Source organism: Eulemur rufifrons, chromosome 16, assembly GCF_041146395.1.
Source record: "Eulemur rufifrons isolate Redbay chromosome 16, OSU_ERuf_1, whole genome shotgun sequence".
Classification (NCBI taxonomy): Eukaryota; Metazoa; Chordata; class Mammalia; order Primates; family Lemuridae; genus Eulemur; species Eulemur rufifrons.
In genome coordinates, this window is record NC_090998.1 from 87,018,388 (window position 1) to 87,087,847 (window position 69,460).

General features: G+C 56.6%; 2 protein-coding genes across 3 annotated transcripts; both read right to left on the bottom strand.

Annotated features, from left to right (window-relative positions):
• Positions 1-13,275: 13,275 nt before the first annotated feature.
• On the bottom strand, positions 13,276-26,691 carry MFNG (MFNG O-fucosylpeptide 3-beta-N-acetylglucosaminyltransferase). 2 transcript variants are annotated; one of them, XM_069490525.1, is made up of 8 exons: positions 26,263-26,691; positions 21,391-21,439; positions 20,916-21,018; positions 20,344-20,497; positions 18,555-18,640; positions 17,344-17,509; positions 15,704-15,789; positions 13,276-13,676 (listed from the first exon to the last, which is right to left on the bottom strand). In XM_069490525.1, exons 1-8 carry the CDS (start codon positions 26,515-26,517, stop codon positions 13,610-13,612), a joined length of 966 nt encoding a protein of 321 aa, XP_069346626.1. In that variant the 5' UTR covers positions 26,518-26,691; the 3' UTR covers positions 13,276-13,609. The 2 variants fall into 2 exon arrangements, with proteins under 2 accessions (XP_069346626.1, XP_069346627.1); XM_069490526.1 differs by lacking the exon at positions 21,391-21,439 and having other exon boundaries at positions 26,256-26,691.
• Positions 26,692-29,207: 2,516 nt separating this feature from the next.
• On the bottom strand, positions 29,208-54,777 carry CARD10 (caspase recruitment domain family member 10). Its single transcript, XM_069489597.1, has 20 exons — positions 54,319-54,777; positions 53,339-53,476; positions 51,587-51,912; positions 47,103-47,300; positions 46,096-46,251; positions 45,405-45,530; positions 43,729-43,920; positions 42,467-42,601; positions 42,014-42,129; positions 41,065-41,093; positions 40,531-40,654; positions 35,594-35,750; positions 35,079-35,190; positions 34,382-34,625; positions 34,165-34,234; positions 33,010-33,112; positions 31,305-31,463; positions 31,086-31,201; positions 30,468-30,580; positions 29,208-30,194 (listed from the first exon to the last, which is right to left on the bottom strand). Exons 1-20 carry the CDS (start codon positions 54,551-54,553, stop codon positions 29,960-29,962), a joined length of 3,084 nt encoding a protein of 1,027 aa, XP_069345698.1. The 5' UTR covers positions 54,554-54,777; the 3' UTR covers positions 29,208-29,959.
• Positions 54,778-69,460: the final 14,683 nt, after the last annotated feature.

Sequence of the window (69,460 nt, forward strand, 5' to 3'; positions counted from 1 at the left end):
CACTGGTAATCGCTTTACCCCAGCTGTAGGGGCTTAAGCCTCTATCTAGGCGGCCCCACCCCCGCCCCCAGCTGCACCAGCCACCTCTGTCCCCAGGCAGAACCCCCAGAGGCTCAGCAAGGGATCCCTGCAGGGCTGGAAGCTGAAAGCTAGCAGGTACCAATGGTGACACACAACACACACACACACACACACACACACACGCACACACACATCCACATGCTCATGGGCTCATAGGCACAGACAACACGCTAGACACAGGCACACACTGATGTGTCCTCCCAAAGGCATGACAAACCCAGAGAGACATACGCAGAATTGTCTTGTCCCTGAGAAAGCCACAGAGACCCGGGAGACGCACACTGCGGCGCTCACACGCAGACTCCAGGCCCCTGATCCCTCTGCCTGGGTCCCCCATTCCTGCCCCCAGCTGGGCGTCTGCCCCAGAAGCTCCGGCTCCCCTCCTCCACAGGAACCCCAAGTCTTCTCCCCAGGGAGCCAAGCCCGGTGAGCGTTCCCTCTCCTTCCCCTCTCCCTTCCCAGGTCCTCAGGCGCCCGGGAAGGTTTTCACCCTTCCATACTCCCTCCATCCCGCGCCGTCATGGCCGGAACAGTGCAAACACAGGCACAAGGGCAGTCTGCCATTTTCAGCGCCCTCCCCAGCACCCCCACAGGGGCCGCAAACCTCCCCCACCCTTCGCTCACTCCCGCCTCGTCCCCGCTCCTGGAGAAGCTGGCGGCCCTTCTCATTTCCCAGCGAGTGCGTGAAAACACAGATTAGAGCAATTAGGGAAAAGTCATCGGAGGGCAAGGCAGAGCCACCACCGCACCTAATCACCAGCCCCAGCAAGGCCGGGCAGAGGCCACACTCGCTGATCTGATTACGATTCACACAAACGCCAGAGCAGGGTGGGGGCAGCAGCAGGGGCAGCCAACTTCATTCTAGAGTCCCTCGTTTTGTTTGCTCTCTGCCGTCTGCAGCGCGCTCTCCACCCCTGCTCCCCAGAGAGGCAGGTGGGGCGGAAATGGTTTCAGTCCCACTTTACAGAAGGGGAAAATGGGGCCAGGGGACAGTTGCAGAAGGCCCAGCCCACCCAGACCTGTCTTCCCTGCTGGAGTTGGGGATCAGGTGGCCCAGTCCCCAGGAGAGGCCCCTGTGGGCCTGTGACCCTGCTCTCTGCCCTTCTCCTCTCACGGGACAGAGCCGGCAGAGTTGGGTTAGAGGGCAGGGGCAGCGGCAGGGGCAGGGTCCGGTCACGGGCACACTGTCTGGTGCTTCCAGCTGGCATGGCATTTGCAAGTGGGGTAGCCTTGCCCTTCACCAAGTGGTAAGATTGTTTAATTGGCGGCTGCTGTCCCCAGCTCATGTTTGTAGAGTCCGGTAAAGAGGCGTGCTGTGTGCCTTCCTTCCCCTGGCTAGAGGGCATTTCCTGAGAGTCTGAGTGCAAGTGGCCCACTTTCGTGCCCCTTTATCCCATAAGGCCCCTCCCAAGCCTGGCCTGGTCCCCCCAGCAGCACCCCAGGTGTCCTAACCTTCCAGCCAGGCCCACCTGGCCCTGGCCCTGGCCTGGGTGAGAAGCCAGCGGTGAGGCGTGAGTGCCCCCTGCTGGTGATGTCCCACACTGCCCACGGGGACTCCAGCCCCGAGGCCAGGTAGCAGCACCCCCACACACACCTCCAGGACGGCCTGGCTGGGTGAGGGGAAGGGTGGGTACCTGTGGAAGGAGCGCAGAGCCCTGAGGAGGAGCTTCAGGGGGGCCTGAGGAAGTCGGGGCGAGCTCCATTCCTGTTTCGGCAGCAGGGAGTGTGGCTGTGGGTGGCAGGTGGACACCAGGCATGATCAAGGAAGAGGGCAGGGACGGGTGCCTTGTGCTCGGGCCACCAGAGGGGCTCAGGAAGTGTGGGATGGATGACGAGAGGAATGCGTGAAGGAAGCAGTGAAGGAATTCATTATACCCTAAAAGGTCGTGCGAATAACGCTAGTAATAGCAAGGTGATTTTTAGATGATAGTGATGAACTTGTTTATTTTAAGAGTTATGGGGCCAGGCACAGTGGCTCACACCTGTAATCCTAGCATTCTGGGAGGCCAAGGTGGGAGAATCGCTTGAGCTCAGGAGTTCGAGACCAGCCTGAGCAAGAGCAAGATCCCATCTCTACTAAAAATAGAAAAAATTACCAGGGCACAGTGGTGCACCTGTAGTCCCAGCTACCCAGGAGGCTGAGGCAGGAGGATGGCTTGAGCCCAGGAGTTTGAGGCTGCAGTGAGCTGTGATGATGCCACTGCACTCTACTTGGGGCAACAGAGCGAGACTCTATCTCAAAAAAAAAAGAGTTATGTATTTATTTTGTGTATCAGAGATAATGTATCTGTATCCCGTCACGTCTATAAGGTCTAAAACAAATGTCTTAGGTCCAAAAAGGTCAATGCAAAGGACAACATTAGGTAAATAGTGTGTGTGTTGTCAGCACCTGGCATAGGTATTCATTAAATGCTAGTAGCGAATGAGTGAATAAACACACCAGTGAAGAGGTGACAAGGCAGATTATGATGATCTCCACAGAGCACTGTGTCCCACACCTGGCTGCACACGGCAGTCACCTGGCGAGTGTTAAAAACTACCTGTGGGTGACTCATGTCCCTGAATCTCAGGGGGCTGAGGAGGAAGCCGCCACGTCCTGGACGGCCCTCGGAGGAGGGGGAGACCACCCGCACCCAATTTGGGCACCAAATAAGGAGCAGCTCGGCCTCACTCCTCTTGAGATAGTGCAACTGCTGTCGTTGGAAGAGGCAAGCCGTGCTTGGACGACCTGGGATTCCTCTGCTGGCTGAGAGGTCGGACTAGGTGAGCTCTAAGTTTCATGCAAGGAGAAGGGAGTGAGCTGACGTTTATGTAAACCAGCTCCTAGACTGACAGAGAGCGGAAAGCTAACATGTATTTACTAAGGCTTCACTATCTACTGCTTACGTATGTCTCATTTGCTCACCCACACATCATGTTTTATTTGGCATCTGTCTTTGTTATTAGTTAATATAAATATTACATTAGTTGCTGTGCAGAGCATATAGAATTTGCTGTCCTGACTTTTAGTTACCAGTCAGTTGTTCATTTATGAGACTTTTCTCCCCTTTAAAAAAAATCCCCCTTCTTGAAAACTATAACTGGTTAATTATGAACATATATTAATATGATGTCATTAATGTGGTTATAATCTGTTTATCTCTTAACTGGGTCCTGATTTGCTCAAAACAATTTTCAGTTATTTTCTTGATTAAAGTTGGAGGAGTGTGTGGTTTGGTGCGGGCTTTGGAAAGGGCTGCTGTTGGCATCCTAACCCCACATGTAGTATACCACATGCAGGTTGAGTTAATATTTGATGGGTGAGCTGTTCCCTTATCTTGTTAGATACTCTTGATAAGAGAAAAGAATTTCCAGTCGTGAATTTCCACGGCTGTACCTCTGGGAAGGAATTGAGAAAAATAAATTTTGTACTATTTGGAAAGATGGACAGACACATTGCAATTGAGTCTGATTTTTGATATCAATTTAATGGTATTCAAATAGCAGCCTTTTTTTTAGCTTTGAGGGGATTTTTGAAACATAAAGCTGTTTTATTTGTCATAATACAGGGTCAAAATTAGTTCTGTTGATGGCAAGTTATTCGATATTAATTCTGTTTTATGAACAATTGCAAATAAGTTGCAAATCCCATGACAGACGGCAATGTTAGGCCAATGTTTTAATCGGTATTAAGAAATGTTGGATGAGCATCCCCAAGGAAGACAAAATCTCTGGCATAATGCTGAAAACATATGTGTTAGTGTTAAAGCTGTGCCTTGCTTTCTTACGTGGCCCTTGGGAATAAACCTTGGTACATCCACTCTCAGGGGCAACTGGACGGTATCTACCTAAATGATAAACACACCCTCTCTTTAATTCACCACTCTGACTGCTAGGAATGTATCTTCCAATAGACTCACATGTGCACGTAATAACATGTGTCCAGGACAATGCCATGTAGCATCGTCTGAACAGCACATCGTTGGAAATAGCCTGAGTAGCCATCGACAGAAGACTGGGTAATAGATAACTATGTAAGTCTTATTTGGAATACTACATGGCTGCAAAAAAGAATGACGACTCAACAACAATGAAACAACCTGATTAAAAACTGGACAAAGGATTTGAATAGCCATTTCTCCAAAGAAGAAATACAAATGCCCAATAGTACGTGAAAGGCTGCTCAACATCACTAATAATGAGGGAAATGCAAATCAAAACCACAATGAGGCCGGGCGCGGTGGCTCACGCCTGTAATCCTAGCACTCTGGGAGGCCGAGGCGGGTGGATTGCTCAAGGTCAGGAGTTCGAGACCAGCCTGAGCGAGACCCCGTCTCTACTAAAAATAGAAAGACATTATATGGACAACTAAAAATCTATATAGAAAAAATTAGCCGGGCATAGTGGCGCATGCCTGTAGTCCCAGCTACTCGGGAGGCTGAGGCAGTAGGATCGCTTAAGCCGAGGAGTCTGAGGTTGCTGTGAGCTAAGCTGACGCCACGGCACTCACTCTAGCCTGGGCAACAAAGTGAGACTCTGTCTCAACAAAAAAAAAAAAAAAAAACAAAACCACAATGAGATACCACCTCGCACCCCTTACAATGGCTATTACATAAAAAAAGAAAACAAAACAGAAAATAAGTGTCAGCAACGATGTGGAGAAATTAGAACCCTGGTGCAGCTGCTGTGGAAAACAGTATAGCAGCTCCTCAAAATAATTCAACGTAGAATCACAATGTGACCCGGCAACTCTGCTTCTGGATGGATAACCCCGAAAAGGAAAGCAGGAACTCACACAGATGCTCGTGCTCCCGTGTTCACAGCAGCAGATTCGTAATAGCCAAAAGGTGGAGGCCCATCAACAGAGGACGGACAGACAAAATGCGACATATACGTACGACAGAATAGTACGTTATCTTACCGATGAATGAGGTTCTCATATGTGCTACAACACAGACAGCCCTTGAAAACATTGTGCCTAAACATCATGGGAAAGCAGTGGTGTTGGCTGCACAACTTTGGGAATGAAATTAATGCCACTGACTTGTACACTTATAAATGGTTAAAATGCACGCTTGAAGTTCTGACTGGGGGGGATGGGGTGGGGGAGGGGAGGGGTGCACACCTACATGATGAGTGCGATGTGCACTGTCTAGGGAGTAGACACAGTTGAAGCTCAGACTCGGGGGGATGGGGGGCATGGGCAATATATATAGCCTGAACTTTTGTACCCCCATAATGAGCTGAAAAACAAACAAAAAAATAAAATAAAATAAAAAACCAAGAAACAAATTAACCCTTATAACATTCATAGGCTGTATTAGATAATTTAATAATAAGTATATTTATGTTCTCTTCTATTTGTTTCTTTTGTCTCAAGTACATTAGTCTTGTCTTCTCAGCTAGATTGTCAAGGCCATGGTTTATATTTTGATGGTCTTCACAGCAGTAGCTATTACAGCTACCAAAAATATATTCTTTATCACCATGGGCACTTAATGCCATTTGATTAATCTAGAGCTAAATAAAGATGCTTGTAAAAAAAAATGATTAAATGTCTGCCTCATTGTGACACTGAAAGAAAGAAATGGTTAAAATGGCAAATGTTATGTCATACATTATTTTAACACAATTTTTTAAATTAATGCTTTAATTTTTAAAACAGAGGAAGTCTAAATCCTCTCCCTTTGAACCCAGGCCGGCTTCGGTTGCTGGCTTCCAGTGACGTGATACCACCTGACTTCCTAGACCGGCTCACAAGAGGCGATCCAGCTTCCACCCGGTTCTCTTAGCTGGGACCCGGAGCAACACACAAGGTGCCAGCCACCCTGCAACCTGGCCCTGGGGCCCTCACAGGGATAGGGCACGATGCCTGCCTGAGAGGACCTGCTGCTCCAGCCCCAGCTATCAAAGTCTTCCCACCCACGCATCAGGCAGGGAGACCCTCTAGACGGCCTCATCCTGGCCTGCGGCCCCCCAGCCAACACCGAGTGCAGCCGAGGTGAGCTGTCCAGCGAGCCTGCCAAACTGCAGCTGCTTGAGCAACGTCAGTGTTGGTGCTGCTTTAAGCCACTAAGTTTTGGGGTAGTTTGTTATGCAGCAATAGATAAATGGAACAGTAAACACATTACTTATGTATTAGAATTTATTTCAATTTAATTTAAAAATAATCAGATTTAAATAAAACGGATTTAGACTACATAAATGTCTCTTGCAAACCGATTGGTAAATTGGGTGGTTTTCACACTCATGGTCTGTATCCTGCCTCTGCAAAGGCATTAGGGGCGAACATGCATTCGCCTGAACACGGAACGAAGCTGGGGGAGTCCGGGGCTGGAGAGACGGGGGCTGGCGTTCCGTCTGGAGGCTCTGGGTGGGAGAGCAAGGTGGCTGGGGCTACGCAGCATGAAGGGGCGGTTTCCAACCCAGGGAATTAAAGACAAACCTGGTCAGGAGGTCCTTGAAATATTATCCCCAATGGGAGGACTTGAGAAATCTCACATGAGACGGGATCTCAAGAGGCCTGAGAAGGACGTTATGTGGCCAAAGCGAGGGAACTTCGGACCAGGACCACTGAGGGGCCGGCAGTTCATTAGTTAAGCTTAGAAGAACTTAAAGTAAATCCCGAGTGTGCCCTCCCCAGAGACCCTCCACTGTCCCCTTCCTGTCTATCTCCTTCATCACTCCATCGCTCCCTGGCACTCCTGCTTGTCTACCTGTTTGCTTTGTGTTGGTCAGGTAGGCTGGGTGCTGCAGCAACAGACACCTAACAAGCCAGGCGCTCGCGCCAGGCACGGTGGCTCACGCCTGTAAGCCTGGCACTCTGGGAGGCCGAGGCAGGAGGCTCACTTGAGCTCTTGAGTTCGAGACCAGCCTGAGCAAGAATGAGACGCCATCTCTACTAAAAATAGAAAAAAAATTAGCTGGACAACTAAAAATAGAAAAAATTAGCCAGGCATGGTGGCACATGCCTGTAGTCCCAGCTACTCGGGAGGCTGAGGCAGGAGGATCACTTGAGCGCAGGAGTTTGAGGTTGCTGTGAGCTAGGCTGACGTCACGGCACTCTAGCCCAGGCAACAGAGCAAGACTCTGTCTCAAAATAAAAAAAAAAAAAAAATCCGAGGGGCTCAACTGAACACAAGTGTGTCACTGGTGCTTGTAACAGTTCAGCACCGCTGTTTGGTGGACAAACTTCCGGGTGCTCATGTTAGGACAGGGGCCTCTCCCATCTCCAGGCGCCACCTTCCTCTCACCCAGAGTCCTCTCCATCCTGCCAGGGATGAGGACGGGCGAGTTCATCTCATGGGGGCGGGTTTTATGGGCCAGGCGTGCAAGTGGGGCACATCCATCAGGCAGAATTGTCACATGGCCGCCCTCCCTGCAAGGGAGGCTGGAAACGTAGTCTGGCTGGGGGCCCAGGAGGAGGAGAGGAAGAGCCATGCCTGCCTCACTCCCAGGCAGCATCCGACCAATATCAGATCCCAGGGTGCCAGCTCTTGTCCACCTTATTCTCCAGACCCGGCACCAGGCCCGGCATGTAGTGGACCCTCAGGAAATGAGTCTGTGAGTGAACGGACAGTGCTCTGGCTGGGTCCTGGGCACCAGGCTGGGTGGGCACTTTCCTCCCACGTGCCCCGGGGCATGGAGGGTGACAGAAGGAGGGATGTCGTCACTCCCATTTCTCAGATTAGGAAACCGAGGCTCTGAGAGCTGAGCAGCTGCACAAGGCCACGGCTTGTCAGTGCCAGTTCTCAAAGTCAAGAAGCCTCTGCCCCCGAATGCCTGTTCTCTCCACTCCCCCGGCCACCTCTCTGCCACGCACACTGGCTGGCTCGGGGTCTGGTTATCTTCAAGGCTGCTCTGCTTTCGAGCAATCAGTGAACCATGTTTGACAAGCTGTGGGTTGTTTGGGGCAGCAGCAATATCTCTCTCATCCCACATGCCCCTTGGCTACCAGCACAGCCCTTGAACACAGTAGGTGCTCAAACCATGTTTGGGGATTAATTTGTTCACACAGGCTCAGCCTTCATGCTTTGCTGCTTGCACAGTATGGGGGTCGCTTACAACGTATAGAAGAAATCAAGGGGATATTTATTACACAGCCCCTCCCTGCACAGAGTCAGAGCTGTCTCTGCAGCAGGACTGGTGCCCTCCCCGAAACTTGCTCCCCAAGCACGGACGAGGGCTAAGTCACATGGGGGTCAAGACCACAGATGTTACCTGGCCCCCCACAGGGCTGGACTATGGACCCTTACCACGTACACGCATGGACTGACCTTGTCCTCAGCTAGTCCCGGGACAGAATAGATGGAGGTGGCTCTGTGGCTCTGTCCGTGGTGCTGAACTCACCTCCGCCCACTCCCCATCTCCTCCAACCCGGCAGCAATTTAGAACCTCCTGGGGAGCCAGATAAAAATACAGATTCCCTGGCCCCTTCTTTGTCTATGTGTGTTCTGAGGGTCTAATACAGAGGCCTGGAATCTGTCATTACCACATACCCAATCACCTGTGCTTGGTACTGGCCTGAGTTTGAACACTGACCTCAATAACCAGTTGTTCTTCGTGGAGTGCCTGCCACGTGGCCCGCACCGCGCTGGATACTGCGAGGCACAGAGCCACACCAAGCAGGGTCTCTGCTCTGGGGGCAATTTGTGAAGTCATTCAGGAGATGTAGAGAGAGAAGGAGGGAGAGAATACATACCCCTTCTGTGGTGTGTGAACACAGGACCAAGTGCACACCTTTGCCTTTATCCTGCAAGGTAAGTATGCATGTGAAAATCGTCGTAATCATAACCACAACTAACATTTGTGTCTCTCCTTGGGGTCTCCATTGCCCTATCTGCAAGGCAGGACGCGATGCCTTCTGCTCCTTCAGATCTCCTCGTGGCCTAAGACCCGGGTCCAACACGTCAGGTGTTCCTGACTCCTGCTGCCCACACACCCCGGAATGTAGTCCTCCCTCCCTGTGTCCTACAGTTGCATTTCCTTATTGTTTACGTGATATGTCTGTTTCCAGAAATGTCCCAGCTGGGATTTGAGCTCCCTATTGAGGGAGGGGCTTGCACCTGGTTGCCCTGTTTAGCATCCAACACAGGGACGCCCCGCCCCAGGAGGTGAGCAGGAAATTCTTACTGGAGGACAAGCGGGGACAGTGGGGAGGAGGGAGGAGGAATGTGCCCGGGGAAAGTGCTACTGGGTTACAAAGCAGCTGGGACCAAGTGCTCAGAACCAAAAGAAATCAGGGTGGGCCTCAGGGAAACCAGGCAACAGGCCAAATGCAAACCAGGCAGGGCAGCATCCAGTCAAGGTCTGCCTCTCCTTTCTCCGGGTGTTTGGGGACAACAGGAAGTGGAGCCAGGACAGCTGTGCCTGATGAAAACAGATGTTCTCTGGGCCTAAATGTGGGGCACGGAGGACGGGGCAGGACACAGAAGGGGAGGGCCACAGCCAGCGAACTGGAATAGCACGGACCCTCTTTTGTTTATTAATCTTACTTTTTATTATGGGAAGTTTCGAATGCCCACCGTAGTAGAGGGAAGAGCAGGAGGGACCCCCGTGCGCCATCACCCAGCCTCGACAGCCACCCCCACCTGGCTCTTCTCACGTCACTCCTCCCCGCAACCTCCTTTTCAACAAACATTCCAGACATCAGATCATTTTGCCCATAAATATTTCAGAGTGTATCACTCACATATTAGAACATTTCTAAAAATGAGCTCAATATTATTGTCACACCTAATAAAATGAACAACTCTTTAATATCATCTAACAGGCAGTCCATGTTGAAATTTCCTCATTTTCCTCCAAAATGTCTTGCTAGGGTCCGTGTGTTTGAATCAGGATCTGAACAAGGCCCACGCACTGCAGTGTGGTGCTGTCTCTGTCAGTCCTTTCTGCCTTCCCTTTTTATGCCATTTTACTTTTTGGAGAAACCAGGTCCTTGGTGCCATGGAGTGTTTGTTCCTCATTGTCGACCACCTCACATGGCAGATTGAGCCCTCGTGGTGTCATTTAACACGTCGCACTGTCTTCCTGTTTCCAGTAAACTGGTCTTTAGGTCCGAGGGTTGATCTGATTTCTGCCAGTGATTTTTGGCAAACAGACTTCCTGGGCGATGCTGTGCCCTTCCTACTGCGTCATTTCCAGAGCACCTAAGGTCAGGGTTTCCGTTTTTGAGTGATACTAAGAGTGATCCATGGGTTCTGGTGCCACCAGCCTGATCCCTCCATTATAAAGCCCTATCCCCTGCCCCCGAGTGGTTTTAGCACCTTTCATAGACTCTTAAAACACTGCCAGAGCTGGAAGAGCTCTGAGAAGTCCCTTCACTCATTTTTCTATTCATTCCTCAAAATCTTTACTGAGCATCTACTATGCCAGGTCACGAGCTGCAGTGAACAGAAGCAACAGCATCCTGGGATCGTGGAGCAATAGCCAGGTGCGGGTAGCAACAAGACATACCTGAGGGACGTGTCTGCGAGGGTGAGGGGCGCGCAGAGACTTCTTGCAAGGAGCGGTGATTGACGGCCACCAGGTGACTGCTGTGTGGTGTGGGGTGAGGGAGCTCCATAAGAGGGGACACTGGAGCTTGACAAGAACAAGCCAGCTGTGCGGGGATGGGGATGCATTCCAGGGAGAGGGAAGAGCTGGTGCCGGTGGAGAACCTGGCACCTGGCAAGGGAAGGAAGGAGGCCACTGTGCCCAAGCCAGAGCGGGGGGGGGGGGGGGGGGGGGCGGGGGGAGGGCTGCTGTGATACCAGACCTGGGTGGGGGGTGGAGGGGGTGGCCAGCCCAGCACCCCTGCTGCCCCCTCTTCAGCCGAGAACTTGAGCTCAGAGAGGGCAGGGAGATGGTATTTATCGAACAACTACCCCACCTCAGGAGCTTTCTGTGTACATTTCAAAGCCTCACACCATGCTACATAGGAGTCATTGTGCCCATTTTACAGATGAGGCCAGTAAATAGTGAAGTCACCTGCTTAAGGGCACAGTGGGCAGAAGGGTGGAGCCCAGGCCTGGTGACACTTCAAGGTTGTCCCACAGTGAGATGACCACTGCAGAGCCAGGCAGCCTCAAACCTGGCTCTGGCACCTAGAAGGCCTGTGACATGGACGAGGGGCTTTCTTCCCCTCTGTGCCTCAGTTTCCTAATCTGTAATATGGGAATAATAATAGTACCTACTTGAACTAGGTGAGGATGAAATAAGCTAATTATGTAAAGCACTTAGAACAGTGCCCGACTCCCAGCGTCTACTTGATGTACACTTATGTTTGTATCAATATTTCTCTTGACATACATACCTACAGCAGGGCAAAGCTGGGATGATAGGTCACCAGCCTCCCAGCGTGGAGTCCCTCCTGCTCGTTGCCTGCACGAGGCCTGGCTCACAGAAGATGCAGGTGCATCGGTTCAGTGTTGCCGGGAGGAGAGGAGGCTCACCTGGACCCCTGTCCACTCCTTGCTGGGGGTGGGGGCCGGTTGGAGGAGCCACTCCTGTAGAACATCTCCAGGCTCCTTCTAAGGCCCGCCCCAGGGCAGGGCTCCCACTTTGCAGTCACTCTTTGTCCCCTTTATCATGGGGGCCCCACCCTCAGTTGTCCAGCCCAAGGGTCAGTGGCCAAGCACAGCCCTCAACTTCTCCACAAGCACCCTAAGCTGGGCGGCCAGGGCTCACCAGCCCCAGGCTAAAAGTGAGGAGGCCAAGGGGCAGCTACATGCTCAGGGGCACAGCAAGGCCAAAACAAGGTGGTCCAGCCTTGGCCCCGTCCCACTCCCAGCCCCTGCCTCTGGGGCCCAGATGCGTCGCCTCAGCACAGGGCACAGGGGGCTCCAAAACCTCCCGAACAGACACACAAACAGTTAAACCCAGACTCCCTCCTTCCTCCATCCCAATTCTGATCCTTGCTGACTCTGCTCCCCCTCCCTACCCCCAGCTATTCTGGGACAATGGAGGCAGCAGATGGCCCGAGTCCTGTTCCCTCCACCCGACCCTCAGGATCTGGGAACAACCCGAAAATCTGCTGCTGCTTCTAAAAGCAGGGCTACCAGCAGCCTTCCGGGGCGGGTGGGGCAGACAGCGGCTGCGATGGCCCCATTCCATCCCCACCGGGCTGCGGGGCAGGGGCCACCCTCACTCGGCTCGCAGCCCACAACCCTGGCACTAGGTCAGCCCAGAGAGAAAAAAGGCTTGGAAGAGCCCGAGCAGCTGGGCTTGTGCACCTGACTCACTGTGTGACCACGGGCACACGCAGTCCCTCTCTGGACCTCTCCTCCGAAAACAGGGGCTGGGCTTCAGGTGCTCAGCAGACAGCCCAGACACAGATGTGGCCAGAACAAGGTTTCTGGTCCATCAAGGGCGGAGGACGTGCTCCAAAGGACCCCTGACCATGGCTGCCCGGGTCAAGGACCCTCTGGCCCTCGGGATCTCTCCTCCTCCTTGCCCAGCCCAGAGCCCCACCTCGACCCCATCTCCCAGCATCACTGCACACAACACAGAGTGGAGAGAAGAGACCCCCCATCCCTGACCCCCACCTATGTGCCACCATGCCCGAAATTTCACCACGTTCACTTTCATTCATTCCTCCAACCTCCTTAGGATCCAAAATTCCGAGGGCACTTGCATTTATTCAGTGCCCGCCTTGGCTGTCAACTTGCCCTAGGCACCTTGAGCTGACACCTGAGGCTGAATCCCTCAGCTCTGAGTCTCCATTCTGCCTTCCCTGACTCTCTGGCCATCCCCACCCCAGGCCCTGAGGGCACAGAAAAGGAGAAACCATTCCCAGCACCAGCACCTCACGGCACACACACACTTACGTGTATACATCACACACACATATGTGCAACACAGCCACAAATACATGCACGTACCATACATACATCCTCATGCACAGGCATGTGTAGAAGGGTACATGCTCACACACACACACACACACACACCCCCACGCACACCCTCACACACCACGACACACTAGTAACAGTCACCGTTCACTGAGCCCTTCCTTTCTCTGTGCCAGGCTCCATGCTGTGCCCTTTACAGACATTACATCATGCCCCCAAAAGAGACCACCATCACCACTGTGAGAGAGATGAAAAGCCTCACCCCAGCCAGGAACACTTCGGCTGTAACAGAAAACTGGACCAAGAGAGACTTAAACAAATAAAAGTTTAATTTTCTTACAGAACCAGATGCTGGAGGGGATAGCTATGGATGATTGTCTTGGCTTTTCTTCACAGCAGCAAGGTGGCTGCCCCAGATCCAGCCATCACACCCACATTCACAGCAGGAAGATGGGGTATAGAGCTGCAAAACCTTCCCCAGAAAGTGCTCTATGGGCTTTGCTTAGTTCCCTCTGGCCATCCCCTGGTCCACCTGGTTCCAGGGGCCTGGGATGTCTTCAGTGCCAGCTACCACCCAGATCCTGGGCTCGCCCACCACCCAGAGGCCCCGAGGGGACTGCCTACCACAGGGCACTTTCCAGGGGCCCTCAGTGCTGCCTGAGGAGGTGGGGGACAGTCAGAAGCCTCAGCCCAACATTGGCCCAGCAGTTCAGGGTTCATCGGGCCGCCAGCTGTGGACACCAGGGTGTGTCTGGGTAGAGAAGACAATGGAGGGAGCGAAACCTGCAGAGAGACCAGAAGCAGACAGGACAGTCACCCCCACTCCCCGCTGCCCCCACAGGCTCCTGGGGGCGCATGTCACAGAGATGGTTTGGAGCAGGGTTTCTGCACCTCAGCACTACTAACATTTAGGGCCAGATAATCCATCATGAAGCTGCCCTTGCCTTGTAGGACACTTAGCTTCCCTAAGCTCTACCCACCAGATGCCAGAAGCAGCCCCTGAAGCGCAATAATCGGAAATGTCTCCAGACATTGCCAAATGTCTCCTAGGGGACAAATTGCCCCCACGTGAGAACCACTGGTCTAGAGAAAGTTCAAAACCAGAGAAGCCATGAAGAGACCTCGGCGGAGGCCGGACCAGCCGACCACACGCATCTGCGTCTCTCATTGTCTCCAGCCCCCTAGGCAGCAGCCTATGAATTCTAGAATCCTCAGCTTCAGAGGAAATTTAACATCAATTCTTAAACCTCTTTGCAATTTCGCTACAGCTTACACACTTCCACTGATGGGGAGCTCATCCCATTAGAAGACAGCTTCTTTCATCCTGGAATTTTTAATTTTTTTTTCCTACATTGAGCCAAACTCTGTCTCTTTGTGATGTCCAACTCGTTTGACAGAGCCTTGGCCTCTCAGGTCTCTCTGCCCCAGGACAGGCAGCTCTGCAGAGCCTCAGGGCCAGGAGCCCTGGTTCCCCCAAGGGTCAAACAACTCAGATAAACCCCAAGTCCAGACAGAACCTACAAAGGCTCCAGGGACATCCCCTGCCACCTTCTCACCTGAATCTGACACCACTCTCTCCTCTCCTCCACATTCTGGCTACACCGGTTTCCCTTCCTTCCTGAGTAGATCAAGACCTCTCCTGCCACCAGCCTTTGCACATGCTGTTCCCTGTGCCTGGAACACTCTGCCATCTGTTCTTCTAGTTAACTCCTGCTAGCCCTTCAGGTCCTACGTGTTGTCGTAAGGTCACCTCCTCAGGGAGGTGTCTAGCCCCACGCCCCAGGCAACATCAGGGCTCTCCTTACGCTCTCCCATAACAGCCTACGTGTCCCCACTCCCCTTCTTCCCCTACACACCCAGTGCCCCAGACCCCTCATTCCCCAGGACTCGCTCTGGACAAGTCTCTGTCGCTCAGGTGGGCCCACAGCTCACCCTATCCCCTCCCCTACTTGTTGTCTCCCTGAGTCCCTGCTCACCACCCCCCAAGGTAGGATCAGGGCTCCTCCCCCAGTTCCCAGCGCTCCGCATGTCACTAACCAGGAGCAGCAATGGGAGTAGAGGATGGTGGGGGAGGACTGACTTCCCAGAGATGGAACAGATTGCCACAGGGGGGAGGAGCTCCCCGTGGTTGGGGGCATGCAAGCAGAAGCCAGCCCACCAGTTGGCAGAGAAGCTGGGAGGGGATCAAGCATCAGTTCTGAGGTTGGACAACTGGGCCAGGAGTCCACGTGCCTGGCCCGCTCCTCCCCACACCCACCCCACCAGCCACAGCCAGAAGCACAAGCCACAGCTGGCCAGCGGGGGTGTGTGGACAGGAAGCTGCGTGTCACCAGCCGTGCTCTACACCAATCAGGGGCCAAGTTGAGTGGCGCCAGTCTCCCTGTGGCCTGTTCCAGGCAGAACTAGGTGCCATTCCAACCCCCCACCCACCTAGAAGAACCATTTAAGAGTGTCAAAGAAACCAAGAGCCTAAAAAAACAGAATTCCCCACCAGTGCCAGGACAGCATCTCCTTCGCCCAATGAAGGCATTTCAGTCCCTCAGGGGCGCCTGGAGAATCCCGGGGGGTCTGAGAGAACCCTGCAGACCCACCATGTCCAGATGGAGTCCCAGAGAGGACAAGACACTTGTCCATCGTCACACAGCAAGCCAGTGGCAGAGCAGGGACTGAAATCCACCACCTCCACTCCCAGCTCTGTGCTATCAGCCTCCAGGGCCTGTCCCCCTCCTCTGCCACCCAACCCCCCACCTCTGGACACCTGGACTCGGCCCCCACTCCTCCCATGCCACAGCTTCCGCCCCCAGACCCACCTGGAGGGGTCCTCCTCGGGGGAGAAGGGGCCCTGGAGCTTAATGACGTTGAGTTTCCCCTCAAAGACACCGTAGCTGAGGGTGACCTGGGCAGGGAGAAACAGAGAGGAGGGTTGGGGGTGTCCCGCTGGGGGTCCCCGCAAGGGAGCAGCATCCTGGCAGGAGAGAGGAGGCACGCACCTCTGCACCTGAGATTCCGCGGCTGCCAGCGGAGCCGCCCCGCGCCCCAGAGGTACTCTCATGCCCGTGGTCCCATTCGCTCCCTCCGCAGCTCAGCTTAGCTGGGAGGCTGGGACGACACCCTCGCCCTACAGATTGGGAAACAGAGGCCCGAAAGAGAAAGGCACCTTTCCAATAACATGTGTGTCTAGACGAGGACTGAGGTTTTCTGAGGCTCACCGCAGGGCCCTGGCAAATCCTGAGCCGCTCGTCCCCCGTGCAATGAGGACGTGGGGACATGGTTTCAGCTGAGAGGTGGTAGAACACGGCAGGCTTAGGGGCCACCCAGCTAGGGTTCCACTCCCCCTGCCCGCGCTAGCTCTGTGCCGCGGTCCCCTGTCTGTAGAATGGGATGATGTCAGTACTGCCCTCATGTGAGGAACCAGAGAGTTAAAGAAGGTAGGAGACAGGTCATGTGACCGAGCCCGGCCACCAGCCAGGGAGTGCCAGCCCTGGGATCTGGGGAGGGAGGAGACCCTCCCAGTGGTGAGGTGGAAACCTGGGGCTGTCGTCTCGCCAGCACGGAGGTGAGGCTGCCCGAGGATGAAGCCAGCATGAGGCAGAGCAGGTGAGGGAGGAGAGAGGCCGGGATATCGTCGGAACACCCAGAGCCCGCCAGACCTGGCAAGCCCGGCCTTCGGTTTCTCAGTTGTGAGAGCCAACTGATGCTTTTTTTTTTTTTTCACGTCACCAGTCCCGGTTGAGTTTCGGTCACTTGCACCCAAAAGGGTCTGACTCAGCCTGCTGGGCAGAAGACCCAGGGGCCCTGCTAGCCAGAACCATCTACAGATTTGGAGGGCGGCACCTGCGAGGCAGAGCCAGTTTGACCTTTGAGCATAACCAGCGCCTGCCGGGTGGTGGGACGGGTCCCGCTCAGCCCCGGGCCTAACATCGTGTCCCCCTTGCAGGCCTGTTCCTTCCCAGCAACCTGGGGGCTGGAAGGCAAAGCGTGGAGCAGAGGACAGACACGTTGCGGTGAAGGAGGGGTCCCGATGGGCAACGTCAGAAAGGGCAGCCTGGCTCCTTAGCGGGGACGCGGGGAGCGTGGAAGGCTGGCGAATGGCGCGAAGGGCGGAGGCGGGGGTGGGGAGGCAGGGGCGTGGGAACCTGAAGACAAGCTCATCTCCTCTGTGCAGGTCCTTCCGGCCAGCGTTTGGGGACCAGATCAAAGAATTTCAGGCACGCCAATGCTAACCCTTGAGGGTTAGAAGTGGAGAAGGCTGACTCACTGTGTGCCCTTAGAGGGTCCTTTGCCACCTGCGCCTCAGTTTCCCCAGCAATAGGGGATAGCCAAGCCCATAATCTGGAGTTCCAGGTTGCTTTCAAATACCAGGAGGGAGGTGCCGGCCTCCCTGCATGTTCTTTGGGGGGCCTTCCCCTGCCCCCCTCCCCCACTGCCACCTGCCCTGAGGCCAGCTCACCTGCTCTGGGAGCTGGGCGGCCCTCAGCAGCTGCAGAGTCTCCAGGTGGGAGTGGAAGAGGGGGCTGGGCTGCAGGTGGCCGCCCAGCTTGCACTCGACGATGTAGCCCACGGTGCAGTCATCGGGGAGCCGGATGAGAGCAGATGTGTCCACAAAATGGGAGCCACTGAGGGACAGAGCTGGACTGTAGCCACCGGCCCAGGCCCTCCACACCTAGAGGCCCAGCCGAAGGCCTTTGGCCAGGGCCAGCTGGAAGAGCAGAGTGCTGCCTCCTGTGTGCTGTACGGCCTCGAGCAAGCCGGGAAACCTCGGGGAGCCTCAGTCTCCTGGTCCGTGAAATGGGACGACAGTGGCCCTGCCTGCATGGGCTGCTGTGAGGATTGGTGGGTCTTTCCTTCGCTCCCTCTCTTGCCACTCATTCATCCCCTCATTTATTCACTGCTGAGCTTGAGAGTCCACCCGGTGCCAGACGCCAGGCTAGGGCTGAGCGAACAGAGACGAGAAAAGATCCCTCCCGGCCCTCGACAGCAGCCCCCACGCTGGGGACAGACAGGTGAGCAGGTCACTCAGAGTAAGACTGGTGCTAAGTCAAGGGGGACACACGCAGCCTGGGGGCATAGGGACACCGAGGGGGGCTTCCCAGAGGAGGTGGCAGTTTTGAATGGAGCCTCACAGGATGAGCTGGAGTCAGGCAGAGCTGAGGGAGGGGACGAGCAGGTTCCAGGCAGGGCATCACCCTGACTGCACCTCATTACTGCCCCTTCCCAGGACGCCTGGCCCTTCCCTCCTGCCCCCAACCAGAGGCCCTTCTCTCTTCTCAGAGAGCCGCTGTGCGTGGCCTTCACTGCCCTGTGGCGCTGACCCGTCAGAAGAGGACTGCAAACAGGGCCTAATGTTTCCCTGTTTCTCCTGCCAGGTGCCAGCCCCGACATTTGCTCACGGAACCCTCACGCCACCACTGGCCCTCGTAGCGCCAGGTCCATTTACAGAGGGGAGGCCTGAGGCTCTCAAAGACTGCACTTGCTGTGCGTGGCGGCCCTGGGGGCAGGGGGGCAGGCGGTTCGCTGTCACCAGCTGGCCCTGCAGCACAGACGAACGAGGGGCAGTTTCTCCTGCGCTCACTCTCAAGCCCGTCCTGCTGCAAAGGCCCCTCACGTAAACCGGCAGCCGCCCCCTCCCCGCCCTCCTGCCCACCCCTGGTCTCTGCTTACCTGGCCCACGGGGCCATCTTCAAAGCCAGTTTGCGGTTGATGCAGAAGCCGGCGCCCCCGGTGGCAAACCAGAACTGTACCAGCCTCTGCGGGGGAGGAAGGCCAAAGTGCACAGTGAGTGGGGGCTGGGGGGTGGGGGGGGGTGAGGGGGGCCAGCCAGGCCACACTTCACCCCAACCAACATGGCTCAAGGGCTATTTTGCATCTCACTAGGGTCTTGCTACAGCCTGGCATCATTATGCCCATTTTACAGGTAAGGAAGCCGAGGCCCAAAGTCACATAGCTAACTATGAGTGGTAAGGTCGCTAATCAGACCCAAATCCAGCTGGATTCTAGTCAAAGGGATGTGTGTTATTTACCACCCAGCACACCTTACCATTTCCCCTGAGAAATGTCCCTATGTCACTCCACGAGGTTTGGAAGGGGCTGCCAAGCACAACACCTGCTGCCCCGGGCCACGAGGCCTAGGTTGACGGGGCCTGGGTGCGCCCAGTCGGGCGCTGAACACGCACAGGAAAGACGGGGCTCGGAAGCGAAGGTGGCTGAGTCCCACACCGACCACCAGCACTTTCTAGTGCCTACGCGTGCCAAGTCCCATTCCCAGGGCTCGGACAGACGACCTCACCTAATTCTTTCTCCTACGCCCACAACCACCCTGTGCGTAGGGGTTGTTATCACACATTTCGCAGATGAGGAAACTGAGGCACACAGAGGTTAGGCGACTTCAGTCAAGGTCACAAAGCAGGGGGTGGCAGGGCTGGTGTGCAAACCCAGGCGGTCGGGCTCCGGAGTGAATCTCTCCACCCCACAGGCGAACCACCTGAGCGGAGGTGAGTGGCGGGGCTGAAGTGGTGTGGGAGCGGATGCCCGCTCACCTGGACCCGCTCGCGCACACAGCCCCGGGGCCCGGAGGATTTAATTAGGGCTCAGAGGCTGGTAAGTGCTGATAATTAAGGCTTTGTGTTTCCTACTCTTGGTTTCCCAGTGCAGCAGATGGTAAGCTGGGGGGAGTGAGAGCCCCGCAGAGCGCCCGCTCCTGCACCAGGCGCTGCCTCTACACGGGGGCCCTGCTCTGCCTTCCTCCCGGGGCCGGGGCAGCCCCAGGCCTGAGCCACTGCAACACCTGCAGTCTGGTGGGTCCTGGGGACGGGGAGAGAACCATGCAATGTAGGGGACATACTTACACTAAAAAATTCTTCATTGTTTATCTGAATGTCACACTAAATTCGGTATCCCGGTTATTTGTTTATTTCTTTTCTAAATCTAGCAACCCTAATCACTGTCAGTCCAGGTCTGGGACTGAAGCTGGTACCGGGGCCCTGCTGAGCCCGGTGTCAATCCTCCAGTCCCCGGTTAGTGGAGTCCAGAGGGAGGGTGCCCAAGGGAGGGAGAGGAGTGTCGCGGGGCTCGCGCAGCAGCAGTTTATCACCTGGCCCCGCAGTGATCTGGCACTTAAACCACCTGTACAACTACATGGTGACACCAGGTGGCTAGGAGCCCTGCCGTGGAGACGAAGCCTCGGCTCACCTGCGTGCTCACTGTGTGACCAGGAAAAGCCACTGCTCCTGGCAACTGAGGCCTTACCATGTGCCCATCTCTGTGCCTTACTTGCATTATCTCAATCTCCCCATTTCGCAGAGTAGGAAACTGAGGCCCAGAGGGGAAGCCACCAGCCCAAAGCCACAGAGAAGGGGCCAAATGTGAAACCCAGAACCCGCCTCCCCTCTCCACCACACCCCTGCCCCCCAGCGGGGCGGCCAATGGGCGAAGGAGGAGGGGAGGGACAGACCGTGCGGTTGTGGGGCTGGGGCTCCGCCGCGTGGATGGGCCGGTTCAGGCTGGGCCGGCCCACGTAGACGTCGCGGGCCGGTGGGAAGGCTTTCAGCAGCCGCAGCAGCGCCCTCGGGTTCACATAGTTGTCGTCGTCCACGTGGCAGAACCACCTGGGGGAAGGAAGGGAGACGGTAAACTTTGCGGGGCGCGGTCCAAGCTAGCCCAGGGCTGCCTGCTAACCAGCCGGGCTCCCCTGCACCCCCACATCAGCCGACAGTTACGGGTGGGGGTGGCTGACACTCACGGCATCTGTTTTGTGCCGAGCAGCACGTTGTGTAAGCGAGTGAGGAAGGTGTGCTCACTTAACAGATGAGGACCAGACTCTGAGAGGTTCAGACACTTGCCCAAAGTCACACAGCCAGTGAATGGCAGGATTTGAACCCAGCTGGTCTACTGAGCCCACTGCACGCTGCCTGCTCGGTGGGTGGTGGCTAGAGTCAGACCCCACTAGGCCCAGACCACTTCACTAATTCAGGAGGTGGCCTGAGGCGAAGGCCGCACCTAGTCCTAACGACCCAGAACACTCACCTAAGCCCACTGGCCAAGAAAGTATCGAACTCCGCAGCCATCTTGCAGGACAGAGCTGGGTGGCTATGCTCCGCGGCACAGTTGGTGACCACAAGGTGGGACCCTGGAGAAGTGAGGAGTCAGGGGACCTTGCCCTGTTCCACCTCTGAGAATGCAGAGCCAGGCTGGGCCTCAGAGGGCCAGGAGTAGCCCCTCACCCCCATTTTACACAAGAGAAACTGAGGCCTAAGGAAGGCAGACCTGCCCAGGGCCACAGAGCTAGGGGACAGCAGGCTGGCAGGGACCCGGGTGTCCCAGGTCTTATCTAGCACAGCCCCTGCCCACACCCACACCAGTTTCCAGGGAAGGAGCCTGCTCCCCGCCTGGGCAAAGGGGAATCCCCATGTTTCCCGTGACCCTCAGGCCAGGGCACAGCCACCCCACTTTCCCTGGCAACAGCCGACGAGCCCCCACCCAACCCAGGCCAGGCAGTTACCCAGTCTCTCCTGCAGGCCTTTGTCAGGGCTGTCGGTGAAGACAAACGTCTAGGAAGAAAGAGGGGACAGGGCGCGGGTTGGCCAAGGGTAGCCCCAGGTGGCCCTCCTGTCTAGGTGGACACACACAGCAGACTTCTGTCCCCTCCCAGTGACAGACACACACCCCTCTCACGGTCACACGTCCCTTTAGGACAACATACCACACATACACACACAGATACACACACACACACACACCCCAGCTTTTGCAGACACACAACTTCAGGGTGTGCACCAGCCCACAGTCTCACACACGCTCATCCCCTCACAGAGCAGCACCCACAGGGACCCGGCCACAGCCACACACCCTGGGCACAATCTGTCCCTCTCCCATCACACACGCACACCAGTCACAGCTGGCCTCTCCACAGCCACACAGACACAACCCTAAACCCTCTGTCGGGAGACAACTCTGTGTGAAAAGACCCACAGCCCACACCCCGGGACACGGCGCCACGCAGGGGGACAGTCATGCTTCCACGCCACACAAACCCCCGTGCACGTGTAGAGGGCCTCGAGCGTCTCAGAAATGTTGCCTCGTGGCCTCAGCCAGCTCTCCCAGCTTGGACACGCGCCCCACCAAGAGCCTTGGCACGCCCAGTCCCCGACGACCCTCTCTCAACCCCATGAGCAGGTGTGGCGATCTGTCCCCTTGACAGATGACACAATGGAGGCTAAGTGACGGGCCAAGGTTGGCAAGTGCCAAGCTGGGATCCAAGGCCACAGGCAGGCGAAAGCTGTTCAACCCCTAAGTCAGCCGAACCCAACTCCGGATAAGAGGCAGGGCCAAGGCCTTCAGAGGCAGCACAGGAACAAAGCAGAGACTGGGGACTGGTCTCATAGCCACTCCACGTCCAGCCCGGCCTGTGCACAGCTTCTCGGCTGCCCTAGCGGGTCCTGTCATCCACTGAGCACCTCAAAGGCCTTCGAGGGCCCCCTCAGCCTTGGCCTGCCCCGCCCGGGACCTGAGACAATTCTGAACCCTTCCAAGTGTCCCACCTGTTTAAAGGCCCCAGACTCCCCCATCCCCAGCAGGTGCCACACCCACAGCCTAGCCCTGTCCTCCCTCCGAGGTCAGGGCCTCCAGCTGCAAAGTCCCTCTCTGCTCACCCACAAACCTCTCTCTCCTTTCCAGGAATTAGCCCTTCAGATCAGAACACCCCCTGCCTTGAGCCTGACTTTACCCATCTGTAAAACGAGGGATAGGAGAGGCTGGGAGAGCAACACGAAATTGTGTACCAAAGAACGAGGAGAGTTGACAGTGAAGCCAGTCTCAGCTTCTTGTACCTCCGAGGAAACTGAGGCACGGGAGGCCAGGAGGTGGAAGTCAGGGTTGGCACAGGAAGGGGAGGAGGGCGCCAGGCCTGTCTCCCAGGGCCCACGGCCACAGCCCTGCTTCTGAGCCCCCATCACCCTTCAGCGGATTGTTGCAAGATTCAGCCTTGTTCCTCAGATATGTTTCCTGTCAAGACCAGAATCAGATAACACCCACACCCACTACCACCCTCTAGTACCCTCCATGGCTCCCTACTGCCCTTGGGATAGAGGCCAGCCTCCTCTAAATATGGCCAGTGAGGGGCCACCCAGCCCCTGCTGCCTGAGGCAGCCTTATGTCATTACTTCCTGCCACTGGGGTTCTCTTAGCCCAAATTTCTTTCAGTTCCCCAAATAAGCTGCGCGCACGCACACACACACACCCCTCTGAGCCTCTGCCCATGCTGTGCCCTCTTTCCACCCTCTGACTCCCAGCTCAGGCATCAACTCCTCCAGGAAGCCCTCCCTGACACCCTTCCAGCTACTATCGGGGCCCCTCCTCAGTCCCCAGTCCTCCTTTGCTAACATCCCCGAGTTACAGAAATTTATCACTTGGTCTCTCCCACCAGACGATGGCATCCTGGAGGCTGCGGGCCTGGTCCAATGTGTCTCCCGTCCCACCCGGCACCTGGCTATCCTCAGGGAGGCCTGGGCGGTGTCCCCCTGGTGAGAGCCCCCCTCCCTGGGGTCTGTGTCCCACTGTGCCTGGATTTCCACAGGAAGCACGCTGGCCGCCCAAGCCCGGGCCCCGGTCCTCTTCCGCCCGCAGCCCGGGCCCTCAGCAGCGCCGTCAGGCAGCCGAGACCCACAGTCCACCTCCCCGAGCCCCAAGCTCTCAGATCCCCTGGGGCTTGACTGAGGCCCTGTGCCTCCCCCAGACCTGTCCCACCTTCCCACTTGCTGGGACCCACCACCTCGGAGTCACCGTCGCACCCCCCCCCCCCCCGGCCTCCCGCTCCGTTCTGCCCCCACCCAAGTCCGTCCTCAGCGCAGCCCCGAGGGACCCTGGAAAAGCAGCCGGGCCTTTCCTGCCCTGCTCCCTGGCAAACTTCTGCCACCCAAGAGCCGTCAGAGAGTGGAGCTCTCCCGAGTTTGGAGCGAGGGCCAAGACAGAGGGGACGTCCGTCTGCTGATGACACTAGTGAGCCGAGCAAAGGGGGTGAGCGGAGGGAGGGAAAGGGAAGGGGGGTCCCGGTCCAGAGGGGGCTGGCGCAGAGCAATGGGCAGTTTCCTCTGTGCTGTGGGCTGCATCGGATTTGTTTAAGGAAGGGACCCTGACAATGGTTAAAACTTCACAGGCTGCGGGAAACAAACGGACACGCAGCCTGCTGGGGCAGGGGAGGGGGTGGCTGGGGACCATCTGCTGCAGAGCGGGGGAGATGTGGGGCCGCTGCCACCTCCCTCCCGCCCACAGGGGGACTAGGGAAGAGAAAGGCTTCCTGAGAGCACAAAACCCGCCTCCCCAGCCCACCCTCCGCCCAGGACAAAGGCCACACACGCGCCCCAGCCCCGCCACCAGGCCCACCTGCCACCCGACTGCCCTTAACCAGCGCCGGAGTTAGCCCGCTCAGGCCCTGTTCAGACACCCCTGTCCTGTGCAGATGGGGAAACTGAGGCCCAAAAGAGGGAGGGCCTTGGCCGAGGTCACAAAGAGAAACGATCCAAAGGGTGAGAGACAACAGGATGGCGCGAGTGGGCCTCCCTGCCCCCACCTCCTCCTCCCTCTGAGCATCCTTCCTCCCTGCAACCTAAAGGACACGATGGCCAGACTCTGCCCTGCTCTGGGGTCCAGCTGAGCGAACTCGTCTCCTACCTCCGCTTAACCTTGCTCAGTTTCCCAACACAAAATGGGAATATCAACGTCTCCCCTCGGGCTGTCGTGAGGGTTGGAGGGAGAGGGGCAGAGCAGCTGGCGGTCGCCCCCACCCCACCCTGCTGCCTGATGAGCTTCTGGGATGGAGCCTGGGACGTAGAAGGGGCCTGGGACTGCCAGGCACAGCCACCCAGACCGAAGGCCCAGGGACACTCTCCCAGGCCTCGGCAGAGGAGAATGTCACCCAGCCCGAGGCGGGGGCCAGGTCCCACCGGGCTCTGCCCCCTCAGGCTTTATGGGCGATGCTGCCAGCACTTCCTCCTCGCTGGCCTCAGTTTCCTCATCCGGGGCAAAGGCACCACCACGGTGGTCCAGACAAGACAGGAAAGGGCCTCGAACCATGTGAGGCCACACGCCCGGGTACACACAGACACATAAACAGGAAGGTCTGCGGGGAGGGCCAGCCTCTGCGGCTTCCGCAGGAGGAACCAGGCCCCCCCCCAGAAGAGAAGCTGCGTAGAGCCCCAGGGAAGAGCTGGGGTGCTGAGTGCCCGGATGGGAAGGCATTAGCCCCTCGTGCAAAGGTGTTGGTGCCAGGAACTCGGGGCAGGGGTGCCCGCTCCCCAGGGGGCCCTGGCCTCTTCCAGGCATCACCTCCCCCCTCCTTGGCCTCGGAAGAGCCCTCCACCCCTTCAAAGGCTCAGTCACTTCCTCCCACTGAGCCAACCGCCAGAGTAGGGACGGGGCGTGTGTGTGTGTGTGTGTGTGTGCGCGCGCGCGCGCGCGCGCGTGTGTGTGTGAATCCACCCTCCACTTCCCCCAGCGATGGTCCCCACACCCCAAATCACTGATTTGCTTGAGGTGAGAGGGCTGCAGGGGGTTCAGCTTGTCAGAGATGCCTCCCAAAGGCAGAAGCTGCGCGCCATGTGTGCACCCACACGCCTGTCATAGCACGTCTAACACTCACACGTCGGCCCGTGCATGTGAGCGCGCCACGCAAACACAACCCCATTCGCCAGGCCCGCCTCCCCCGACCTCTGGCCCACCACGTCTCAGCTACCACCCTCACGGCACATGCTGTCCTCCCTGCCTTCAGAAGCAGCCCCACAGGAAGCCAGCACGGGAGGGGAGACGCCGGCGCCCTGGGCACACCCTGGGCAGCAGAGGCGTGGGGGCAGGGGCTGCCAGGAAGCCTGAAAGGATGCCTCCCCAGAAGTGGCCCCACCTAGACGCCCCCGCCCCCACCCTCCACCCTCACAGGCCGGGCAGGACAGCACCTGGGGCCTGGAGCAGGTCAGCGTCAGGATCTCTTGGAGGCCCCCACCCCAACTGCCCAACACCCACCACCGCAGATGCCAGGCTGGGCCAGGGAGGGCAGGAGTGAAGCCCACGCTGGAGTGGCCAGGGAATGGAGGGACGCCCAGGAGGGACCCAGGAGCCTGGGGCAGAGGCCCAGCCTGGCTCCTAAAAGAGGTGCAAAAGTGGGCCTGAGGTGCTCCGGAGTCGGGGCCAGTGAAGGGCACAGGCCAGGCCTCAGGCAGCCCTGGAGGCCCAGGAGGAAGGAGAAGGAAGGTGAGCTGGGACGAGGCAGGCGGCGGGCAGCTTCTCCCTTGAGGCACCCAGGGGCCCCAGCCCAGCAGAAAGGCCTCTGTGAGCCCCTCGAGCCAGGGGCCACTCCCAGGGCCCAAAGTCACCCACTCGTCACCTGTTCCCTGGTCCTGGAGACCCACGTGTCAAGCAGCAGCTCCAGGCGCGAGCGGTGGAAGGCCCGGGTCGTCTTGACGGCAATGAAAACATCCTGCAGCTGCAGCTCCTGGGACCCAGAGCTCGGCTGGCTCAGCTCTGGGGTCGCCGGCACCCTCTGGGGAGACAGGCTTGCGTGGTACCGTAGGGACACGAGCCCCATGCACAGCAGGGTGAGCAGGGCTCCAGCCAGGCCCCGCAGGAGCCGGCACTGCATTGGCCCTGGGACCCCAGACAGCTCAGCCCCCAAATCCCAACCGGACAGGGAGGAAAGGCTGGTCAGGCGGGAGCCCCGGCAGAGGCAAAAGTCTGGCAGGCATCGGGGGCTGGCCAGGAGGGCAAAGATGGGAGCTGGGGCTCTGGCCCCAGAGGCTGAGCCATGGCAGCCCGCCGCCAGCCCTCCACCTGCTCGCAGCGCTGCCCGCGCCGATCCGGCTGCCTGGCCCCGCCCCTGCTCAGCCCGAGGGGCGGGGCCTGGCAAGGGGAGCCCCAGAGGTGGCTGGAAAGGAGGCCCCAGCTGGAGGGGCAGCCGGGCCTTGCCAGCTGCTGCGGCGGGGGCGGAGGCAACAGCAAACCTCCATGCCTGACGGACGAGACCTGTCAGCTGGGCTCATCCAACACGCAGTATCGAACAGCGTCCGGCCCAGGCCATCCAGCCTCCCAGCTTCTGCTGTTTCTCCTCCCGGACACTCCCATGCCCTGCCGTCCTCATCCGCGTTCTCTCTGCCAGTCTGAATTCTATTGGCACGGTAAGGCTGAGCTCAAGGGTTCCCTCCTCCAGGAAGGCTTCCCTGATGTCCCCTCCCAACCTCTGAGGCTCCCACAGAAGTTTGCTCAGTGGTCTTCCCAGTTTGCCATTTGGTCTTCCCAATGGCACTGAGACTGTCATTCCCAGTTTATAGCTGTGGACATAAGGCACAGAGGCACAGAAAGATCCAAGATGATCCAGCCACTCAGCTACAGAGCCAGGTGGAATCTAGTCTCTCCGGCCCAGCCCGTGGCCCACCTCACTCGGCAGTCTCCACAGCTGCCTCTCTCCCAGCCAGGCCAGGGCACAGACGGCCTTCTCCAGCCACCACCTCCATCTTGTTTTGCACAAGGTCACTTACATCTCCCTTCTCTGCTCCGACCTTGCACTGGCTCCCGCCTCCTTCAGAACAACAGGCAGAAAGCACACAGCGGCCCCCAGGCCTGCATGCGCTGCCCCCACACGCCCCACCCCTCTCCTATCGCCCCCTTGCTCCCTCCACTCCGGACCCACTGGGCTCCCGGCAGGTCCAGGCACACGGCCACCTCAGGACCTTTGTACCTACAATTCTTGCCTGGCACTCTCCCTAGAGATCTGCACAGCTCACTCCTCCACTTCCTTCTGGTCTTTACACAAACGTCAGCTTCTCCATGAGGCCCTCCCTGACCACTTACCCCTCCCCTCCTTCCCAGGCCCCCTTCTCTGCTGCTCTTTCCATCTCCCAACATCCTGTATATTTTACTTATTTATTGTCTGTCTTCCTCATGAGAATATCACAGCAGGACGACTTCTTTTTAAATCACGGAGTCCGCACTCTCCAGTGCCTAGAACAGCACCTAGCACATAACAGGCCATAATGGCCAGTCGGCACCACCACGGCCCACCCCCACCATCCACAACGCGGGTCACCCAGCTGGCCAAGACTTTGGCTTCCAACCAAACCACACTGTCCCTGAACCCTGCACCCTGCACTCCATCTGGGGAAAGATGCCTCTCCCGGCTCCTGGGACAGCCTGGGCCCACCCTCCACCCTGGCAGCTCCCCCTCAACCACCTTTATCCCACGTGGCCCAGCTTCAAGGGCCCTCCCCCACCTCCTCCCCCTTGTCTCCTCTTCCCAACAGAGATGGAGCTCTGGCCCCCTCCACGCCCCACATCCCCTCTCAGCGTCCCCATGCCCTCTCCACCCACACCCCAGACCCCCAGCCCAGGCCCCTTTCTCTTAAGCTTGCCAAACACGGAGACCCAGACCCACCCGAGGCCACAGAACCCCTCCTCTCCTGTCTACTCCACGGCCCTGTCCCCGCTGCCCCTAGTCTGGCCTGGACACTCTGCCTGTCTCAGCCACTCTGAGGCAACCCCGCACCCGAGCTCCCACAGCCCTGCTCCAGCACCCCGGAGCCTCCCTCAGCCTACAGGACACAGCCCAAGCTCAACATGGCATTCTGCACCCCCAGCCCTGCACTTGGACTTGGACTTCCCAAGCTCATTTCCCACTGCTCCCCGGGTGGCCAAACGCAACCCGTCTCCTACCTTTGAGCTTTTGCTATTGAGGTTCCCTCCACCTAGTAGACATGTACCCTTCCCCCCAAACCCCCAGGAGCCTGCCCAAGTTCCTCACTGTGACCAAGGACAGTCACCTGCACACAGGCACATAGGTCCCATGAATGCTTCCTGAAAAAATGAATCCCAGCCCTCAAGCTCAAGTGGCACCTCCTCCAGTAAGGCTGCCTGGATTGCTCCCATTAGAGCCACCGTCCTCTCTCTGGTGGAACTGTCTCAGGGACCTGATGGCACACCAAGAGTTTGCTCTTGATCTCCTAGACTCAGCAGCCAAGTCCCTTCAGCCTGAGACCACGCCCTGCTGGCTCTGGTGCCCCACTCCAGGGGACACTCCTTTGATGATCAACTGCGGGCAGGGCTGAGCGCTGGGGTGGCCCATCGCTGGGGCCTGCCTTCGGTCATGCGGGGCAGGTAAGGTGACGCCAGCACAGATGGCGGGCGGCTCTGGGAAGAGACAGGCAGGAAATCTGAGCCTCCCGACGGGTGGGTGAGTGGGGACCTGAGAGGTGGTATCAGCCCGAGCTGGGGGTGGGGGCGGAGGGGAGGGTGGAGAGGGGCTCCAGGCCAGGGACACGAGCAGGCAGAAGGCCACCAGCATCTATGACAAAACGGCATTTAATGTTCCATAGTGTGAATATCTGAGTGCAAAAGGCCCATTAATAATCCATGAGCCACATGTTCTGGTGACAGCAGCCGGCTCCTCCCCACCCACGAGATGGAGCCCCGGTCCTGGGTGTGCTTGCCGAGGGCACACACGTGTTAGTGCCCGTGGTGGGGTGTGACATTTGCACAGGAGAGAACCGCTGACGCGGGTGAGAGGAGAAACGAGGTGCCCGTGGACCAGGGACGCCAGTGTTCACATGCAGCCAACACACGAGAAACGTGAGCTGGACGGTGGGAGTCACAGTGACGGGCTCTGTGCTCCTGGGAGCAGAACAGGCTCAGGACCTCAGGAGACCCCGTGCGCCCAGGTAGAGGGACAGACCTGGGCCTGCCCGTGAGAACTTGGGTGTGCAAACCTTTGCACAGGTGTGAGAACACAGATTCCAGGGTGAGTTGTTTGAGGAGAGGACACGGACACACGCATGAGCCCCACGAGTGGGAACATGGAGACACGGGGACGGGCAGGACGGCCCAGAGCAGCAAGTTCAGGAGGGAGAGGCCCTGCCCCTGGGCTCCCGCAGGCTCGGCAGGGCCAGTGACAGCCTCCAGTGCAGGAGCCCAGAGCCAAAGGTCCCACGTCCAGGAGTCCAAGGGTCTGGAAGGCTCAGGGTGGGAGGGCCCAGCTCCACAGACACCGGTCCCGCTGGCTTCCGCAGTGCGGGGGAAGTGCAGGTGTCAGACGGGTGTCAGGCCTCGCTGCTGCCCCCGCAGCCTCTGGCCCCGCTGTGCTCCACCCAGGCGAGCCGGGCCTGCTCCTGCAGGATGCGGCAGCGCACCACCTTGGCCAGCTCCTCCGAGTGGCCCCACTCGTGGGCGGGGACCTGCACCCAGGAGCAGGGCAGCCCCCAGAGCGAATGCTCCGAGCCGCGGCACTGACGTAGCAGCTCCGAGTCCCGCCAGCCTGGCCGGCCCAGGAGACCCCTGCCAGGAGAGGGGCGGGCACAGGTCAGAGTGGGCAATCAACACGGACAGAGGGACAGAGGGAGAGGCACAAGGATGGAAGAGTCTGAGACAGAAGATGGACAGAGACAAAAAGAGAGAGGGCAAACGGAGGGAGAGAGAGGGAGAGACAGAGAGAAAGAGGAGAGGGGAAGGGGAAGGGGGAGGGGGAAGGGGAGGGGGAGAGAGGAAGAAAAAGAAGAAGGGTGGGGGGGAGGGAGCTCACAGGTCCGCGTGCCCTGCCCCACCCCTCACCTGACTTCCCGGACGTTCTTCTCGGTCACCTCCACGTGGATGACGATGGGGTAGATCTCGTTCTGGACCAGCTCTCGCACGCCCCGCGCGCCCAGCTCCAACAGGCAGTGCTTCTTCTCGGAGGATTGAGGCTACATTGCACCCCCGGCCCGGAGACACCCACCCCCACGCTTACCACAGCCTCCCGCAGGTGCACGACCTGCTTCCCCACCCAGACGGACCCTGGCAGTAAGGAACGAACCCGGAAGGGGAGACAGTGGGCTCACTGAGGGACCTGGAGAAATGTCCCCCTCTGGACCTCGGCTTCCCCATCTGGAGAATGGAGCTAATCCCAGCCCACCCACCACCCTACGGCCCCCTGCCAGCTCCCAGGACAGAGGCGAGTTCGAGGACGAGGATGTGCAGGTGAGCCGTATCAGCTGAACACCTCAAGAGTGACCCACATAAGATCAACTGCCCCAACCCACCCAGGTCACAGGGGAGGAAAGTGAGGACCCCAGGAGGGAAAGGACTTGGCCCGGGTCACCCTGCAAGCAGGCAGCAGAACACGACCCACACTGACACTGGTTCTCAGGCCCAGAATGGCAGCACCCCTTCCAGGCCAGCCCCAGCACCTACCTTCCCAACAGACTCCTGGATGGCACGGATCCTGCTGCCCAGCCCAGGGGTGGCAGGCCGGGCCTTGGGGGCTCCAGGCGCTGAGGACGCGCACAGTTCCTCCCCAGAGAGGCTTTCTGCAGAGGGAGACGGGGAGGGAGAGGCCGGGATGAAGGGCCAGTGGGCCTGGCTGCCCCAGAGTGTCACCCAGCCCTTCCCTCCGGGGACACACAGGCTCACCCGCTGGGCACACTTGGAAGTCCAGCCGGGAGCTGGGCAGGTCTAGCAGGTTGCGGATGAGCCGGGGCGCCAGGCACTCGGGCAACAGCACCACAGGCCGCAGGGCGGACACCAGCAGTGGCCGCACCAGGCTGTACGGTTTGAGGCTGCACTCGGGCTCTGCGGCAGCGGAGGGGTGTGGAAGAGATGAGGATGCAGGCATGGGGCAGCCAGACCCCTTGATACTCAAAAGCAACATCACCTCCCCACCACCCATCCCTTTCCCTCCCTGAGTCAAGGATGGACACACACACACACACACACCACACACACACCACACACACACAGACACACACACCCCTCACTGGGACCACAGCAGAAGGCTCTTCCCGTCCCCTGCCTCACCTCTGCCCCCTGCAGGTCATTCTCCACTCAGCTGGAAAGGCTTTAAAACTAAAGCCAGACCATGTAACTCCTCTGCTTTCAACATACCTGTGACATCCCAGATCCTCAGGAAAAAGGCCACATCCTCCATGTGGCAGACGCAGCCCTGCCCGGGAGCCTGGGGAGGTCGGCAGCCACAGACTCCACCCCTGGCCAAGCTCTCCCCCAGCTGCCTGCAACCGCGGGGCCTCTGCATGTCCTGGGGCCCCCCGAGGCCCCAGCCTGTGCCACTGAGCCCAGTCAGAGCCCAGGTCACACCTTCCCTGGCCCCAGACAGGCAGGGCCCCCGTACGTGCTCCAGGGCACCCAGTCCTTGTCCACTATGCACCTCACACTGTCTAATTTAGTGTACCAGGTGTGACTATCTGATCACCTGCCTCCCCTGCTAGACGGTGAACCCACAGGGCAGGGACCGTCCTGTCCCCAGTGCCTGACAGAGCTAGTGCCCCGTACTCACTCGCTGTCCTCATCCTCACACGCACCACACACTCCCACTGCCCAGCTCACACTTCTCGTGTGTGTGGCCACATGAGAACACTGGCGTCCCTGGTCCACGGGCACCTCCTTTCTCCTCTCACCTGTGTCAGTGGTTCTCTCCTGTGTAAATGTCACCCCCCCCATGAACACGGCCACTAACACGTGTGTGTTCTGCAAGCACACCCAGGACCGTGGCTCACGGGGGCTCCATCTCTCGGGTGGGGGAAGAGCCAACTGCTGTCACCAGAACGTGTGGCTCGTGGGTTATTAACAGGCCTTTTGCACTCAGAAGCTCACACTATGGAACAAAGGCACGTTGGGTGCCTCCGGGCCTTCGCACAGGCTATGCCTTCTGCCCGGAACAAGCTCCTCTTCACCCTTGAAGGCCCCAGCTGAAACAACCTCTCTTCCCTGACCACCCTCTCCCCCGGCCCCCTACATGGGCTCCCCCGGCCCCTTCTCCCTGATCTAGCCTACGGCCTCACCCTCTGCCTCCAGGAGCCCCCTCTGGGTCCCCGTGGCACCCGCCACCACACGTGTGAGAAGCACAGCTACACATGCTCTGCCAGACAAGCACAGGCCCGTGCTCGTGCGTGGCTCAAACTCACACGGACCCACAGTCACCGTCGCGTACACACGCACCTCCCCGCAGGGTCCCCCTCAATCATGACAGCCCATCCTCCCACCAGGGGAGCCCTGCCCCACTGGCACCATCATGGCAGGCCCTCCAGGCCAAGGGACACGCAGAGGCACACGCTCCGGGCACCATGCGCAGCACAGGACACGCCCGCACACCCGCGCTCACCTGAGCAGGGCTCCAGCAGCGGCTGCTCTGGGGCGTCCCCCGCAGCACCCCCCACCGGCTTGGGCCTCACCAGCCGCAGTTGGTCCAGGGCTCTCTTCTTCAGCTGGGGAGGGGGTCAGGGGAGAAGGACACCTGAGAGCTCGGCTCCACCCCGACCCAGGGAGACAGGAGAGTAAACAGGACCCAAAGCAGAGTTGGCCCCACTGCCACCATTGTCCAAGCTTGCCGGAGAGCCTGGTCAGTACAGGACGCCCCTCCCCACGGGACCCTCTCCTGCCCCTGCCAGGCCCAGCACAGCCCCGAAGGCAGGAGAGGGCAGCCGTCCCTGTGGCCCCAGGGAAGTTAAGCCCATCAGAGCCCGCTGGAGGAGCCTTAGGTCTACCCCCACTTTACGGATGGGCAGACTGAGGCCCAGAGACCAAGAGAAACCGAATGTCACACAAGAGATAAACTTTAGGGTTTCTTCCAATGAATTAGCAACGTGACCTTGGGTAGGAAGATTAATGAAACCAATAATGACAGCACCAACGATGCCAATAGCTGACAGGTATCAAATGCCTGCAACGTGACGACACTAAGCCCCTGATGGGTATTAGCCCACCAAAGCCACATACGCCTACAAAGCAGGTAGCGTAATTTCCCCACTTTACAGATAAGGAAACACAGCTGCAAAGAAGGTTGAGGTGATTGTCCAAAGTCACGTAGCTAAGAAGTGGCAGAGCGGGGATTCAGTTGTGGGCTGCCTGGCTCCAGAGCTCACACTCTTCATTGACCTACTGTCTCTGGGCCGCCCCGTGCCTGTGTGTGCAGTCCGCTGGCCACCCAGCCCAGCCATCGTCCAGGTGTCGGAAAAGGGAACGTGACTGCTGTCTTGTGGGATGCTTACCGTGTGCCAGGCGTGCTCCTGAGCACTGGGCACACTCTATCTGAGTTAATCCCTAAACTACCCAGGGCAGCGAGCGCCACTGTTCTTCTGTTTGCTGGTCACATAGCAGATGATCAACTAAGTCCCAGGGAAGGAGCAGGTGGGGAACGGCCCTCCTCTCCTCCCCCCGGCCTGCCAGAGAACGGAGCCCGCTCTCTCCCTTTTTGGACCCCACCCTTGGCGTCCCCCACTCTTGGTGTCCCTGTCCCTGCCTGCCCAGCCCTGCTTACATTACTGCGGGGGCCTCGGTGCCGGCTGGAGGGCAGGCATTTTTCCTGAACTTCTAGGAACTCCTGGGCTCTGTAGGAGAGAGTCATGTCACACATTTGCAGGAAGAAGGGAAGCCCCCTCCTGTCCTCTCCTCAAACCCCCTTCTCTGTCCCAGAGGACGGTGAGGGACTGCAGGAGGAGGGAGTGCCCATCCCCAGGCTCCTGGCCCTGCATCACCTCTGGTAATTGGGCACAGTGCCCCGGTCCAGGTCCCGCAGCGTGAGGGGGTCGACCCGCGTGCAGAACCATTCCTGCCGCCGCTTGTACGCGGGGTCCACCAGCCGAAGGATCTCTTGGGCTTTCACACAAAGGGCGTGGGGATCTGCCCGCTCGGGCAGGGTGAGGTTGGCTCGAATGTAGAAGGGCTCGGCACACAGCCCCTTCACCCAGGCTTCCAGGGCCTCATGGAAGGACTGGCAGGCTGGGGGTGGACAGGGCAGGGGGCGGCAGAGAGGACAAGAGGAGGAAGGTGTGGTCAGGGATCAGACATGGCTCTCCAGAGGCCAGAGCTGCCCTCCCCACCTTCCCCTTCCTGAAGTGAGAAACTCAGGTCCGGAGGGGCCCAGGGACTTGCCCAAGGCCACCCCAGCCCACTAGGGACAGAACCAAGATTCAAACCCAGGTCTCTGGACTCCTAATGTGAGCTGCTTACAGAGCAAGGGACAGAGAAGGGCACAAGGACAGACAGAGAAGCAGCTGCACCGCTGGGAGTCAGGAGATGGAGCCACTGGGGCAGGACTGGGGCGAGGCCAGCTCCTTCTCGGGCCCTTGGCTTTCCTGCCTGCTCCGTGAGCTGGACGAGCCTCTCTCGGGCCATCAGCTCCAACCCTCTGGGACTCGTGAGTTCCCAGGCCCTCCCCTGGGCCAGACTTACCCTTCGAGTCCATCAGGAAGGGGAGTGTGGACCCCTGGTTCCAGGACAAGGTTCTCTGCTGGGCCTCGGCTTCCAGGCCTGCCCCCTCCAGGCCTGCAGCTTCCGCCCTTGACTGGGAGAAAACACAGGCAGGAGGAAAAGAGGTGAGCATCCCAGGACAGAGCGACTCTGGGGCTGGAGGAAGACCAGGTATGGGAGTGACCGAGCCTCACAATTCAGAAAGCCCCACCTCACCGGGGACTGCCACGCCCAGCCCAGTCGGACCCGCTCCCATCCACAGGACCCCCCACTCAGCCTAGCGCATCCTGGTCTTTCCCCAGACTTAAGGGCAGGGATCTGTCAAGGTGCTGTCAGTCTGTCCCACCTCCCAGCCCCAGCCCCTGCCCAGTCAGACTTCCTTAAACGCTGGCTGAGCCCCAGAAGCTCCGCCCAGGGATCCTGATCCACCAACTGCAGAGTGTCCAGCCCTGGCTAAAGCACTGACCCCGCCCCCCAGCTCAGCGGCAGGGTCTCACCTCTCTCGGTTCCATCCTGGCAGACCCAGGCCCAGACAGCACCCTCCGCACCGCCCCCGACCATCTGTCCCCAAGGAGTGGCAGGCTGTCTGGGCCCTTGTCCTGGGGCTCTGGGCCCCCTGGGGGGCTCCGGCCAGACACTCGGATGGCCAGAGATCTGAGAAGGGAGAAGGGGGATGGGAATTAGAGTCCGATCAATACTTTGATTCAGTTCAACATTCTCGGAGAGCCACAGTGATGCCATTCCTCAAATATGCCATGACCCTCAGGCCACTGATCTGCTGTGCCCTCTGCCCGGAATGCCCTTCCCTCCCTTCTCCGCCTGGCAAATGCTGCTCATCCTCCAAGCTCCAGTCAAAAGCAGCCTCTGCCCCCAGGCCCCTGGGCACACGGAGGGTGGAGCTCGCTGCAGGAGCGCCAACGGCACCTCGCCGCGGCTTTGCATTTTCCCTTTTGTTTCCTGCAGCAGAAGGAACACCTTCAGGACCAGACTTCTGCAGTGTTCAGCTCTGTATCCTGGCACCAAACCCAGTGTCTGGCACGTAACGGATGACTAATAAATCTTGTTATGCTCACAGTCTGGGGAAGGAGGTCGCCACTAGCACACAGCACAGATGCGAGGACGGTTACAGCGGCAGTGGCAGCACAGAGGGGAGAGGTTCCGGGGAAGAAGTGCCTGGCTACACCTTGAAGAACAGAAGGAAACGGTGTCCCAGGCTGAAGGAATGGCGTGAGGAAAGGTGTGGAGGACGGAATACAGGATGTGCAGAAGAAATTAACAACAACGACGACAGTAACAGTAGCAGCAAACGCTCGCTGGCTGCTTCCACGTGCCGGACACATGCCGCGCTCCTTGTCCTAATTACTAATTTCACATCTTGGGAAACAGCTCCCAGAAAAGGCAAGCTGGAGCCAGCCTGCGGACAGCGTGGGACAAAGGCATCTGGCTTTGCTCCATGGGCAGTGGGAGCCGCTGACAGTTAAGACAAAGCATCACCAAAATCCCCATCGTGCAGGTTGTGCCTGTCTCTGGATGAGAGTTGGCGAGGCCCTGTGGCCAGACTCAGAGAGAAACTGAACCCAAGCCCCCTCCAAGCCCCCCAGCCACGGGGCAGGGGCAAGGCCTGGGTTGGTGGCTGGCCCCAGCCAGAGTGGCAGCTCGGCAAAGCCTCCCACCCACCACAGCTGCCGCAGCCCAGATAAAGCCACACTGCCCCCTGCTGCCAGCTGGGGTGGGCAAGGCTGCAAGGACCTTAACCCAGTCAGCACCCCGGGGAGCAGGAAGCTTTGGCCCCAGGGAAGCCGGCCCTGCCCACTCGGGCCAAACAGAGCCAGGCCTGAGGGGCTGGGGCAGACCCAGGCGCGGGAGGCATCGCTCAGCGCCCCCATCCTGGTGGCATGGAGGTGGCATGGGAAGGGTGGGCAGAGGTGGGAAGCCTGAGACCCGGCCTGGCTATACCGGTCGGTGGCTGTGTGGCTGGAGCACACAGTCCGGCTCCAAACGCCAGGGTGAAGTGTCCCCAGACTGGGCAAACGGGCACACGTGTGGTCTCAGTTACACATCCACAAAGCGAGGATGCCAACAGCGGTATCCCTGCCCACTGTGCATGAAGAAGGTCGAATAAATATAAAATAACACAGGGAGAGGCGGAAACCAGAGGGTTCCCGGCCTTCGAACTGCCGGACTGTCCCTTGGTGGGCTGTGACATTCACTCGGTCATGACCAGCACAGTTTTTTAATGGAATGGAACGAAAAATATAAGCCTGCCTCCTCCCAAGGGAGTCCAACCACTGTCTCGCAACTCTTCTGTTTCAGGTGTGGGTCCTGGGTCCCTCTCACCGTGGGTGGTGGCCGGGAAGTCTGCGGAAAGTGGCAGGAGCCCTGGGGCCGGCGGCCGGCCTGCTCAGCCCGCAGTGCTCGGCAGCCCCTTCCTCACTGCATAACTCGAAGCTCTCAGAACAGTGCCCAGTAAACACTAATGCTCAACAGAAACCAGACGTCTACTGGGGTCAGGTGTGGTTCAGGACAAGTCACTTCTTTCTCTGGCCTCAGTTTCCCCACCTGTTTCAAACCCACAGACAACTGCTATCGTGGCCTTCCCAAAAAAGAGCCCAGGGAACAGCTGGCACCCAGGCCCTCTCCGCCCCACCCCTGCTCACTTCCCCCTGCAACTGGAGCATCAAGGCTGACGTCGGCCACCCCAAGTTTTCAGGCTGTTCTCGCCAACTCCTGCTGCTCCCTGAAGACCCGGCTCAGGCAGCGCCTCCTCCAGGACGCCCTTGCTGACCACCCCGAAGGACCAATGACCTCTCAGAGCCTCCAAGACCAGGAATGCCTCTCTCAGCACTTCTCGGGGTCCACAGAGTCCGCGTGGGGGCTTGCCGGGAGCAGGGTCCAAATCGGGTCCCAACCTCAGACAAGCAGGAGGCGAGAGAAAGAACACGTCGGGGTAGGGGCTGCCCCGACCCTGCCTGTGGGTCCCCAGCCACTAGGTGAGGGCTCCCAGCCCCTCCCCCAGTCAGGTCAGGTCGGGTCACAGGCGGACTAGTCGCGGGCCAAGTCAGCAGGCTCTGCCAGCTCTGGGCAGTGATGGGCCAAGTGGCCCCAGAGAGTGTCCGCCACCCTAGGGCACTGTGGCAAGATCTCTAGGCACTCTGCGTGCCTGCTTTGTCCCAGGTCAGGGACCCGATGCTGACACTTAAGCACGTCATACCGATTACCTCACTTAATCCTCCCCACAATCCTATGGAGGCATCTGTTAGAGAAGAGGGAAACTGAGGCACAGGGAAGTTATAACTTGCCAAGTGTGGCACAGCTGGTGGGTGGAGTCAGACAATGACCTATCAGAACCCCCTCTGTTCCAGGACAGAAGGTGCCAGAGACCCTTTGGGACCACGTGAGTGAGTTGGAGGACAGAGGCGGGGCTTGGTGGGGAGACGGCACCTTGGCACCCCACTTCACTCTTGGGCTCTTCCTTGCTATCCCCCCACCCGCCATCCGTCCGCCTGTCCTCCAGCGTGTCCCAGCACCTGACCAGGGACGGGGAGGACAGAGAGGCTGAGGGGACGCGATGGGCAGGAAATGGGAAAGAGGAAAGAAAGTTCCGGCACACAGTGGGTGCCAACACGAGCCAGAGACCGACTGGCACTCAGACAGCGGGAAGGCACACTGGCGTCCCCACGCCAGCACCACGTGGCCTGTGATGGGACAAGTCTCTGACTCTGAGCCTTGGTGCCCACGTCTACATAACAGGGCTGAAAATACCAGCCTGGCAAAGCTGCTCTGGGGGGTCAAACAACAACGATGGCAACAGCCATAACAGCTAAGAGCTGGCATGTACTCACCATGCACCGAGAACATTCTAAGCACTGCAGAAGAACACTGGAACCCCCACAGTGACCCTAGGAGACAGGCACTATTTGACCCCATTTTACGAGAAGGAAACTGAGGCACTGGGAAATTAAGTGACTTGCCCAAGGCCCCACAGTAGCAAGTGACAAAGCTGGGACTTGAGCCCAGGCAGCTGGCTCCAAAGCCTGCCCTCCCCACCTCACCCTAACACGGCCCCAGGAGACGTAAGACTTGCCCCACCTGGGCACCGTGCCGGCCCCCTCCTCCCTCCGCCTGCCCACCTCTCCCTCTCTCTGTCCCCCACCCCTGCGCCCACCCCCTCTGTGCTCTTCCCCCAACTCCCTCCTCCCCTGGAACAGCATGGGCAGAAAAGGTGGCCCCACGTGACCACAGGGCGCAGGCGGGGGCTGGGCCAGAGGCCCCTGCTCCCTCTGCTGCATCCTGGCGCCACTGGACAGCAGCCAGGACCCCTGCTGGAAGAGGGGAGGAAGGGCTGAGGCCAGCAGGAAGAGAGGCGCCTCCACCCCTTCCCCCAGAAGCACGTCCTGCACAGGCAGAAACAATGTCACACTGGGCCCGCTGCCGGCCGAGGGTGGGGGCAGGGGCCAGGACACCGGCCTGGCCAAGCCGCTCCCAGGAGGCAGGAGGCCCCAGTCCTGCTCTGTTGTATGACCTGTCCCAGCACCCCCACACTCCAGCGCTGCCCTTTCCAAAACCCAAGTCTGATCAGGTCACTGTGGACCTGGCCCTGGTACTTCCCAACTGTGTGACCTTGGGCAAGTTGCTTAACCTCTCTGAGCCACAGTTATCTCCTCTGCAAAACAAGGATAATCATAATAACGCCTACATCCAGGACAGAGAGAATGCCGTCCGGCAGCCGGCGGCTGGCCTTGCATTTAATAATAGCTAAAGACCCCCCCAGGCTCCCCAGAGCACACAAGCCAAAGTCCACACTCTCCCAGCCGGACTCACAAAGCCACTGTAGACCAGCCTTGACTTTCTCCTTTCCCCTATCCCCACCAGGCCTCTCCACCTCGCTCCCTCATCCACAGTCACCCCGCGGCTCCCCCTGCCTGCTCTCTCCACGGCTGAGTTCCAAGGCCACGACCTCAGTGTGGCCCCTCCATTTCCCACCCGCAGATCCACTGGCAGGTGTGAACGGGGCCACTCGTCACCAACACTAACAGCGCATCGGCTGTCGCTCGCTCTGCACTCCTGTGTTTTGTGACTCCTGCTATGGGCTTGTGGCCAGCTCAGCCACAGGGGCTCCCAGGGTGGCCCCAGCCCCACCCCCACCCGGGCGCTCAGAGCCGGGGGCACTGGCACGCAGGGTGCTGGGACAAGGACAGCCTGTACGTGCCTGGCAGAGCTGGGTGAACATAAACCTCAAAACAGGTAGAAGAAATCACCATCCCCCTTTAGCTGCTAAGGAAACTGAGGCCCAGAGAAATCAAACAACCAGCCCAAGTCACAGGGACAATAAATGGCAGTGACAGGATTCGAATCCAGCAGTTGCAGACGTACTCGCTCCCGCCGCACCCCTCCTCAGCTCCACCCACCCGGACAGCAGCAGGCAGCGCAGTACCTGTTGAGGAAGTCCAGGCCACAGCCCCGGGCCAGGACACCGTCTGGCTTTCCCAAAGGCCACACGCTGTCAGAGGACGAGGCTGAGGAGAGGCCAGGGGACCAGGGCTTCAGTGTCACACTCCCTGGAGAGAAAGAGTGAGGTTCAGGGGTCCGGGACTGGGAAACAGGGATGGCTGAGTTCCACAGGAGGGACTGAGCACCCCCCGAGCCCAGGGATGGCCCAGGGCCGAAGGTGCCTGGGCAGGTTTGAGGTCCCAGAAGCACATCAGACCCATTGGGCCCAGAGGTGGCCGGGCCCCACAAGCGGGGGCCGGAGGGGAGGAGGCCAGGACAGCACAGCCAGGAACAGGGGTGCAGGGCCAGGACTGGGCTCCAGGTGAGAGGCCTGAACCAAATCCCTCAGGGGCCTCCCAAGCAGGGCCTGACTGCCCGGCCAGGGCCACAGGAAAGGGGACACAGACCAAGGACAGGGCAGGCAGCACTGCCATTCTTCCAGACGGGCCCTCCCCGTGGGGCTGCCGAGGGCTGTTACCTGTGATGTCCGACATGCTGCTGAAGGACCTGGGCAGAGAGCGGGCAGGAGGTGAGGCACTCTGTCCCACTGCCTCCTCCAGCCCCAGGCCACCAAAACATCCCATGGCCCCCAAACACATGCAGACTAGACTGAAGGCAGAGTCCCAGGCACACGGCACCCATGACACCCAGCTCCCCAAAACTCAGGCCTCTGCTGCACGTCGTTCCACCTAGAATGCCCTGGCCTGCCTTTCAAAGCCAGCTCCTTCAATGCCGCCTCCTCCTGGAAGCCTGCCCCAATCTCTCACCCCTCCTCTCACCCACACTTGCTACCTTTGCTGCTTGTGGCTCCCAGGCATGCCACCCGAATTAGACCTGACACCCTCACCAGATGCCCCATCGGGGCAGATTCACTGAGTTCAAGCCCACGTTGGTCACAGCCCCCAGCACCCTGCCCCTCATCGGTAAAGGAATAAACCAAGGGCTACCTACGGGGGGAGCTGCGATAGGGCCACACCCCAGGAGGCAGCGTCTCTCCTGCCCTCGGTCTTGCCACTGGCAGGTACAACTTGGTTTTCCAGCCCCTTTGCTGCTGATGCCCGAAACTGGGGCCCAGCTTTCTTGCCTGAGGCCCCTGACCCCTTGGAACATTCTCCACGCCCTCTACTCCTGACCATCCGGCTTCCCCTTGGGCTTAAGATCTTCAAGGCTTGACCTGCAGTGACTCTCTGGCCAGGGTGCTCGGCTGGGCCGAGCGCACTCTGCCCTCTGGCCGCATCTTAACCCCTGCCCTCAGTCACTCCTACGACTCGTGGGGCCTGGGTTTCCAGAGCTCCAGCCCTTTGGGGGCAGCAAGGGGAAGCGACTGCAAGGGGCCTGACTCTGACACTGGGGGTTCCAGGAGGTGGCTGTCCAGGGAACAGCAGCCCCTCCCTCCTGGCCTCAACTGCTGGCTGCAGCCATCTCACCTCTTGGGGGGAGCAGGGTCCTCCTCGCGCTGCCGGCGGAGGATGGAGCCGGCGCTGGGGGGGAAGGGCAGGATGGAGAGCCGGTTGATCTCCTTCTCGCTGTCCGTGGCCTCCTCCTGTAACGCCATGACAGGGCCTGGTCACCCCTCTGCCCAGCAGCAGCCCAGTCCTCAACGCACCTGGGGTGTGCCCATTCCACAGGTGAGAAGTAGGGCCCAGAGCAGAGGAGGCGGCTCTATGAGATTCTGGTGTGTGAGTGGCTCCCCAGGTCCCCTGGCACCTAGGCCCAGCACCTCACTGGCTCTGGGCCCTACTTCTGGGGGGTACTGGGCCTCCCTGGGCCTCAGTGTCCTCACCTGTAAAATGGAACCTTCCGCAAACAGGAAAGTATTCAGTGGTAATTATACGAATGTTATCAGCATCCCCCAATACTGGGGTGGGGCAGTGTCTCACCGAGGTGTGGGTCTCAGATCCCACCAGGACAGGTGCCTCCCCAGCTGCTTCCGGGCCTCCCAGCGGCGAGGGGAACTCGCTCAGGCTCCAGGTGCTGCTGAGGTTGGAGCACAGGGAGTGGGAGGAGGCGCAGGCCTGGAAGAGCAAGAGGGGAAGTGAGCGGTGGTGCTAGGCCCAGGCCAGCCACAGTCCTTTACTGAGTACCTGCCACGTGCCAGGCACAGGACAGAGCCGCAGCACAAGAGGCCAGACCCCTGTCCTCATGCAGCTCACAGCCTAGAGGGGGAGACAGATAAACCAGCAGACAGATGAACAAAATGACCCCAAGCTGAGATGACAGCAGAAGGGTGCCCAGGGCATGGAAAGCCTGCAAAGGCCCTACACAGCCTGGGGGCATCAGAGTGCTTTCCAGAAAAGTGTGGTTTGAACTGAGAACTGAGTTGGGGAGGATGGTCCAGGCAGATGGACTGGCATGTGCAAAGGCCCTGAGGCAGGACACATTCTAGAAATTAAAAGGCTGAAACCCAAAGAACCAGCTAGAGAAAGAGAGGGACCCAATCCACAGGGCCTCTTGGCCATGAGAGGCGGCTCTGTCTTAAGTAAGAGCAAAACAGCCATGGAGGGTTTTAACAACGAAGAAGTCACAGATTCATGTCCTTCTATTCCGCCACACCCCACTGCATCAAAGGCCAGGCTTGCTGAGCTGTCTTCAAACAACCCAAGATGGGAAAAGGCAGTGCTCCTGGCAGTGGCCTGAGGACCAGCGTCTGATGTACACAGGGCCTGGAGGCCCAGCTCCAGTGCTGGGCTGTGTGGCCTTGGGTAAGCTCCTGGCCCTCTCTGGGCCCTGTGCAAGGAGGGGACTAGACCAGCTGGTCTCTGGCAGGTTTTCAGGCCCATGTTAGACTAGACGAGCTGGACTTTTGAGGCCCAGGTATTGAATTCCGACATACTCACAGGCCCTAGGGCAGCCAGGCTTCCCCAAGTATATGTGAAGACAAGCTTCAAACTATTCTTAGTGTCCCAAGAGCAGCCTCAGAAACTCAGAGACTAACGTGCCCCTGGCCTCTCACCAACCCACACCCACCCCAGCCTGGGTCCAAGTGCTCCCACTTACAGTCGAGGGCTCTTTCCAGGTCCCCAGGTCCCCTCCCCCTGGCTGAGGTCTCCCACCAGGTCCTGCATGTTCCCAACCCTGGCCAAAAGCTCCCTCTAGGACCCCACCCTTCCCACCAGGACCCTGCAATCCTGACCCCGCTCACCTTGAGGCAGGCGCCGCCCTGGGCCCGCTGCAGCTGTGCCTCCAGCAGGGCCTTGGCACCCTCCAGGCTGGTGAGTGTGGTCAGCAGCTCGTCCCGCTCGGCCTCCAGGCCCCGCACCTGCTTGCGGTACTGGTCCTTCTCAATGAGGCTCTGGGAATACTGCAGCTGGATCCGGTCCCGGCTCTGTATGGCCTGGGGGGCAGGGGACAGGCAGCAGCTGAAGGAGCCACAGTGGCTCAGCTGTCCTGGCCTCTGACTTGCAGAATGGGTTTGGGAACGAGAACTGTAGTGATCATTTATTGAGCATGTCCTGTGTGCCACGCCCTGTGCTCTATATAAATATCAGCTCATTTAATTGTCACACTAACTGGCTGAGTTAGATACTACCATTATTCTCATTTTGCAGGTGGGGAGACCAAGCCTGCAGGGAGAGGGCTGAGTCCAGTTGCAGAGACCAGGCTCTTCCCACTTCACCAAGACCAACTTAAAACTCTTCCGTGAGACCCACTGTGCCAAGGGCTTTATTCACAGACTCCGGTCAGAGGACGAGGCAGGAGGCAAACCCAGCCCGTCACGTCCAAAGCGCTTTTCCCCACAGTGAAGACCACAGTCCCGGAGAGCTGGGCCCGTGGCCCAGACCCGTCACCCACTGCCTCGGAGGGAGCTGGGGCCAGGGACTGGTGGGAAGCCTGGTAAAAGACAGATTCCTAATTGGGCATGGTGGCTCACGCCTGTAACCCCAGCACTCTGGGAAGCCAAGGCTGGAGGATCACTTGAGGTGAGGAGTTCAAGACCAGCCCGAGCAACAGCAAGACCCCATCTCTACTAAAAGAAGGAAAATTAGCCGGGCATGGTGGCACATGCCTGTAGTCCCAGCTACTCAGGAGGCTGAGGCAGGAGGATCACTTGAGCCCAGGAGTCCAAGGCTGCTGTGAGCTAGGCTGACATCACTGCACTCTGCCCACGGTGACAGAGCGAGACTCTGTCTCAAAATAAATAAATAAATAAATAAAATAAAATAAAAATAAATAAATAAAATGCAAGTTCCTTGGCCTCACCCCCGACCACCTGCATCAGAATGTCGGGAGGATGAAGCCACAAATCTGCACTCTCAAGCTCACCGGGTATTGGTGAGGGCAATCTGAGCGCAATCCTAACGTGTAAAGCTTCAGTTTCTCTAGGGCTATGCAAACTCCGTCAATGACAAGAACCTCCTGCCCTCCCCTGCTGCGTGGGGAGCCCCACACAGGGAGGGCTGGGGGCCTGGTGGAACTGGCCTGAGGTCCTCAGCCCAAAGCACAGCCTCAGCAGGACACAAGGGCCATGGTAGTGCCCAGGAACCGGAAGCTAAAACTTTTGAGACTTTCTCCATCGGCAAATACTGGCAGCCTTGTCCTCGAGATGGAGAGAACGGGGATTCAGAACGACCGGCACCAGGACTGACTTCCGTAAGTGTCGTGGGAGCTCAGGGGAGGCAGGTGGGTCCAGGGGTAAGGTTGGTATCTTGAGCGCTTGAGGTCCCCTGTCTGTGTCCCCCTGGCCTACTCGTCCCATCCTAAACTGACTGGTGCACTGTAAAGTCTCTTTCTGTAATCCTCGTCCCCTCCACTCCCCCTCTTCTCCCCCTGTGTAAGAACCAGCACCGGACCGGGGCCTCGCACACAGCAGGGGCTCACCTGGTCCCGCTCCTTTTCGATCTCCTCCAGCTGGGCCAGGACGGTGGCCATGCGGTGCTTGTACAGGTCACAGTCCTTCTGCAGCGTCCGGTGCTTCAGCCGCAGGTCTTCCATCTCCTGCAGGTACTGAGGGCAGGACGGGACGGGGTCAGACCACAGGGCCGGGGACCAGGGGAAGCTCCCAGCAGGTGCCCGGCAGCTCCAGTGAGAGCGGCCTGAGCCGCAGTAACAAGTGCCCCCTCCTCAGTGGGGTGGTCCGGGCCACTGACTTCACCTCACTGGGTCTCAGCTGCCTAATCTGTAAAATGGGGGTAATGACAATGCCACCCACCCAGCCACCCTTGGCCTCCCCACTGAATCAGCAACCTGCCCCTTCCGTGGCTCTGTGTCTTCCACGGCACTTGTGGCCTGTGCTACGTGAAGTAACTGACTGAGGACCACACGTCTGACGTACTGTTTGTCCCCCCTGCTGGATTCACCTCCGCGGGAGCAGGTATTTTTTTGTTCACTGCTGTATCTCAAGCGCCTAGACGGTGCCTCCGTCAGTATTTGCAAAGGAATGAATGCAGAGTCCTCAGCACAGGGCTGCACACAGCAGGTGCCCAGGGACGGCTGGCTGGAGCAACTGGCCATGCCTGACACCCTCCCGCCCAGGTGCAGGGCGCTGGCAGGGGAGGCGGGTGGGGCCCACCTTGTCTCGCAGCTCCTCGGCCCACTGCAGCTCCCCCTGCACGGTGTGCAGCTTCTGGCACAGCTCCTGCCTGCTGTCCTGCGCCTCCCGCCAGTCGTGCTCCAGGATGTCCAGCAGGATGCGCTCTGAGCCCGGGCCCCCCGGCCGGCTCGCCTCCTGGGAAGCAGAGTTGGGGCCGCCTCAGCATCTGGCCCAGGGCCCACCCTGGGTGGGAGGAGGAAGGGGACACGCAGCCCTCAGCCCTCGGAACCCCCTGACTCGCCCTGCGGTCCGGGCCAGGATCTGGGAGAGCAGGCGTGGCCCCACCGGCCCTGCCCACCCTCCGGGGAGCATCTGGAGCACTAGTGAGGTAAGCGGTGAGGGCGGGCGAGCTGCGGCAAGCCAGCCAGGACCTCGTTCCCAAACAAGCGCCACGCCCGCGCTCTTGCTCTGGCCGCCCGGGGCAGCAGCTTGGAAACAGGGGGGCTGTTTCCAAGCCTATTCCCACTCCTCTGATGAGGGGTCTTCACGGGGCTGGGCCTGGCCCAGGTTGGTGGACCCTGGGCCCAAGATCCAGCCCCCAGACCCACAACCCAGCCAAGCACCCCAACCCCATAAAAGGCGCTGGCTCTCATCCCCCACTTCCTGTGTGGAACAATGGCCAGGAGGCAGCCACTGACTGGCCTGAGACACCAAGCACGCAAGGGGCTCGGCCTTGCAAGGCCATGGACTCCTCCAAAAATCTGAGGAAAGCTGGGGAACCCTTTCCCCAGAAAAATTCCCCCACGCAAAGTTTTAGGGAGTTCAGAGACCTCCTGAGGCCCCTCAGACGCCAGACCAAAGGCCCAGGAAGAGCCCCGTGCTCAGGGCCCTGGGCTCAGAGCTCCAGACAGGCTGGCCAGGGTTCCAGCCAGATCCCAGCCCCCTGGCTCTGCAGTACTCGGCTTTCCAGGCTCCGGGAGGATGAGTAAGCAGCAGGAGGGTCTGCGTCCCGTCTGACCCCCCACGCCCACCAGCCCAGCCCGTACCTGCTGCAGGCCCTCCTGCAGCTCCTGCAGCGACGCCATCAGCCGCTGGTTCTCGGCGCGCAGCTCTGAGACGAGGTCCACGCTGTCCGGCTCCTTCTCCTTCTCCTTCTCCTCGGCCACAGGAAGTGGCCCCCTGGCCCTCCGCAGCAGTGCGCACTCTTCCTCCAGCCGGCTCACCTTGAGCTTGAGCTGATCCACCTGGGGTCCGGGACATGGGTCAGCCCAGGGAGGGACATGCCAGGGGCCACCACAAGGTCACAGGACAGGGTGGGGGGCTGTTCCCTCCCCCCTGGGGGCCTCCCAGATTCCCAGAAGGGCCCGAGCAGGAGTCCTGTCTGTGAAGAAGGGACAGGCTGGGCAGAGATGGGACAAACAGGGATGAAGAGGGAGGAGGCAGCAAGGCCAAGGCCACCCTCCCAGAGGAATACGCCTCAAGGACCCGGGATGGATGAGCTGCAGCACAACACACTGTCCCACAATCCCGACACTGAGTACAGTCAGTGTGGCCCAGTGTCCTCCTGATGGAGGGGGAGGGGGAAGCAGGAGGGAGGACGAAGGGGAGCAGGAGGGAGGAGGAAGGGGAGCAGGAGGGAGGAGGAAGGGGAGCAGGAGGGAGGAGGGCTGCATTAAGAGTGGGAGAACCAGAGTTGGGCCCCAGCTCTGCCTCCAGCTCCGTGCAGCCCTGGGCAGTCACAGCCCCTCTCTGTGTCTCAGTTGCCTCATCTGAACCTGCGGTGGGGGAGGGTGGGTTTGAGAGCTGAGGGTCTTGTCCAGCCCAGGAGCCAGGATGTCCCCCTCCAACCCAAAGTCCCAGCTCAACACACACTCATGGGACAGATTTGGGTCTGGTGCTCCCTTAAAGAAATTCCTAACAGAGCCCCGACTGCAAAATATTAGACTATTGGTTCATCCCCAACATGAGCTCCAGGTTTGGGGTTCAGGTTCCAGTTTTACTGCTTTTAGGCTCTGTCACCCTGAGCAAGTGGCTTACTGCCTCTGAGCCTCAGGTTCCTCATCAGAAGAATGGGCCCAGTCACTCCCCCCGCCTCCCCACTTGTAAGACTCAAACAAGACAGGGAGTAAACAGAGGCCTTTAAACTGTAAACAGCAGGATTCGGAGCTGCCACAGGTATGACCACGGTGGTTTCACAGCTTTGAATAAAATCCCAGAACCCTAAAAGGTCAGCAGTGTGGTGTGTGCAGCCAGAGATGGCCAGTGTGCTGGGTGGCCAGCTGTGTGGTGGCCGCCGGGCTGAGAGCCATATACACGGCCTGCTTGCTGGGTTGTGAGGGCATTCAGCCACGGTTATTTTCTGAATGCACATGGGGTCTGAGATGGCCAGACGGTGACAAGAGTAGCAGCAGGTGGCAGGCCATAAAATGAAGTCATTGTTGGGAAAAGGTCGCCAAGACCTCTCATGCTATGTTCAGGCATGCGATGTCTGGTGCCCTAGGAGTGCTCCGGCCTCCCTTGGAAAATGACTTGCTAGTCCCCCAGCTCTCAGAGCCGAGAATGGCCACACACACACACACACACGGCTCTGGAGGCTGGGTCAGGCAGTTCCACAAACGAACAGTCCACTCCTCCTCCGCAAAAGTCTGAAAGAAATTCATGACTCCCGCATTCCTTTCCACTCACAAAACATGCTTTGTGAACCGCCGGAGAAAGCGCGTTACGAGGGCAAATGTGGCCACACCCTCTCCAGCGAACCGCAGCCACACACCATGGCCTCCTGCCTGACCCGCGGCCAGCTGGCTTCCCCGATGAGCTCAGAGGACAGGGCACCTGGGAGTCTCTGCCGAGCACCAGGAAAGACGGATGCGTGTAATCCTGGTGTACAAACTCACTTAGCACAAAATTATAGCGTTTGCTCTTAAGTTTATGTTGCTTAGAAATAACAGCTCATTAAATCTGCACCTTATAAAACACGGTATTAAATCGCAGCCACCACACACCTGTCCATGGGAGGAGGGGATGCAAGCTGTCAAGCCAGGCACAATTGGCTGTTCTGTTAAGATCTGCAAAGCCTTTGTTAATTTTGTGGCAGAAAAGCTCCAAAGAGTTAACATATATTTACGGTAGCTAAGTTTAAAGAAAATCTTATCTCTTAATTTAATTTCACCCTTTAGCCTCTGCCCCCTAAACTGGGAAAAAGCAGCCACTATCTGCCTCATGGCAGATTCCCTTTACCTCTGGGTCAACCTGCAGACAACACAAACACCTCCAACCACCTCTTCTCTGTCCCCCTCCCCTGTCCCAGCTGCCCCCAGATGGCCATACACACACAGGACATCCTCCTGTCACAAGCACACCCCTGCCACCTTGGGAAACCCACTTGCAGTCACACCCAACTCAAAGGTCAAATGAGCCGTGCCAGCCGCAGCCTCTCCCAACGCCCCCCGCCCCAGCCCTCCTGCCAACCTCTCTGGGCAGAGATTCTTTCTTCTGAGAAAACCTCACAGCAAGACCCACGTCTGTTTCAGAGAAAGAGGAACCTCTCTGGGTAAAAAGAGGGGGCCCCACCCTCCCTCCTGCCACCCCAGTACCCCTCAGCAGTGCTGAGAGCAAAGTCAGAAATCCTTGAATCCTGGGATGCTGGGGAAATGCTCTAACCAACCTCTCTCTGCCTCAGTTTCTCCTCTGGAACTGGGGAAGACAGCAGTGCCCACAGGGTTGCTGGAAAATTAAGTCTGTGCACGGCAAGCACTTGAGACTGTGCTTGGTGTACAGGGTGCTTTATATGATAATTGTTATAGGCCGGGCGCGGTGGCTCACGCCTGTAATCCTATAGCACTCTGGGAGGCCAAGGCGGGTGGATCGTTTCGGCTCAGGAGTTCGAGACCAGCCTGAGCAAGAGCGAGACCCCATCTCTACTAAAATATAGAAAGAAATTAGCTGGACAACTAAAAATATATATAGAAAAAATCAGCTGGGCATGGTGGCGCATGCCTGTAGTCCCAGCTACTCGGGAGGCTGAGGCAGGAGGATCCCTTGAGCCCAGGAGTTTGAGGTTGCTGAGCCAGGCTGACACCGTGGCACTCTAGCCCAGGCAACAGAGTGACACTGTGCCTCAAAAAAAAAAAAAAAAAAATTGTTATAAAATCCTCATCTGTGACCTCTCGCTCTGAGCACGAGAAAACTGAGGCACAGAGAGGGAAGTCTTGCCCATGCCACACGGTTCAGCAGCAGCAGAGCGAGCCTGGGACCTGTGCCCCTGGGACCGCCTGCCACCCCTCAGAAAGCTTCCACCTGATGCCAGAGGTGGAGGGCAGCCTCATGGCCGCCTTACCACCTCGAACCAGCCACCTGCAGCCTGGACCCTTCAGCTAGTGGCCTGAACACCCCTGATCAGGGGGCACCTCCCCAAGACATGGACCCACCTGGCGTGCACAAACCCAGGCACCGGCACACCAGAGCTCCCACACCTACGGCCCTACATGCCAACTATCGTGCGAGGGCACCTGCCAGCACCTGCAAGACTGCAGCTGCAGCCCGAGGTGCACGGGATAGGGCGGATTCAAACCCCACAGTCAGAATCCCACTGTGGAACCTCGCACAGGACCCCTGGGGAGAGCCTCCCGTGTGCTGCCAGCAACTGTTAAGCCCTTGAAACGGATCAGCTCATTAAATCCTCGGGACGACTCCCTACAGCGGTCAAGTATCAGTATTGTCCCCACGCGAAGCCCTAATCAGAAACCAAGAACAGAAGGCTCGGTTTCCTGGCGGGTAAGAGGCACGGCCTCGTCTGCTGCTGGAGGGGATCAGGGGAGACTTCACTGGACAGCAGCAGGTGGCACAGCAGCACGGGAAGGAGGCTAGGCCCGGACCAGGCAGCCCAGTTCAAATCCCGCCTATGCCACTTCCTGGCTGCGTGACCTTGAGCAAGTAAGTCTCTTCACCGATGTGAGCCTCAGCGTCTGTATTTGCAAACAAGCACCGGGTACACAGCGCTCTGGTGAGGATTAGAAGACGTGATGCAGGTAACCGGCACGGCACACCACCAACACTTGAGAATAGCATCAACAGTGATGGCTACTGATGACACGAGTTTCGAGCACTGACGCCGTGCAGGCACACGTCTAAAACTCTCTTAACTCACTGAATCCTCAGGGTCTCTCAGCCTCAGCACTGTCGACATTTCGGGCTACATACTTTTGCTGTGTAGGCTGCCCTGTTCACCATAGGATGGTTAGCAGCATCCCTGGCCTCCACCCACTAGATGCCAGTAACACCCTCCCTAGTTGTGACAACCAAATATGTCCCCAGACACGGCCAAATGTTTCTAGGGGGGCAAAATTGCCCCCAGTTAAGAATCACAGTCATACCAATGAAGTGGGCGCACAGGGCTGTGCAAAGACTAGTCCACGGTCAAAGAGCCAGCAGATGATTGCTCCGGGACAGGAGCTGGCTACCACTTTACCATCATCTTTTTACAAAAGTTGCCCCTGCCCCACACTACCCCGCCCACCTCCCCAGCACCTACCGCCAGCTGCAGGTCACGGCTGCGCAGCACAGCCGAGTTCTTTTCCTCACTGAGCTGTGCCAGGCGCATGGCGATCATGTAGTTCTCATCCTTGAGCCGGAGCAGCTCCAGGCTGCCTGCCTCCCAGTCCTCTCGCAGTCGTTGGCAGCGCTCCTGCGCCTGCTGCTGGTCCCGCAGCCGCTGCTCCAGCCCAGCCCGCTCCTCCTCCAGCACCCGGCCCCGGGCCTGCAGTTGCTGCTCCCGCTGCAGCTGGCTCTTGCGAGCTTCCCGCAGCCGCCGCACTTCTGTCATCAGGAACTGGGTCAGACCCTCAGGCCCCTCCTCATCTGCCAGGACAGAGGAGAGAACAGTCAGCTCAGGCAGATAAAATCCAGGGCGGATAGCAGACTGTACAGAAAAACTCCAATCATAAAATAATAGAGAAAAACCATGAAATATATTTTTATAATTTGGGGGAAGAGAAGGCCTTCCTAAAAGTACAAAATCTAAGAGTTTTAAAAGAAATGATGGATAAATCTATATAAAAATGCTTAAACCTCTGAAAATTAAAAGATGCAACAAAGTTAAACAACAAGTAACCGAGAAGAAAATATAACAAACATGACAAATAACTCTGAGCCATAATATATAAAAAACTCCTACAAATCAATAACAAAGGGTAAACAAATAAAAATATAGGCAAAAACTATCAATAGACAAGTCTGAAAATAAAAATGGCTAATAAACACAGGAAAATATGCTCCAACCCACCAACAATGATAGTAGCCGCTAACATTTGTTGACTTCATTCTTTGTACTAGACACATATATTAACTTAATCTTCATGACAACACTAAGAGATGGATACTATTATTGTACCCATTTTAAAGACAGAAAAACTGAGGCACAAAAAGCCCAAGTCATCTTCCCAAGATTTATTAACTATTAAGTTGTGAATTATATCATTAGATGAAATATAAATCTAAAACAGTAACATTATTTTTTACATATCAGAATGGCAAAAATGTTCAAAATGATTCCCAGGATTCACGAGGGTACAGTAAAATGGACACTCATACACTACTGGCAGGTGTGTTGATTTAACAGTTAAAATACACACAGGCTCTGAGAGATTCTTCTCAAAAGCTCTCCCCGGAGACACACACTTCCACAAAGATGCACTTACAAGGATGTTCCCAGCATCGCCATAATGTTGCAAAACTGGAAACAACCTGGATATCCATCAACAGGGATGAATTAAATGAATTATGTCACAACTTCACTAATAAACATTATCCAGTCACTTAAACCAAGTGTAACAGAGGTGGAAGAATCCGTAAAATCAGTCATTCTGAGGAAAAGCAAAATACACATGTAGGCGAATCCTGTGTGTATATAAACCAAAGGAAAAGGAGGCTCGCCAAACTGCTACCTACATAGCAGAGCTGAAGGAAAAGGCGTCTTCTCTTTTTAGTCTAAAGTCATCTGGAGCCTTGGAAGTTTTTGTATAAATACTGTAAATTCATGTGTGTCGGGCATATCATGTCTAAAAACAGTATTAGAGAGAAAGAGCCCCCTTACGCACGTGGCCTCTGACTGCAGACCGGCTAGAATCCAGCCGCAGCCTCTGCCTACTGTGGGTCCTGGGCAAACCCCTCAGTCTCTTTGCCTCGGTTTCCCTAGCCCCACAGCAGGGATAATGGGAGCGCCTCCCTGATGGGGACGAGGTAAGGAACCTCTGCCCTGGCGGTGCACCGTTGTGGACCCACTCACCGAGGATCATAGAGCAGCGCTGGGAGGGCTCCTGGCCCGTGAGCAGCGTGAAGTGTTCAGGGTAGTAGAATTCCAGGGCTTCCAGGAAGGCCTCGTAGCCCCTCTTGCCACGGCAGCGCAGGATGTCCATCAGGCGCCCTGGGGAAGGGGGTCGCCCAGGGGTCAGGGGAGGGCCTCCCCCAGCGCCTGGTTGCTTTTTCCCCCACCATGCCCCAGGCCCACGTTCCCCAGATTTTTGAGCTGGTGACACACACAGGGGCCTGTCCCAACACATCACGGAGGAGAGCCCGTCTGCCACAGCTAGGAGAGCCAGACCCCCCCTTATGGCCCCGGGTCTGCGGCAGCTGCCCAACACCCCACCCAGATGCAGGGCCCACAAATGAAGCCTGTCTGTTCAGTGGCCCAGGGAAGCCCCCTCCATCCCCAAAAGCAACATAAAACACTTCTCCCACCAGCCAGTGCCTGAAGCTCCACCGTTAGTCCCTCATTCCTTCCCCAGCTCTAGTTCAAAGACACACCCTGTGGGAGAGGGGACCCTCCTAAAGCTGAGATGGGTCTTGAACACTTGAGGAAAATTCACAGTCCAGGAGTGTGTGGCACAGAGGGAGGCAGCAGAGAGAACCGAGGAGATCAAAGAACACGGGAAAGGTACCGAGTCCACGGCTGTGACCCGGAGGTCCCAGGCCTAGCCTGGCAACCACATCCGACCCCCTGCGCTAACGTGGGCCCCGGAAGTGGGAGGGAACCCCCGACAGACACCCCGACGCCGGTGTGGGCATTGCGGCCGCCTGAGTGCAACAGCGGTTCGGGAGGCGGCGGCGGAGGGTGGGCATACCCAGCCCACTCTACCGATGCAGACCGAGGCCCGGCGGAGCAGAGCCCTGGCCTCGCGCTCCCGGGCTCTGTGCGCAGCGCTCGAGGACACGGGCGCCCGGGACGCGTCCCACTCAGGCCCCCGCCGGCGCGCCCCCGCGGCTCACCGGTGCGGTTGACACGGCACGGGAAGCGGTAGGTGCTCAGCACCTCCTCCTCGTCCTGCTCGTCGATGACCCGGCACTGGCGCAGATACGGCGTGAGCTTGGCCGGGTTCAGGGCGCGCGTCAGCCGGTGCCGGACGCCCTCGATTCGCTCCCATAGCGCGTCCTCCTCCGCCTCGGACCCAGAGCCGGCCCCGGTCTCCTCCTCGGCCTCCCCCGCCTCGGCCCGGCCGGGCATAGCCGCGTCCTCGGGGTCTGCGGGCGAGAGGCGCGCGGGGGTCGGCAGGACGCCCTGGGCGGGGTGCGTGGGTCGATCCCACTCCGGGGCGTCGCCCACAAGACCCGCCGCCGGTCGCCGCCGGGCCTCCCGCCCGCACCCTGGGACTAACCCCGCACGCCGCAGCCGCCTCCGGCTCCCGGGTCCGCGCTCGGCCGGCGGCTCCGCCGGCGCAGGGGGGCGGTGTCCGCGGCGCCCCCGGCTCCGCCCCCGGCCCCGCAGCCGCCCGGGCTGCCCGGGCCTCCCCACATCGCCGTCCCGACCCGGGCCGAGTGTCCGGCGGCCAGCCACCCCGCACGTCCGCCCGCACGCCCTCCCTCCGGCCGGCCGGCCGCGCGCCTCCCCCCGCTTCCTGTTTCCCGCCGGCTCTCCCGGCCCGGGCTCCGCGGGGTCCCGGCGGCCCGCCCACACCTGCCGGGACTCGGGGCGGGGCGGGGCGGGGGCGGGCCACGCACGCTCGCACCCTCCCGCGCGCCACCACACGCCCGCCCCGGGCCACGCGCGTCGGCGGCCCACGCCCACGGCGCGCCCACCGGGCGGGGTCACTGCTCATGCCGGGCGCAGCCCGCAGGCACAGCCTAGACAAGTGCTTGCCTTTCCAGGGCTTCGGTGTCCCCAAATACACTGCCCACTCTGGACCTTCCCTCAAGCTCAGCGGGACAGCCCCTGGGTGGACAGTAAAGGGCAGAGGTCATGGGCACCTTCTCCAAGACAGGAGTCTGAGCCTACAGGGCACCACTCACTGCCCTCCTACATAAAGTCTCCAGGCACTTGAGGACCAGAGACCCCTCCTTTCTCAAAGTGTGTTTCTCCAGATGCTGGTCCCAGAGAAGCCGGGGCGGGTCTGTGGTTAAAGTCATGTACGTTTGAGAAATGGGCATCCATACTCCCCCTCCCCGCTTAGAAACTGGTAGTCACTTACCATGGTGCCATAGGAGTCTACACAGCACCTGCTGGTGCGGGAGATACCCTCTCTCTGTGCGTTAGAAACTGGTGTCTGCAGTGATATCTGGGCAGCGTGAGGAGCAGAGGAGGCACAGCCCGTATGAGAAAGAGGTGTAAGCCCGCAAACCCCTTTCACACCTTCTTTATTAGATGCCATGGGCATAGATATTACTTATCCAAAGAAATAAAAGTTTCCAACCAATAAAGGCTCTGAAAGGCCTGCAGTGAAGAACTGGTTTAACTTTATATATCCTGGTGTCCTCTTCCAAACGTAATTAACCACAGATTTTTTTTTTTTGTTTGGTTTTTGTTCACTTGTTTTCGCTTTGAGTGTCATCTGTTTACACACGGAAAGAACTAAATTCTAGTGTAAATTCCTCAACTAACAGAGAAGGAAGCAGAGGCCTAGAGAGGGCAAGGAATTTGCCCAAATTCACAAGGCGAGGCAGAGTGGAACTAGGCCAGAGCCGGGCCCCAGCCCCTCTCCTCCCCGAAGCTCAGGGGCCAGACACACACCAGGCCTCCCTCCCAACACACCCTTCTTCCCTCTCCTGGTCCCACTGCCCTCCCACACAAAGCAGCTCCTCCCACCAGCAGCCCTGCTCATTGTGAATATTTTTAACTTGGCCAGGAAGGTGGGATGGAAGCCTCGGAAAATGAGTCTGTGGTTAATTATTTTCCTCATCAAGAAGCCTAGGCAGGGCCCAGAGATAAGGCACAGAAAACAAGAGGTCTGCAGGCAAGTGGACAGAGAAGTGAGGGCACACTGGATCTGAGCAGGACAGGTGGCTGGGTGCCCCGGGTGTCCGGCATTCCCAGGGAAGCTGCAGAGCTCTTGTGGGCACCACACTCCCACATTCACATGCACTGTCACACAGACACACGCGTGCACAGTCACACATGCCCGCTGTGGGCATCGAGCCAGGCAAGAGGCAGACAGGGGTGTAAGCACCTCCCACAAACAGCACAGCCTCCTCATCCTCCTCCTGTCTCTGGGCATCCCTCAGCACCAGGAGTGGAAGCACGTGATTAAGCACCACCTCCATTATTGTCCTCTTGCGGGTTCTGCTACGTTTGTCTTCTCTCTATAACCATGTCAGGAAGGCAGGCAGGGGCTGCAGCAGGGTGACAGAGAATCTAGAGTCTAGATTCTAGACCTTACAGCAGGGGCCCTGGGTCCTATCCCAGGCTCACCACCACGAGCGTTGTTCTTCTCTGAGCATCCATTTCCCCAACTGCAAAAGGCAAATGGTTAACAATCTCAGCCACATCTAGAGAGGAGGATGGTCTAGGAGCAGAGAAAGTGCCTAGAGACCTACATTTGGCCTTAGCTGTGTCTCAGTGGGCAAATTCTTCCCCGTCAATCTCTGTATCTGTAAAACAGCATAATAGTTCCCCCCTGTGCAGGGAATGCCTCTGAGCTGCAGTTCCTCCATCTGTGAAATGGGCACAGGAATGTCAGTCCACTTCCCAACTCATTAAAAGGCATGTCCCCATGTCTCAAACCAGTCCACGTCCCACCACCTCTGGTCCCGCCAGTCCAAGCCATGCACCCCCACAAACCCCCAACCACGGGGCTGTAGGCTACAGAGTATTCTCCATTCTGCAGCCAGAGAGATGGTTTTAAACACTGAAGAAGTTTTTATTATTATTACTACTATTGTTTAAACTTTTCTTTTTTAGAGAAAGAGTCTTGTTATCTTGCCCAGGCTAGCCTCAAACTCTAGCTCAAGCAATCCTCCTACCTCAGCCTCCCAAGTAGCTGGGACTGCAGGTGCGCACCACCATACCTGACAGAACAGGTTTCTTGCTGACCTAAAACCTCCCAGTGGTTTCCCACCAAACTGAAATAAAATGCAAACCGCCCCCAGATCCTGCCAGCTGGCCCACTCCCTCCCCCACTGCCTACTCATTCACTGGCCCCATTCTCTTCCTGGAACTGGTCAGCTTTTTCCACCTCAAGGCCCTTGTGCAGCCTGTTCCCTCTGCTTGGACTGCTTGTCCGTCAGCTCCTGGCATGGAGGGTTCCCATAGCTATTCAGGTCTCAGATCAAATGTCACCTCTCTTGGGACAAGAGCCTCCAGGCAGGGAGTTCCCATGCACCCCCTCAAAGCCACTCCGTGCTACATAGGAACCAAAGGAAAGCTTCCCCTTCAACCTTTAAAAGTTTGCTGAAAATGGACTGACATCGACGGGTCAATAGGAGAAAACAAGCACACAAAAGCTATTTAACATGCACGGCACAGAGCACTCGTGGGAGAATGATTACCCAGTAACCCAGCGAGGTCCACACGCTTACCCTCTTCACAGGGGAAGTGGGGCGGGGGGACAGGAATAAATGACTCTTAGGAGAGATGAATGGACCCAGGAGCCAGACATTATCTTGTAAATGGTTTTCTTTGAAAACTGAATGGGACCAGAGAACAAATAATAATTTGAGACAAAGTTTGTTCATCTGGGCTCTAGGTGTGGTGTTTAAGTTTCAGTCTCTTCCTTTGTGATATGAATTTTAATCTTTTCTCGTTAATGAAATTTTGGAGAAGGGATCAAAAGCAATTGTGTTCCTCTTTGGGGGTCCAGTTTCTAGGTGGATAAGGGGACTTCAGAGAACAGCCTCCTCCTGTACTTGGGGAAAGGCAGGGGGGCAGTCAGAGAGACCTTGAGGCCGTTTCTTTAGTTCAGTATGTCAAAGTGCCATATTTTGGGGCGTGGTTTTCTGAGCCCCAACAGCTATTTCCTCTCTACCCGACATTGTCGCGGTGCTTGCTTTGCTTACCTGTTTGCTGCCTGGTTCCCCCCCACCTCCCACCCCAAGAGCAGAGACGTCCTTGGCTAGCAGAATTGGGCTGGAATGTTCCAAGAACAGTGAGGATGAGGGATACAGTAGGAGAGGAGAGGAGTTGGAGAAGTATGGGGGGGGGGCGGGAGGACAGAGCAGAAGGCCTTGAAGGTCATTATCAGGACTCTGGCCTTCATTTCAGTCAGTAGTAACACTTTATTATTATTGTCATCCCCCAACCAGCTGCAAAGTCCACAGAAGCAGGGATCCACTTTTTGTTCATTCCTTCCAGGGTGCCCTGGCCCCAGTGCCTTCTCTGTTCCTCTTTGGCAGCCTCTGATTGCATCCCAGGAATGTGGGTCTGGATTTTTCTAGTCTGTAAATGTGGGTACATGGTGAACCTGGGCTCCCCCACCCTAGCCTCAGACTGAGCTCACCTCATCTGGCCACTTCTTCACCAAAAGCGGGGCCTGGGTGATACGGATCACAGCATAGGACATGGCACAGTGTAGGTGTTCAACGGCAGATTAGTGAGTGGACCCAGAATTGGAGAGAATTCCTTTTGGTGGGCTGCACTACACCAGAGCCAGAACGCCCAGGGTTCAAATCCCATGCAACGCATGCTTCTGATCTTGGGCAAGTTCCTAAACCATTGTCTGGTCCTCATAGGCGGGGTCTAGCAAGTCTGAGCGAGGTAGATGCTAGATGCACATCCTCAGTTGAAGTCATCCGGTGGTGTCTCTTCCTCCCACTGCCGGTGTCCCCCTGGGTACCTTTATACAGTAGGTCTTCCATGGGACCGTCCGTGGGGTTGGGGGAGAGGGACGCTGGGGAGGCTACTGTGCCCAGTCACAGAAATCTAGGCTGAAAGTGTCTTTAAGACTACCATTTTACAGATATTGGGGAAACTGAGGCTGCAGTGGCCCAGATGAGCCCTGGGCTCCCCAAGGCAGGGACAGCAGGGCACCGGGAAGCAGAGATAGGAGCAGTAATGGGAGCCACCCTCCAGCATCAGGTGATTGCATCTCTGGAGAGCTGGGGACTCCTGCGAGGGGGGGTGGGGAGCGGTGGGAGGGCCTGTCCCCACCTTCCCTTTCCCCCAGGGCCACCCTCAGCAGCTATGACAGCAGGGAGTAGAAATGCTGACTCACCCTCACCCCGGCCCCAATTCAGACCAATTACAGAGACTCGTGTCTGCCTGCCCTTGGGCTGGGCGTGGGGCTAGAAGCTGGGCTGGGCTGGGCTGGGCTGGGGGTCCGGGATGGGGCAGGGCGCTGGGCCCGGCTGGGAGAAGATAGGAAATTAAAGCTGGGCTCAGTGATGCCACACCACCCGGCCGTGTCACTAATCCTGTCTGTGCCTCAGTTTGCCCCTTTGCACCACAAGGTAGTTGGAGGGAAATGCCCAGCCAGCAAGTCCCCTCCACCTGAGCTCCCAAGGGGGACGCAGGACATAGGTGAGGGGCACCATGGGAGCTCGAGCCACCCTCCAGCATCTCCAAAGAGGGTGTCCTGGAAGAAGTGGCTACCCTGGAACACTGCCTGGGGCCCTGAATTCCAGAGAAAGGCCCCAGGAATCATCCAGGCTGAGTCAGCAGGAAAGGGCGGGCCGGGGGACGGGCTCTGAGTCACTGGCACAGCCCTGAGAACTGGCCGGCTTTCCTCTGCCGCCCGCCCGGCTGCAGACTCATCCAGACCTGAGTTCAAATCCCAGCCGTGGCTCTTCAGTGAGAGGTCGTGACCCTGGGCAGGACTGCAGTGGAGACAATTATGGTTGTGTCTGATTAAATGAATGACTTTACGTAAAGCGCTTGGCACAACATGGGCATTCAAGGACAACAACAGCAAACAGTTTTAACCACTTATTATGCACCCAACATACTATGTGCAAGAATTTCCCAGGGTTAGCGCCTTAAATCTTATTAATAAACCCATGAGGTGAGTCCTTCTCTCATCCCCATGTTTCAGACGACAGAGCAGGTTGGGTGAGTTTCCACAGCTGCGAGGGTGCTACTGTTGGTGTTGTGTTAGGTATGGGGTGAGGGTTGGCCTGCCCAGCCGCTGCCCCTGCAGTGTGGGCTGAGCCCCTGCCCAGTCTCTGTGCCCAGCCCTGCGTGGTGCCCGCAACCCGAATGAATCAATCCAGGCACTGCCCTGAGCAAGCAGCCAACACCTACCACTTTAGGTTAAGTTGCTTGCAGCAGCGTTGGAGGAGGAAACTCAACTCTGTCCAGGGGCATCAAAAACTAAAGCAGAAGAGGCCGAAGAGGGAAGGGCGGTCCAGGCGGAAGGAACAGCCAGCGCAAAGGCCCAGAGCCTGGAAACCTCCCGCTGCCTTCCCAGAGAATCCCGCTCCTCACCTGCTTTAACTTGCACGTTCCAAGCCGGCAGTCCCGCTCACCTGCGTCCGTGACTCAGACGCCTCCTGGGAGGAGCTGAGGTAAGTGGGCAGTCTCTGCCTGGAAGGCTGGTGAATAATTGTCCGCCAGTGTTCACACTGCAACCTGACCCCTGACCCGTGCTAGGTGCAGGACTCATTCTACTGCACGCAACCCCAGGGGGCCGGGGGCGGGGCCTGCCACTACCCCAGGTACTCCTGAAGAAGCTGAGGCTCAGGTGAGGCCACGGGCAGAGCTGCACTAACCCAGCCAGGTCAGCCAAGGAAACCGGCTTCAAATCGCCACTCTGCCCCTCGTTTGCTACTGGACTTTGGGGAGCTGACACTTCCTTTCTTGGTGACATGGCTGCAGCATGGCGTGGGGTCAGGAGCTCAGGCTCTGGAGCCAGACTGCCTGCGCGTAAACCCTCTCTCTGGGCCTCAGTCTCCTTATCTGTAGAATGGGGAGGATAATGGCACTGTCAAAGGTCAAATGACAACGAATTTAGTTTAAAGACATAACTGGCTTTTACTTGTGACCCTAGAATCGGGACCTCACTGTTTTATGGACCTCACTCCATAAAACAGAATGAGGGTTCCTACGAGCTGAGCAGAAGAATTCGGCTTTAAAGGCAGAGAGGAGCTGCAGAAAGCAGAAGCGGAGAACAAAAAGTGGATTGGTTGTTTCAGTTACTTTCTTTGTAAAAGTTAGAGCAGAGAGGACTTCCTTATCACACTGACTCAGGTTAACTGGAATCTCAATTTCTAGGAAAACTGGCCCATTTCAAAGTTCAGTTTAAGGCCGGGTGCGGTGGCTCATGCCTGTAATCCTAGCTCTCTGGGAGACCAAAGTGGGAGGATCACTTGAAAACAGGAGTTTGAGACCAGTCTGAGCAAGAGCCAGACCCCGTCTCTACTAAAAATAGAAAAATTAGCCGGGTGTGTTGCTGCGCATCTGTAGTCCCAGCTACTCAGGAGGCTGAGGCAGGAGGATCACTTGAGCCCAGGAGCTTCATTCTGCAGTGAGCTATGATGACGCCACTGCATTTTAGCCCAAGCGACAGAGCGAGATCGTGTCTCAAAAAAAAAAAAACAGGCTGGCATCTCCCTTCTCTTTCTTTGGGATGCCCATCTCCCTGCTCTCTTCCCCACCCTCCCCCATCTTTCACTCTCTCATTCTCTCTATCCTTCTGAGAGGATAAAATAAGCTTTTTACTTTTATAAAAAAAAAAAAAGAAAGAAAGAAAAGAAATGAGCTATCAAGCCATGAAAAGACACGTAAAAACCTTAATGCATGTTACTAAGTGAAAGAAACCAGTCTGAATAGGACACATACTGTGCGATTCCAACTATATGACATTCTGGAAAAGGCAAAACTATGGAGACAGCAAAAGGATCAGCATTTGCCAGGGGTCTTGGGGACGAAGGGATGGACAGGTGGTGCACGGAGCGATTTTAGGGCAGTGAAACTATTCTGTATGATACTCTAATGGTGGATACATGTCATTATATGCTTGTCAAATCCCACAGAATGTACATCAAGAGTGAACCCTAATGTAAACTGTGGACTTTAAATGATAATAGTATTGATATATCTGTGTAGATGCATTGACTATGACAAATGTACCACTCTGGTTTGGGATGTTGATGGGGACCTCTGAGTTGGGAGAAGGGTTATACCAGAAATCTCTGCACTTTCAGCTCAATTTTACTACAAACCTAAAATTGCTCTAAAAATACTCTATTTAAAAAATGAGGCTGGTTCGAGTGCAGTGGTGTTTACAACTAATTGATCAGAATGAGTTATAGATTTCTTTTTTTTTTTTTTTTTTTTTTTGAGACAGAGTCTCACTTTGTTGCCCAGGCTAGAGTGAGTGCCGTGGCGTCAGCCTAGCTCACAGCAACCTCAAACTCCTGAGCTCAAGTGATCCTCCTGTCTCAGCCTCCCGAGTAACTGGGACTACAGGCATGCGCCACCATGCCCGGCTAATTTTTTCTATATATATTTTTAGCTGTCCATATATTTTCTTTCTATTTTTAGTAGAGATGGGGTCTCGCTCTTGCTCAGGCTGGTCTCGAACTCCTGAGCTCAAACGATCCGCCCACCTCGGCCTCCCAGAGTGCTAGGATTACAGGCGTGAGCCACCAAGCCCGGCCTAGTTATAGATTCCTTTGTTCCTTCTCCTCTCCCACTGCTTCACTTGACCAGCCTTTAAAGTAATAATCGTGATAATAATAATAATGATGATGAAAGTATTTATAGAAGCATCAAAAACACCAACTTCCTAGGAATAAATCAAACAAAAGATGTGCAAGATCTCTACACTACAAACTACAAAACATTTTTATATATTAGTCACTAGAAAAATACAAATAAAACCGCAATGCGATACCACTTCATACCCACTAGGATGGCTATAATCAAAAAGGCAAACAAAACAAGTGTTGGTCAGGATGTGGAGAAATTAGAACCCTCGAATATTGCCGGTGGGAATATGTCAGGTTGATGCAAAAATAATTACGGTTTGAGCATTGTTGAAATTTGCCCTTTGATATTGGAATACATTCTTAAATAAATGTGGTTATGTTATACATCATTTTAATGCACATTTCTCACTTTATGGTTTTGCTAATGACTTATTACTTGCTGTTTATTTTATATTTATTTTAGACTATGGAAATGATGTTAGACAAAAAGCAAATTAGAGCGATTTTCTTATTCGAGTTCAAATGGGTCGTCAAGCAGTAGAGACAACTCGCAACATCAACAACACATTTGGCCCAGGAACTGCTAACAAGCATACAGTGTAGTGGTGGTTCAAGAAGTTTTGCAAAGGAGATGAGAGCCTTGAAGATGAGGAGCGCAGTAGCGGGCCATCAGAAGTTGACAAGGACCAATTGAGAGCGATCATCGAAGCTGATCCTCTTACAACTACACAAGAAGTCAGGCCAGGCACGGTGGCTCGCGCCTATAATCTGAGCATTCTGGAAGGCTGAGGCAGGAGGATCCCTTGAGCTCAGGAGTTTGAGACCAGCCTGAGCAAGGGTGAGACCCCATCTTTAAAAAAAAAAAAAAAAACTACACGAGAAGTTGCCAAAGAACCCAACATCAACCATGTGAAGAACTGAATGTTGACCATGCTTTGGCATTTGAAGCAAATTGGAAAGGTGAAAAAGCTTGATAAGTGGGTGCCTCATGAGCTGACCAAAAATCAAAAAAATTTGTCGTTTTGAAGTGTCGTCTTCTCTTACTGTACACAAGAAGGAACCATTTCTCCATCGGATTGTGACATGTGACAAAATATGGATTTTATATGACAACCAGCTCAGTGGTTGGACCAAGAAGAAGCTACAAGGCACTTCCCAAAGCCAGACTTGCACCCAAAAAAGGTCCTGGTCACTGATCGGTGGTCTGCTGCCGGTCTGATCCACGACAGCTTTCTGAATCCCAGGGAAACCATGACATCTGAGAAGGACGCTCAGCAAATGGATGAGATGCACCGAAAACTGCAACGCCTGCAGCCGGCACTGACCAACAGAAAGGGCCCAATTCTTCTCCACGACAACGCCCAACCGCATGTTGCACAACCAACGCTTCAAAAGTTGAACGAATTGGGCTACGAAGGTTTGCCTTGTCCACCATATTCACCTGACCTCTCGCCCCACCGACTCCCACTTCTTTAAGCATCTCGACAACTTTTTGCAGGGAAAACGCTTCCACACCCAGCAGGATGCAGAAAATGCTTTTCAAGAGTTCGTAGAATCCCGAAGCACGGATTTTTATGCTACAAGAATAAACAAACTTATTTCTCGTTGGCAAAAATGTGTTGGTTGTAATGGTTCCTATTTTGATTAATGAAGACGTGTTTAAGCCTAGTTACAATGATTTAAAATTCACGGTCCAAAATCACAATTACTTTTGCACCAACCTAATACAATGGTGCAGCCCCTTCAGGAAACAGTCTAGCAATTCCTCAAAAAGTTAAATATAGAGTTACCACATGACTCAACAAATTCACTCCTAGGTATAAAATACCCGAAAGAATTAAAAATACATGCCCACACAAAAGCTTACACATGATGCTCATAGCAGCATTATTGCTATTAGCCAAAAAGTATAAACAACCCAAATGTCCGTAAGCTGATGAGTGAACATCCTATTCAGCCATAAAAGGGAATAGCATGATGCATGCTACAACATGGATGGACCTTGAAAACATGCTAAGTGAAAGAAGGCAGACACAAAAGGCCACACAGTGTGTGAAAAGCCCAGAATAGGCAAATCTGTACAGACAGACAGTAATTAATGGTTGCCAGGAACTGGGAGAAGGGACAGGAGAGTGAGGGCAATAGCAGTGAGTGAGTGGGGTTTCTTCTTGGGGTGAAAAAAATATTCTAAAATTAGATAGTGGTGATGATTACACAACTTTGTAAATATACTAAAAATCCACTAAATTGTGCATTTTAAACAGGTGAATTTTATGACAGGTGAATTATACCTCGAGTTTTAAAGTTTTTAAAATAGCATCATTACGCAAAATAAAATAAGATCTAAATAATCGAGGGATATATCACGTCCATGAACTAGAAGACTGAATATTGCAAACATATCAACTCTTCTCAAATTGCTCTACAGAGTCTGCAATTCCAGTCAAAATCCCAGCAGTGTTTTTCCCGGAAATTAATAAACTGATTCTAAAATTTGTATGGAAATGCAAAGGAAAGGCCATTTATACAAACTACAAAAGCAAAATACAGAACCAGAGAACTTACTGTACCAGATATCAAGAACTATAGTGCGTATAGTCGTTTAGACACTGTGGTATCAGGACAAGAATAGACAAACAGCTCAATGCGACTGTAATAAGAGTCCAGAAACAAATGCACACAGACGGCCACCTGACCGTGGCCCTAACGAAGTGGCTGCAGTGCAGCAGGGGGAGGACGGTCTCTTTGGTAAGTAGCGCTGGGTCAGGTGGGTAGAATAGCAGCAGGAAAACGTATCCTGACCCCTCTATTAGCCTCCTGGGCTGCTGTAAACCGCCATCCATTCACAGTTCTGGAGGCTGGACCCACAGTCAGTGTCCCTGAGCTAAGCTGCGTATCAGCAGGGCCAAGCTTCCCCTGGCAGCTCTCAGAGAGAATCCCTCCTGTGCCGCGTCCAGCATCTGGTGGCTGCTGGCATGGCTTGGGGTACGGCCACATCAATCCAATCTTCAAGACCAGCATCTTCAAACTCTCTATGCTCCATCTTCATAGAAACTTCTCGTGTGTGTGTGTGTGTGTGTGTGCGCGCGCGTGTAGATGTGTGAAATCTCCCTCTGCTTCCCTCTTACATACTCGATTGAATTTAGGGTTTATCTGGATAATCCAGAATAATCCCCCCACATCAAGGTCCTTAATCACACGTGCAAAGACCTTGCCGTATAAGGTAACATTGAGAGGTTCCAGGAATTAGAGCATACGTAGCCTTTGGGGGCCCATTTTTCAGTCTACCACGACCCCTACCTCACACTATAAGCAGAAATAAATACCAGATCTAAATGTGAATGATGAAAGCAATAAAGCTTTAGAAGAAAGAACAAGAGAACATCTTTGTGACGTTGGAATAGGTAAAGGTTTCTTAACCCCAAAATAAAAGCACTAAACAAAAAAAAAAGAGAGAGATAAATTGGACTATACTAAAATTAAAACTTATGTTCAAGAAAAAGCACATTTAATAGAGTAAAAAGACAACTCGGAGAGTGGGAGAAGATATTCACAGCACATACATACTTCGGAGAACTTCTACGCAGAATGTTTAAAGAACTCCTACAAATCAATATGAAAAGGCAACAACCCAACAGAAAAATGGGCAAGACTTGAACGGACAAAAAAGGATACCTAAGTGGCCAGTAAACTCATGAAAAGGTGCTCAACTTCACTAGCCATTAAGGATATGCAAATTAACCACAATGCAACTACTGCGTACCCACCAGAATGCCAAAAGTGAAAAAGGCAGAAAATACCAAGCATTGTGTGGAACAATCAGAAGTGGTGGGACTGCAATTCGTGACAATCCCTTTGGAACACCTTTGGGCAGTTTCTGCTGAAACAGAACATATGCAGACCTTTGATCCAGCAATTCCACTTCTATTTATATGCCCAGCAGAACTGTGGACCAACTGCACGTGTGGACCAAAAGACACATACCCCACTAGAATATTTATAGCAACACAATATAATACCAAGGCCTGGAGACTACCCAAATATTCACCAATAATAGAATGGATGGAATAAAACGTGGTGTAGTCACACGGTGGAGCACTACACAGCAATGCAAATAAACGTACTGCTAAAGGCAACATGGCGAATGAACCCCTCGAGCATCATGTTGAATGAGAGAAGCCAGGCATGAAGGAGGATATGATTCCATTTGCACAGAGGACAAAAACAGGTCAGAGTCTGAGGGGTCAGGCCAGTGGTTGCCTACGGGAACAACTGTTGGAAAGGGTCACCAGGGGGGTCACAAGGGCCAGTCGCATTCTGGTATCTTCATCTGGTTGCTGGCTACATGGTGTGCTCACCCTGTAAACACTTAGTTTACATATTATACATAACATTCCAATCAAAATTGGACCCTCATTCCTCTCTGTTATGGGCTGAATTGTGTCCTCCAAAAGTCATATGTTGAAGTCCTAACCCCCAGTACCGCGGAATGTGGCTGTATTTGGAGACAGGGTCTTCAAAGGGGTAGGTTAAAATGAGGTCTTTAGCATAGGCCCTAATCCAATATGGTTGGTGTCCTTATAAGAAGAAGAAACTTGGACACAGACATGTGCGGAGGAGATATGATGTGAGGACCCAGGAGAAGACTGCCATCTACAAGCCGAGGAGAGAGGCCTAAGAAATAACCACCCTGGCACACCTTGACCTTGGACGTCCAGCCTCCAGAACTGTGAGGAGATAAATTTAGGTTGTTAAGCCCCCCACTCAGCAGCCCAAGCAAACTAATACAACCTCCAAACATAAATTGTATGTAATCACGTGGAATAAATGCAAAACCTGTCGTTAGGTGACACAAGAAAGTGCAGAACTTTATACTGCATGCCACCATTTGTTTAAAGAAAGGGTTGGGGGAATATGTGTGTGCATACATGTGCGCACGTACTGTGTACATATAACACATACATAAATACACACGCACAGATCATCCCTGGGAGAGTATGGAGCAAACTGCCCCAGCTTAGCCCCTCAGAGGGGAACTGGAGGCCTACATACAGTTTGACCCAGTAAGTATATATTTTAAATGATTAAATAGTTCGCACATATGAAAATGTTTAGAGAAAAACAATGAACACCCCAAATTTTTTAAAAAGATCTATGTTTGGAACGTACTCAGAAGCAGGAAGACCCACAAGGCACCTCAGCCAAAGCCCTCTGGGTTCTTCAGGTTCCCCTCAGGGCCAGAGAAGTGGAAGGGGCCACCTGGGGGTCCTCATCGCACCGTCGCCCCTGTACAGAAGTCACAGCCGCCCACGTGCACAGGTGCCCACCTGCACAGGTCTGCACCATGCGCAGGTAGGGTTTTCGCTGGTCCGCAGCGCGGCAGGGATGTGGCTTTGGAATCCCCACCAGCCGAAGGACCGTGCGACCTTGACAAGTCACAGTCTCTCTGAGCCTCAGTCTCCTCATCTGACAAATGGAGTGATGACTCGCTCTTTATACTGCTGCGATGAGGAGCAGGACCGCCGCGTGTGGAGCGCAGGTGGATAGTAGGTGCTCCGTAAGTGGGCGGGCTAGAGCCTCCGCCCGCATTGTCCCGAGGCCGCCGCACGGTGGCGCGCTCGCCCCGCAGGTGGCTCCGAGACCCACGCACGGTGGCGCCTCGGCCTCCAGCCTCTGCCTGCGTCGATAACCCGCGGGGGTGAAGGAGGAGGAAGGGGGCAACGTGGTCACCCCTGCACACACGTTACGCACTCTGGGCCCTGGGGGCGGGGGAGGCGAATGAGGCAGCACAGCTGCTCAACTGGACTGCAGGGGCTGGGAGCCCCCGGGGGGAGGGGACTTGGGATTGTGTAGTGTGTTGAATGGCTCCTCCCCCCCACCCCCACCCCCGCAAAAGACATGTCCTCCTGGAACCTGGGAATGTGACCTTATTTGGAGAAAGGGTCTTTGCAGATGCAGTTAGGACAAGGATCTCAGGCTGAGGTCATCCTGGCTTATCTAGGTGGGCCTAAATCCAATGACAAGTGTCCTTGTAAGAAGAGAAGACACTGACAGAGGAAGTCATGCAGAAACAGTGACAGAGGCCGGAGTGACGGTGCCACAAGCCAAGGAACACCCGGAACCACCAGAAGCTGGAACAGGCCAGGAAGGATTCTCCCCTAGTGCCCCCAGAGGCGCGTGGTCCCTCCGACACCTTGATTTCAGACGTCTGCACTCCAGACTGGGAGAGAAGACGTTTCACGTCACCAGGTTAAGTTTGTGGTCATTTGTTGCAGCTGCCACAGGAAACTGATACAGATGTTTCAATTCCCTTCCTGCCACTCAGCTCGCTGACTCCCATCCCTAGGAGCCTGCAGGATGGCGCCCGGGCTCCCAGCTGCTGCCCCCACCATTTCCTCCCCAAACCCAAATTCCACCAGGCCCACAGCTCTCCAGACGCACAGGCTCTTTCACACTCTCCACGCTGTGGCTGGCTGTCTGCGCTGCCCTCCTCCCATTGGACCCCTGGCCAACGCCCATACACCCCTCAAGGCCCCCTTAGACAGCCTCTCCTGAGTGT

Bases quoted from the DNA above. Each gene is read 5' to 3' on its own strand.
- CARD10 (XM_069489597.1), bottom strand. From the start codon at position 54,553: ATGCCCGGCCGGGCCGAGGCGGGGGAGGCCGAGGAGGAGACCGGGGCC. The intron at 34,626-35,078 runs GTAAGTCTGGCC...GTCCACCCCCAG, and splicing joins CTTCCTGATGGACTCGAAGG to CCTGCCAGTCCTTCCATGAG. The intron at 31,202-31,304 runs GTGAGCCTGTGT...CTCCCTCTGCAG, and splicing joins CTTCCAAGTGTGCCCAGCGG to AAAGCCTCTCTGGGGAGGAA.
- MFNG (XM_069490525.1), bottom strand. From the start codon at position 26,517: ATGCAGTGCCGGCTCCTGCGGGGCCTGGCTGGAGCCCTGCTCACCCTG. The intron at 18,641-20,343 runs GTCTGTCCCTCC...CCTCCCCCGCAG, and splicing joins CCCAGCCCCACAACCGCACG to AGGCTGGTACAGTTCTGGTT. The intron at 13,677-15,703 runs GTGGGTCTGGGG...GTCTCTCTGCAG, and splicing joins CCCGAGGAGGACCCCTCCAG to GTTTCGCTCCCTCCATTGTC.